The sequence below is a fragment of the Grus americana genome, chromosome 2, assembly GCF_028858705.1.
Source record: "Grus americana isolate bGruAme1 chromosome 2, bGruAme1.mat, whole genome shotgun sequence".
Classification (NCBI taxonomy): Eukaryota; Metazoa; Chordata; class Aves; order Gruiformes; family Gruidae; genus Grus; species Grus americana.
Window position 1 is genome coordinate 35,121,754 of NC_072853.1, and position 60,948 is coordinate 35,182,701.

The 60,948-nt window shown below is 40.3% G+C and overlaps 3 protein-coding genes across 3 annotated transcripts; 1 reads left to right on the plus strand and 2 right to left on the minus strand.

The window, feature by feature from the left end:
- Positions 1 to 19,566: 19,566 nt before the first annotated feature.
- LY96 (lymphocyte antigen 96) lies at positions 19,567 to 26,220 on the minus strand. The gene is made up of 5 exons (XM_054816479.1): positions 25,904 to 26,220; positions 23,971 to 24,060; positions 23,150 to 23,278; positions 22,150 to 22,202; positions 19,567 to 20,044 (listed from the first exon to the last, which is right to left on the minus strand). The coding sequence occupies exons 1-5, from the start codon at positions 25,995 to 25,997 to the stop codon at positions 19,943 to 19,945; spliced, it is 468 nt and encodes a 155-aa protein (XP_054672454.1). The 5' UTR covers positions 25,998 to 26,220; the 3' UTR covers positions 19,567 to 19,942.
- Positions 26,221 to 33,142: 6,922 nt separating this feature from the next.
- On the minus strand, positions 33,143 to 37,472 carry TMEM70 (transmembrane protein 70). Its single transcript, XM_054816039.1, has 3 exons — positions 36,919 to 37,472; positions 36,318 to 36,429; positions 33,143 to 35,208 (listed from the first exon to the last, which is right to left on the minus strand). Exons 1-3 carry the CDS (start codon positions 37,057 to 37,059, stop codon positions 34,757 to 34,759), a joined length of 705 nt encoding a protein of 234 aa, XP_054672014.1. The 5' UTR covers positions 37,060 to 37,472; the 3' UTR covers positions 33,143 to 34,756.
- Positions 37,473 to 37,556: 84 nt separating this feature from the next.
- On the plus strand, positions 37,557 to 54,013 carry ELOC (elongin C). Its single transcript, XM_054816040.1, has 4 exons — positions 37,557 to 37,686; positions 46,440 to 46,495; positions 48,647 to 48,790; positions 51,377 to 54,013. The coding sequence occupies exons 2-4, from the start codon at positions 46,492 to 46,494 to the stop codon at positions 51,565 to 51,567; spliced, it is 339 nt and encodes a 112-aa protein (XP_054672015.1). The 5' UTR covers positions 37,557 to 37,686; positions 46,440 to 46,491; the 3' UTR covers positions 51,568 to 54,013.
- The last annotated feature ends 6,935 nt before the right edge of the window (positions 54,014 to 60,948 follow it).

Sequence of the window (60,948 nt, forward strand, 5' to 3'; positions counted from 1 at the left end):
ACGACCATTATGTAAACTATTTGTGACACTAGCAACAGGACAGAAAAACAAAACCTAAAAGAACTGTCACTTAAAACTGTGACAAACCACCGCCATGGCTCCAAATACCCTCAGGTCACCTCAGCCCGCAAGGAAAGGATGTGCAGGGATGACTTGCAGCAACACAAAGCAGATATCAGAGCAGATCCTCCCCACACTTTTTGTTACTCCTCACTGGGACCACAAAGAGTACCTCCCCACTTCTTTTTTTTTTTTTTTTTTTTGCGAACAGCTGAGAACTGCTGTATCGACGCATCACTTTTCCCTTGCCAGGCTGCTAATTGCAACTTAAAGACCTTCATTAGCCACTTCCCATGGATCCGCATGGTGGATCCATGCAGTAGAAAAGCAAGGGTGTTGACAGATGAAACCTGGCAAGTCTCCCTGAGCTGTTCCAGGATTTCTGACTTCAGCTGCTTGCTCTGTCAGAGATAACCATCCCATGGCAGAGTCAGCAAAAGAGATGTGCCCAGCCTCAGCTTCTGCAGTCAGTGCCAGCGCAGCACTGCAGGGCGCAAAGGGCTGTCAGGCCTCGAACGAACAGACCTTAAAGACCACTCCACAGCAAGTTTTGTTGCTATCCCTTTGCCACGTCTCTGCAGAATTGGGTTTACTTCATTGCCTACTTGTTTGCTATTAAAATTGCCATTTTCTCACTGGACTATGGATTGCTGCTTCATATATATGCTGTTTACTCATTCGCAGAGAAACTGAATATAGCGATCAACCTTTCAGTATACACTTTCTGTTCTTGCTACCAGGCTCTCTGCCAAATAATTACTGAACTTCTAAAGGAACAGGCAATAAAATGTAAGAAGGAAATGCAGGTGAATTCCACATTCACTTGCCCTCAACAGTGATGCTATTATGAGCAATATAGCCGTGTCAGACTAAAAGAAGTGCTGGGCTCAACATGCCTTTGAATTAAACCTCTAGTCTTGTGTAACAAGGCTACTAATCTCTTTTGCAATTTAAGTTTGCTGAGTTTCTCCCCCACACCCTCTCTTTAACCCATTGCTGGTGTAGTCCTGATACAAATACAGCAGCGACAGCGGAAAATGAATGTCTGTACATCCCAATATATCAAAGTGAACCACTCTTCATCTCAGAGAGTGGCAACTGGCCTCATACACAGAAGCCAAGAGGCTTAAACAGCAAGATATAATGGTTTGGTAATTGCCAGTTTTCTGAGCAGCATCAGGTGAAGCGAAACATTTGTCACTTGCTTCGAGAAATCCCCAGCAATCAAAGCCACTGACAGACAGTACTTGAGAGGCTGTGGTGGGGAGTCAGTTCTAGCAAAAGACACCTATTAATGAGCAAGCACTTGCTGTTAGAGAGCTGGGAAGCAGCTTTTCCAAGACTGCTTTCAGACAGACTGCTTTCTTGCCAAACACCAAAGGATTGTAGAGCTTCCTTTTAGAAGGGAAAAGTTTTCCACTGAAATCTACTGAATAGATTTGCAATTACCTAATTTGACTGAGTAACTAGTTAGTGGCATAGCCTTTTTCTCGGAAAATCTCACCTCTTCTATCTTCCCTTTTGTTCATATAAAGCAAGCAAAGTCAGCCAAGGCAGCCAGGACCTGTGTTGTGATTTGTAATTGTAGGACTGAGAATCTATTTTCATTGACTGGACAACAGACAGAAATGGTGACTCTGCAGCTGACTCCCAGGACAGCATGTAAGATATGCATGGCATGCTGTAAGCTTTGTAGTCTCCTTTGGCAGAGGCAAATTCCCTAGATAAGGACAACGGTAGGGAAGGGAAGGAGGAACTGACTGAAAAACCTTACAGCGGCAGAAGTCCTCAGAGAAAGCTCAGAGGTTTGGAGTAGGATCTTCTCTTCTATGGGTAAGAATAATTCTCTTAAGCTAGAACAAGAGAAAGAGCAAACGTTTAAACATCTGAACTTGAATAACTGTGTCTCAAGTAAACCCTCGCAAGCACAAATGCAAACAACCTTACTTCACCCGGGTCTTTCTGGATCAAGGCATGTCTCGAGGCAGATCTTCTGACACCTACAGAAATAGTGACAAACAAACAAAGGAAAGGGAGAAACTTAAACTCTTATCTGAAAGGCTCAGACAATTCAGCAAAGATATCTCTCATCCTGAAAGGCTAGAATAGAACCATCTCTCTTTTTAAAAAATAAATAGTATTATAACTTAAGAAATGCCTAAATTCCCAATGATTTACAGGTATGTTCCACTATGCATGGTGTATCCATCTCATGTCTAAACTGAATAAACTTTAGTAATCAGAGAGACACATCAACTGAAGGAAGGAATTTGTCAGTTTTCACTTTCTCTGCCAGTTTTTTTACCTCTGTCGCAAGTCAAAATTTCTTTGTCCATTTGGATCTCTCAAATTTACAGGACAACATACTCAGAAAATTAAACTTTATTTCAAGAGTTCATTAAGTTAAAAAAAAGATCAAATGTGGACTCAATCCCCTTTGTGCAGACCAGTGTAACACATAAATTCTCTAATTCATCACTTCATTAATTCACAAATTCTGTAGCTCATAAACTTTCTAACTTTCACACTTACTGGCAAAGCAGCTACCGACCGACGATGAGCATGCTTGCCCTTCCTCCTCCCTCATGGTGCCGGCATCCCTGTGCCACACCGGGGAGCGCAGGAGCCTCAGCGGTCCAGCTGCTGACGGAGCTGCCCCAAAGGCTTTTTGGGTAAACTGGAGTATTTCTACCTTCCAGCTTGGGAGGCTGGTCTATACATCTCCATTAGTGGATTCTGAAGAAACCAACGGATGGTTCCTCTGCAGGAGATGGGACCTGCAGGGGACAGCAGGCTACAGGTGACCACAGCTGCAGGGTGGCCCTTATCTCTTCTTCCCACTGTGTCCTGCCCGTGCATTGCTCTCACTGTGCCCCAACGGCTCGGCCCTGGCACGAGCTGTGTGGTGGGCCAAAACCAGAGCTGAGTGGGCAGTCACGCTCGCCCCTTGGCATAGACCAAACACCCAGCAAACCTGCTGCTGTGGCAAGTAGAAGTACCGTTACTCCTCTCGCCTCGCCGGGGGGTGAGGGCAGGGGGAAGATTTGGGCACTCGCTTAAGCCCAAATCAGGTGACAACTTGTGATTCATGCTTTCAACACAGCAAGATACGTGACAAACATGGATATAAAAACATATTAATAGCAAAACTAATAAAATACAGCACAATAATACAATGATCATAGGATGTAACATAAGATGCAATATGCTATTTGCAGATGGCACATATCTCGTAAAAACGTCATACCAATGACGTCCAGCAGTTTGTTCTATTTCTGTTGCAATTCTAACAATCCAGCCAGTATCATGTTTGATAGCAATGGTCACCTGGTTTTGACAAATAATAGCCTTTTCATATTTGGTGATTAAAGTTTCCAGTTCCTCAATTTGAGAGTATACTGTGTCCCATATTGGTCCTAAGGGACTAGTTGGGTCCAGGTTGCAGGCCAGTATTCAACCAGCATCAACATGAAGTTAGCTTTATGGTCTCCGTAAAGTTGTCCACAGGTCTCTAGCGACATTACATTGCATCAGCACTCTTGGGCAGGAACAATGGTTTTATTCCAGTCATTCCATAACAAAGTTCAGAGCAGGCTGTGTGTACTCTCTAGATGGACACTTTCTGTAGTATGCAGGTTGAAGAATGGCTTTTGCTTATTCATCCAGGAGGTCAGTAGTTCCTAGGGAGGGACAAACAAAACTTGGATCACATCCAAGCCAAAGCAATGATTAATTTCACTCCCACAGTATCTACAGTTTCCCATATTTCTTTCCCTCAAAAGTGCTGCAAATACCCAGTGTCTTCCAAGTCATGAGTGCTGAATTCTCACCTGATCGCCTGGTTACCACACCGAGGTGTTCAAAGCACCCTGCTGCTATTGGTTCAGCACAAGGGATTCTTCAAAACCTCTGCATAGTGGACTACCAGTGAGAGCCTGTTGGGATTTCAGTGCTTGCACATCCTGCCATAAGTTTCTTCCACGGTCAGCATCGCTATTTCGCCATTTGAGTTGCTATTTAAGCAACCTCTTTCATTTTTCTACTATATCATTACTCTGAGGTCAATAGAGTAAGTGGAAGTTCCACTTAACACCGTACTTGAGACACCATTCCTGTACTATTGTATTTTTAAAATGTCACCTATTATCTGACTGTATCTCTTGTGGCATTGGCTGCATAGCAAACTATTTGGCTTAATCCTGCCACAGGATTTAATCCAGTTTGAATGTGGTGTGTGTAGGGTAAACATCACCCAAACTGCTCACTGATTCAACATCAATCATAACAAATTTCCAGCCTTCAGAGGTACATGTCATGGGTTCGATATAGTCTACTTACCAGGTACCCCAAAGGACTTTTTCTTCCCAAGGTTTGCTTGCTGTTGACTTTGGACATTATAATCCTTTATATAATAACAAAATCCACAGGTGGTCACTAGCTGAACTGCATCATGGCAAGTAAAGTCCTTAGGAGCACCAATGACCCTTCCTACAGAAGTAGCTTAGTGTCTCCAAAGTGAACTGCAAAGCTACTCTAGCAGGTAACAGCCGGGCAGGGAAATCCAGACTAGAGTCCACCCTAAGGCTGTGGATTTCACTGCATTCTCCTTTTTCCTTAAGCTTTCATCAGTCATCAAATATTCCACTCCAGTCAAAGCACTTTCCTTCTTTCATGTGTGTATAAAACTAAGCAAATCTTTTTATCCCTAAGTGATGGTAGAATATTATTGTGTATTTCTTCAGGTTAGATGTAAATTCACATTCCATAGAGTAGCCAGAAAAAGGCAAAACACATAAGTAAGATACGAAATCAAGAGTTTCATTATTGCTGGCTATTAAATAGACAGGGCAATGTTCTGTAAATGAAGTGCTAACCTGGTAAGTCTAATAAACCGCCTTCTCTCTTCATTATATTTTGCTAGCATGAATGCCTTCATCCTTAAACACTTAACTTTTTGTCACTAACACTGCTGTACAGTATTTTCTGAACACAGTGAAAAGACTGCTTTACATTTTGTAGAGTAAGGATTTCCTATTTGCTGAACAGTTTCCAAATTTGAAGACACATGCAACCCACAAGCCTGTAATTCTTCATTTCTTGGCACACAAGTCAGAATAAATATTGCATTTGGTTTTAACACTGACCCGTGGAGATGTAAAACCTCAATTAAAAGCAAGCTGTTCAGGAATTCCTTCAGAGAAGGAATACACACAAGAGTCCAGGAGGACTACAAGGTACTGCAGTCTCTGCATTTAAATAAGTATCCAGTTCTATCAGGTTACCTGTTAGTTTGTTGTTATGAGGAGACTCAACCACATGTGGGTTTATCCAGCCAGTCAGGGGCAGAGTTTAGCTTCTGTGCCCGGTCCGGTGTGGTCAGAGTGCTCTCCCAGGCACAGCTTTCTGGTCTGCCAAGCATGCCTGGGATCAGTGACTCCCCAGTTCCCCCACTGGGGAAATGAAATTGGGATCTCCACGCTCTGAAGCTCTCTTTGCACAGCCATCATATGTAGCCAGGTTTCCAGGCAAACACCTTTTGGGACAACATGACTGGAGACTTAGCAGAAGAATTTTGCATTTGTGGACACTTCAGCTCAAGCAGGAGCATCGCCCCTCCGCTCTCCTGCCACGACCAAAAGCAGGCTTATGCTTGGCAGCCAAATTCCAGTGGTAACACAGAGTGCCGTTAGCAGCAAATCTGAAGGACCACTTAGTTACAACAGTGGCAGCAGAAAGTTTTCATCCCCAGACCAGAGACATTACCTTTGGAAAATCACTGTTGGAGTTTTGTGGATCTTCTTTTTCCAGATTCTTTGAATACACATTTAGCTATTCTCAGCACTTCGGTGAAAAACATGGGGATGTTTCTTTCTCATTGCAGGGGGCATACAGACACTCTGCAGCTCAAATAGCAATACCCTTGAGGTCTCATACCTGCTCATTAGCAATTACATAGCCTATTAGCAAGCAGGTGACTGTCAAATTTCAAAGCTAAGAAACGAAAAGTCCTATTGTCATAGGACTGCTGTTGGAACACTTTCTGCAGAAGTATAAGTTTAGATTAAATTTTAATACTTAAATAAACCCCTGCCCAAACTGCATTGAGTCAAATGGCCTCACCAGAACTGTTGCAAAGATTTTCTGGCTCTAAGTGAAGTTAATGTGTTAGTATCAACTTTCACCACGTGGAATTTGTTCAATAGTTGTAAAACAATAGAAAAAGGTGTGCTTTCTTCAGTTTTGAACAGACCGTGACCAATAAAAGCAGACGCAGGAGCCAATTCTGAGAACCTCTAGCGTGCACGTTCAAATGAACTGGCTTCATATTATCACCAGATTTTTCAGGGCTCTCAATGTTGTAATACTCTAAGCTGTGGCTGCTTAACACTTCTTAACACAAGGTACAGCTTGCAAGGAGAAATAACTTGTGCCAATTTTCCCCAGGACAGAGGTGTTGGGGATTTTTTTTTGTGTGTCTGCATTTTATAAAATTTAGAAAAGATTTGGGTGACCTTTTATATTTATGGATGAGATCCACATCTGCACAGAAGGAAAATGGAAAGGTCTAATGAGGGTCTTTTGCACAGAAATGGCTTCCACCCTAATAAATATAATATATTCATGCTGTAAGGGTAGTTGCAACCCTGACCCAAATGGGGACAGTGAAGAATACACGTGCTGCACAGTGACTGCATCAGGCTGTGTAGGAGCCTGAACTGCATCAGCAAGTGCTAAAAAGAAGCTCCAGACCCTTTGCTATGCCTGCTGCTAGAACTTTTATATATACATATATAAACTTATACACATACATACACACATTATTTCTTTAATCAGCTATTATCTTTATTTCTGTTTTTCATTATGAATAAACATTTCTAGCACCTGCCGATTAAAAGAACAGTCATTTTTAGCCATAGGCATCAATACGCAAAAGCTATATGCAGAACAAATTTAGTTTAGCAGTCTTAAATAAAATAAAATTTAAAGAAGGCATTTGAAAAGAATAGCTGGGGCTTGCCTTGAAAAGAAAAATTGAAAGAATGTGTAAGAGCATGTGGCTGGTATGGGGGTGGTAACTGAAGATAGCAGCAGAAGCAAGAAAAAATGTTTTAAATTAATACTAGGCCTGTAAAAAAGAATGGCAAAGCTGCATCTAAAAATAATATTCTTGGACATGCCATTGCGGGATATATTCACAGTAGTGTTCCAGGCAACAACAACAACAAAAAAAACCACAAGGCAAAAAAATCAAAGAAAATATGCTTCCTGTTAAATTAAATTATTAATTAAAAATTAAAGAAGACATGATTTCTGCTTTAACCAGAACAGTAGTTTTATGCCAAATGCCAACACAGGAGTCACTTTGCACTATAAAATACCTTTATTGCAACAGCCACTGTACACCTTAATGAAGTTGTTTACTTTTGCAAGACAGGCTTTGGATAGTTTTCTATTATCTGTTGTTTTTTCACAGCATAAGCACACTAGGCCGGTAAAAAATGTTAATCACAGTTTTTAATTTGAATCGCTATTAGTTTCTTTAATATTCAAAGCAGCCCTGCTAGAGAGAGAAACAATAGCTCCAAGGCAACAGAAGCTGTTCTCTTCCCTTCCACTGAATAATAATATTTCCCAGCCTTACTTTCAGGCTGATGCCAAATTATGGGCAGAGGTGCTCACAGCTGCTGCTAGATCCAGATGACTCTCCATTTCCCTACCGACGGATGAGACAGCCTCCTCTTCCTCCTGCAGTGCAAGCAGGAAGTAGGGGAGAAGGAGAGAGGTGTTAATGAGCCCAGACCAGAGCTGGTGCCTGCAGAAGCAGCTCAGCTGCACCTCCGGCGTGCCGGTGGGGCATGCAGCGTAGGAGATCCGTGGCAGGATGACACTCACCATTGCAGCCAGAGGCCTCGGCATCAAGCTCTGGAGGTGCTTGAGCAATCACAGACAGTTTTTGCCACAATTAGCATACAGACCAAGTACCCTTCTGTGGGCAAGGGATCCTTGACTGCACTCGGCTGAATGCTTCCTCAGTGGCTCAGCACCACTGCTACTGCTTTTTCTTACAACTCTGCTTGTGTGATGTCAATCACTCTCCGAGTTAATTAGTTTGGCTTCAATTAGTAGGATAACATCTCATTTTAAGCAAGAAAATAATTCTCTTGATTTCAGTACTGTATGACTAAACCTCCAGCCCAATAACAATTCCCAAAAACCTTGACCCGATAGTGAATTCATTGTAAGTGCTGACCAGGAATCAGAATCCCAGCAAATTATGATGTTACAAAGACTTTCCAGCTCTGCCTATTCCAAGCTTCTCAGGATTTTTCAGGGCTCTCAACCCATCTTTTCCTCAGAGCGTACCTGTGGCATTACAGACAGTTTCACTATACAACCATGCAGAGAAAAACTCTGCCTGCTGCAGCAGGAGAAACACACGTGACCACTACAGGGATTACCATCTGCATTTAGGTTTGTTTTCACAGGGAGTGTAGAAAGGTGCTGCTTCAGCCAGTGGGCAATCCTGCAACAAAACCTTCTTGAGAACTTTAGCTTGTGCACGGAGTCGAGAGACCCTGAGTCACTTGACTAGCAGAACCCCTCCCCGTTAGGGAGATGTTTATGCAGTAGGTCTTGTAATAAGGGGAGGTGAAGTTTGCTAATATGTGGAGAGATGTGCAGGAAATAGGAGACCTTCGAAGGGGGAGTTTCCTGGAAAAATTAAGGCAACTTGTCTTTAGGAGAGGTTCTTGTTCAGGTGTTCATATTCTTGTTCATATTTTCCTGTGAAAAGGCCAAGGGAGCGTTTAGGTGTCTTGCATTTCATTCGATGACAGCAAATGATATCCCAGGAGGTAAAAGCTATTTAATGTATAACTAGCAATTACAAGTATTCCTGATTATATAAGGGAGTGATTTCCACATAGTTTAAACATAGTTTCTCCTTTCAGCTTCAGTACTTAATCGACTTTCAGGAAAGACATTTTCAGCACTTTGATCATGACAGTGACCATGATGTGCAGTGCCACTCAAATGTGTGCTTATTTTTTTGTTCCTTCACTTAGACGGTGATAAGCTTACGGGGTGCTCAGAAACTGAATAAAGAATTCCGTTCATCAAAGCAAAGTTTTCTGCAGATTTGGGGAAAATGCCTGTACCGCACTGCTCAAAAGGTGATATGTGATTGGGTTATTAAAGACTGAATCATAAGGCTGTAGCAGAAAGGGGCACATTAAAAATGAGTGACAACCCTTCCTGATTTGAGTATATACATGCAGCCTTAATATTCTCCTAGCACTGCCTGGAAATTTTGCATAAAATTTCTTGCAGCAGGGACTTTTGGTTGCTTGACAGATTCAAACTGACAGTCTACAGGTGAAAGGCTTTCTGCCACGTTACTAGTCTTTTGAGTCATTCAGGAGCATAGTGACAAGTGCATATTATGTGTAGGCACTTATCAAGGGCCAAGCCGTAAAAATGCTTCTAAAAACATGGCTTCATTGACTTAAGCAAGTTTGTGTCACGCTTAAGGATGTGTAGAATTTGGTTCCAAGTACAGAGCTTCCTTTCACGTTTGATGGCTCATTTTTTATTCAGCAAGATAATAGCCTGTCAATCATCAGTGAGGATAAGCTCTCCTAGCACTGTAATTCAGAGAGCAGTTGTCGATTTTACAAAGTGAGGCATTAACTTAAAGCCAACCTCCTCCTTTTGTTCTGGGCTTGATACCAACTTTGGAAGAGTTATTAAGAATTTAAGGCCTAAACAGAGCATATTCCATTGCTTTCTTGAAAATCTAGTATTTATCTTGCCTGTTTAAATAGTCAAATATTGTGGGGTTTTTCCCAACAGAAATGAAAAAAGTAAAAACAATATAAAGCATGCAGACAACATTGTGCGGTTTGTTTTCATGCACATCAAGATCTCCTGAAGGGAATAATGCTCTCTTGACAACTCAAAAAATGTACCCTGCAGGATACGATAAGTTTCATTATTTAGCATATATGCATTTATAAAGTAGCGGTTCCTGGTTTGTGTGAAAAACCCTGCTGTTCTGCAGTGACTAAAACGCACCCCCAGTAACAAGGCAAAACCCTCACCCAATGGGGCGGCCTTCACTTCAACTCTAAGTGTGCAAATTGCTTCACAGTTTTAAGGGAAGGAGGGAAACAGGAATACTCACAACTTCATGTAGGCGATTTAAGATCAAGAACTTGGAAAATGTGGTAGCCTAGCAAGATGAGAGTCAGCCTGGGGTTTTAACCCTTTGATATTTATTCCTTCTTGGTAGAAAAACTTAGCATGTGTAGAAAGTTGAGGCAACCATGCAACTGCTAGATTCTCTCTATGTTACTCTGCACATGGTAAGACACTTACCATGGTGAGTTTAGAGAAATAAGATTAATGTATAAGACCAGACTACTTCAGACCCATACGATGGTGAAGGCTCACAACCTTGAAGAGAAGAAGGTGCTGGGTGTTGGTTGGCAGTAGCCACCCCCAGTCCACTGAGGAGTGACACTGCTGTTCCTCAGGTCCAAAAGTCTACAGTGGTTCCTGTGAATGACCTCTGGGAAACTGGAAAACCATCCAGTCCCACCAAGAGACAGCAGACCGAAAAGTTTCCACCTGATTACAGTGAACATTAGAGCAATAAGTCTAAAAATACATTGCTTTACTCTTACATTAGCCTCTTAACCTCCAGATCGAGACTAAAAATAGAGAAAGCAGTCACTGAAAGGGTCAGTGATTTGGTCTAGAGATTGCATCAATGTTCTTCTTGTGTTAGGATCTTTTTAATAACACAGTCACACACTTTATTGTGGTGGAAAATAAGGTAGATCTGTTTCCCTGCCATCTTATATTCCACAGAACTGTGGTCAATGTGATGTCCCTTGGAAAAGTGTGAGACCATTGCAAAAAAGGCTGAAATTGATGTCAAATCCATGTAACATCAATTTAAAGATCCTGCCAATCTGTATGGTCAAGGCCCATCGCAGTTAGGCATCTGGTTCTATTCTCAGCTTCGTATTCCAGCAAAATCTCTGAATTTGGTATGTATTTCACTGTGTCACACTATATGCTTTTCAGGCTGTTAATGCTTTGAAATGTGAATTACAGTGGAAATTGCAGTGGAAAATAAGAATTAATTCTGTTTCTCTGCCATCCTCAGCAGAAAGCTATCTCACACTGCACCGAACCAGTCCCCTATTGTTTAGGATTTCTGGATTGCTCTTTGAAGATGTCAAACAGTCTCACTGCAGAATTAAAGGATTCTGGGTCACTCTCTTGGGGCTAGGTGCTTAGTAGGTGCTTTGAATCTTGCCTTGATTCCCGTTTCACAGAACCCTTAAAATATTATTTTACTAATTTCATAAATATTTATACAGTACGCAGCAGGGAAGCAACATTCCTGATTACAAGCTACTTACAGAAGGCACCACTGCAATCCAAGTATTAAAAAAACAGATTGTTATAATTGCTGAATACCTTGAGCTTATGGTAAATTTTAGCTCTTCTCACAGAATTATGGTGTCTTAGTCATCCTTGTTGTATTGACAGAATGTTTGGAGAAAGTCTCCTCTTTCAAATAAACCTAATATTAGTGCCTGACTCACTGATATTGCAATGTTTTGTCTATAAATATTTCAAACATTGTGTGTTTGGTTGTATATTTTATGTAACTGTTACCTCACTGAGACATTCTTCCCTATTTTCTTCCACATTTTCAAAACATTTTCCAGACTGCGGACTTTGCAGAGCGCTGCCCCTCTGGCAAGGCAGAAGAAGGCATTCCCTCCTGTTGCTCTTCTGGCCCACTCACAGAGATCCACACTCGGCATCGTGAACCAAGTAACTTCTATATAAAACATTTGCAGAAGAACCAATACTAGCCTGGAAGGAAATATTATCTCTTTATTTTATCAGACTTCTCATCTACATTTAGATAAAATCATTTGCATTATGACTGTGCTGAGACTGGCATATAGGAAAATATATAATGCTGAGTATGTCCAGTTCTCAGCTTCCGTAAAATTTGGAGACATTGAACACCTCTACTAGGGGTTACCAGAAGCTGTCAAGTCAGGTCCAGGATGTCACTAGAATACGCTTTAACTTTTGGTCAGCGCTGAAGTGGTCAGGCAGTTGATCATTGTAGATTCCTTCCAAGTGAAATATTCTATTCTATTCTATTCTATTCTATTCTATTCTATTCTATTCTATTCTATTCTATTCTATTCTATTCTATCCTATCCTATCCTATCCTATCCTATCCTATCCTATCCTATCCCATCCCATCCCATCCCATCCCATCCTATCCTATCCTATCCTATCCTATCCTATATGGTGGTTACCCTAGCCATATACTCCTAAAGATGCATAAGGAGGAGGCATATTCGCCTGTTTATTTGTTCTATTTGTTATAGCATTTGCTTTTTATAAAACTAAAAGTACAAAAATAAAATTATAATTTACAAAGTTAAAATATATGGTTTGATCTGCTCCCCCCAACATCTTCCTTCCTGTTGTATTGCTTGTAAAGTCCTAACGTTGCCCTTTGCATATCAATTCCAGAAGGCGGCATATAAAATCATTTAGAACTGGGCTGTGCACCTGTACGCAACAGCACAACTCAGGTTGTCGAGTAGGTGCTAGTGAGTATGACTATCACAGCTTGACTCTTGGCTTATCAGCAGAATCATAACGATTTTGTGGCACAATGGTCATTCCTTGAATAACATCAATTTGTCAAAAACAAAAAATAGAAAAATATTTCTTTTCTGAAGCATCTCAAATTTAAGTGAGTTGAAGCCCACTATTTTTAAGTTATTTGGTCAAAATAAGTACACAACTTTCTGAAGTTATCAAAAATATTTATTTCACACAACCGCTTTTTTTTCCCCTTATTACTCATCTGGGAATACTTTATTTTAATGTTTTGGATTGTCTTAGATAAGCTATTACTTTAGATTTTTTTTTTTAGGAACTCTTTTCCTCCATAATTAGAATATTAAAATCACCAAGACTTTTACAGGTTAGAGACAGTCAGAGTCACTGGAAGGTGGGGAATCAGAAAGGCATATTGCTGCTGACAGTCTTTTTATCTGGCAGTCATATGTGAAACTTTCATTAATGATGTTCATTGTTCTATCGATTTTATATCCGTGCTATCAAAGCATCTTTAATGCATTAAAGATACAAAGAAAATTTCACTACATGCAATGGCCACTGACATAGGGCAGATTGTTTCAGTGTGATACATGATTGCAAAAGATAACTGCCAGTCTGTTCAGCTGATAATCAGATGTGAAATAAAGTCAAATCATTCTAAAACAGGGTCAAATTAATTTAGGGTCAAAGCGAACAGCAGCTCACTCTCCTATGTGTTATGTTTTGTTTGATTATTTCCTCCTTTATGCATCTTATAAGTAAAGGGCAGATTTTTCAATTCTATTGCTTTCAGAGGACCAATGCTAAAATTTTGGTTTTCTGTATTTATGTTTATTTATTGTACGCCTGTGTTTTGCTTTTTTTTTTTTTAATTTGCATTACTGAAATTGTTAAACTATACTACTATATTAAAAATACCAAAAAATATGGGTAATACAGAGAAAAGTTTAAATTTAATCTGCATGAACAGAATGTATATAAGAATTAATCCAACTTCATAATCACTATGGAGGTACTTCTTCAGGAGAGACATCAGACCTCTTGGAGAACACAAAACACAGTGGATGTGCCCAGTTAGCAGAAGTTACAATTTAAGGAAAAAAAAAAAATTGTCTACTCTGTAGTACCTGAAGATTTTGTGCAGGGCAGGAGAATGGGCAGATGGGGACCTTAATACTCAGAATGAGTGACCGTTCCCTCCTGCGAGCAAAGAGCCAGGTTGCTATTAAAAGTTTTGCTTTCCTAGTTATGTCAGTAAGAAATTATGTTAGTAAGAAATTTAAATTTAAAAACACAACACCTGTAGCTAAGGCAGCTGTTTAGGCTAAAGCCCAAGAAAAAGAAAAAAAAAAAAAGTGGAGTTTTTTGCCAACAGAAGCTTTGGGAAGCTGTTATAAATTATCTGGCCAAATACATATATGTGTACAAATGTATATATAAAAAACATATACATGTTTATATACATATATATAAGGTCTCTCTTTCCCAGTAGTAAAATGTATCTTGAAGAAAAGAGGTTGTGGACATACCCATCTACAGCAGCCACGCAGCAAGGCCCCTGTGCCCCACATCCACAGGACAAGTACACATGCACAGAGACTGTTTTCTGGGACTTCCAAAGTCCAGTCATTTCTAACGCCAGCAAGGAGAGTTTCCAAATTTCCTTTCTCCTGTCCTCTCTGCCCTGAGCTCTGCAGGCATGAGCTGCCTTCCCTTCTTCCCTTCCCTTCCCTTCCTTCCCTTCCCTTCCCTCCCTCCCCATCTCTTCCCCTTAGAAATGTCACTATCCCCATCTGCTGCCCCCGAACTCCCTGTGCTGGCAGGAACGCACGGGCAGAACGAAGCAGCTGAAGTCATTCAGCATAATGCGCTACACTGACACTTCAAAGGCAATTACTAACGTTTTCCACTGAGAAAAAAATTGTGCAAAAGGGATTAATGCCGCTATGTTTCTCTTTTGATGCCTGTAATGCAGATCAGGACGCATCTCCTGCATCATCAAGTCCAACTCTTTCTTGCTGCAGGCACCACGTAGGTTATTTGTTCAGTAAGAGTATGTGTGCTTTTTACCAGATAAGCTAACTGGTGACTGAGGGATTGCTTATGCTTTCTAGTACATCCCTGGAAAGAAGATATGCTCTCATAATACCTGAATTATGTGGAATTTTCTTTGTGTGTCTATCTATCTATCTGAAATGATGTTACAATTTCAGCCAGCAAATGTATGTTATTGTGGTCAGCAGGACTTCTCCTATTTGAAATTATGCATGCTTTACTGTTTTTATCAAATGAAATGGTAATAAAACAGCTCAAAAAGTGTGTGCTCTTATTGGAAAACACATTTTACAGGAACTGCTTCTTCTGATAATTACATATTTGGCGACAGAGGGTGAGGGGGTGAAGAAAAGCTATTTTCCCATCTGCAGCAAATCCTGACAGCAGCTTAAAAACAACATTAATGAGAGAAAGAAAAAGATATCTTTGTGAAGGCTTTAGATATTAGTTTCAGATAAGTAAGCCGCATGCGAGGCCTTCCTTGATTTATTTTGGTTTGCAGGGGAGTGAGCTTTGCACAGCTCACTGGAACTCCTGGCAAAATACAGGTATCTGAGGACATGTAGGTCTCACTGAATATTCTAAACAAGAAATACTTATTGAATGGTTTACTTGACAGCATTTACACCATTCAAACTCTGGACAGAGCCAGGAAATGAAGAAGTAAAAAAGGGATCAAAGTTTACTGGCCCAGTAAATTGAAGAAAAGGGAAACATTCAGATCGGTCTTTACTGAGACCAAGTAATTCACCTCACCCTAAGTAGACTCCTCTTTGCTGTAGAGCCCTGAGTATGGGCTCAGGACAGTTTGGTAAGGAAAAAGGTTAAATGATAACTGTTGTCAGCTCCAGACAACAGCAGAAGAAAGGAAAGCCTTGTGACAGCTCTGTCCTGGGAACAAGACACGCAGAGCAAAGCTCTGCCTTCAGCTGTGCGCTTCACCCTACAGTATCACGGCGATTTTGGGGTAAGTGGTTTGCCTGACCTTGCACCTTGCAAAAACCTGTCTCCTCTTGTCCGTGGGGGGACGTGGCACAGCAGCCACCAGCACTGCAATAAGTGGAAACCTTCGGTCATGCGCAGGAGAGAGCTTGAGGCCTTTGAAAGGTCTTTGCTTTATAAAGTTGTAGCTCCTGCGTTCTGCCTCACAATCCTATCTGCTGGCATGTGTAATCATAACCCTTCAGCTGAAGATCTACACTATAAAAGTCTGTAATGCAAGATACGGAATACATATGTTTATCTGTAAATGTCCCTATTTAGATGCAGAAATTCTATTTGTACCTTTACATATACTGTAATTTTTCTGTAACATCTATAAGGCATTAAAACATATGCTGTTGAAAAACAGAGCATGTGAATGTCCTTGATTTCCAGGAGCTGTTAGCTTCTCCTACCTGTGGTACTTGCTGCTTAATAAACAAAACATTTCTTCTAACACCCCAAATAATTCAAAGTCTCAGAACACTTTGTCACTAAAAAGTGTTTTGAGGCTTCACCTGGTGGTCGCTGAACACTGTGAAATGGGTGCACAGGGACATCATACAGTAAGACTGTTCCCTAGACCAGTAATACTACCTGAAACAAACAAAATAGAAGAAGAAAAGCAGGAACTGGTTATCAGGGTCTCTGGGTATTTTGACTGATATTTTAGATTAAGAGGAAACTGATTGCAACTCTAGTAACTTGGTTCAAACACAAGCAGGAGCTGCTGTGATACTCAGTCGCAGACTGCTCCTGGAACAGTCTGTGGACTGAGCGCAAGCACAGATGCTTTGCCATTGCCACTTGGATATAATCGTGGCTTTTTGTCTCCATCATAACACAGTTCTGCTTCTTATATTTGTATTGGCTCTTGATGAGATGGGACTCCTGATGAGTCACTCTGGGGGAAGAGTGGCTGGAAGGCTGCCTGGCAGAAAAGGACCTGGGGATGCTGGTCAACAGCTGGCTGAATATGAGCCAGCAGTGTGCCCAGGTGGCCAAGAAGGCCAACAGCATCCTGGCTTGTATCGGAAATAGTCTGGCCAGCAGGACTAGGGAAGTGATTGTGTCCCTGTGCTCGCAGAATCACAGAATCACAGAATGGTAGGGGTTGGAAGGGACCTCTGGAGATCATCTAGTCCAACCCCCCTGCTAGAGCAGGACCACGTCCAGGTAAGCTTTGAATATCTCCAGAGAAGGAGACTCCACAACCTCTCTGGGCAACCTGTGCCAGTGCCCTGTCACCCTCAAAGTGAAGAAGTTTTTCCTCATATTGAGATAGAACTGCCTGTGTTCCAGTTTGTGCCCGTTGCCCCTTGTCCTGTCACTGGGCACCACTGAAAAGAGTCTGGCCCCATCCTCTTGACAACCACACTTTAGATATTTATAAGCATTGATCAGATCCCCTCTCAGCTGTCTCCAGGGTAAACAGACCCAGTTCTCTCAGCCTTTCCTCATACAAGAGATGCTCCAGTCCCCTCATTATCCTCGTAGCCCTCTCCTGGACTCTCTCCAGTAGTTCCCTGTCTTTCTTGAACTGAGGAGCCCAGAACTGGACACAGAACTCCAGATGTGGCCTCACCAGGGCAGAGTAGAGGGGGAGGATAACCTCCCTCGACCTGCTGGCCACACTCTTCTTAATGCACCCCAGGACACCATTGGCCGCCTTAGCAACGAGGGCACATTGCTGGCTCATGGAGAGCTTGTTGTCCACCAGGACTCCTGGGTTCAGAGAAATAAAATCAAATCTTAAAACACTTCCCCCCACCCCTCCCATCTTCCCGGGCTTAACTTCACTCCTGGCTTCAACCTCCTCCTCCCTCTCAGCAGCACAGGAGGATGGGGAATGGGGGTTGTGGTCAGTTCGTCACACGTGGACTCTGGTGCTCCTTCCTCCTCAGGGGGAGGACTCCTCACACTCTTCCCCTGCTCCAGAATGGGGTCCCTCTCACAGGAGACAGTCCTTCATGAACTTCTCCAACGTGAGTCCTTCCCACGGGCTACAGTCCTCCACGAACTGCTCCAGCATGGGTGTCTCCCACAGGGTGCAGACCTTCAGGAGCAAACTGCTCCAGCATGGGGTCCCCCACGGGGTCACAAGTCCTGCCAGCAAACTTGCTCCAGCATGGACTCCTCTCTCCATGGGGCCACAAGTCCTGACAGGAGCCTGCTCCAGCATGGGCTTCCCACAGGGTCACAGCCTCCTTCAGGTGCCTCCACCTGCTCCAGCGTGGGGTCCTCCACAGGCTGCAGGTGGAATCTCTACTACACCCCCCTCATCCTTCCTCCATGGGCTGCAGGGGGACAGCCTGCTTCACCATGGCCTTCACCATGGGCTGCAGGGGGATCTCTGCTCCGGCGCCTGGAGCACCTCCTGCCCCTCCTTCTGCACTGACCTTGGTGTCTGCAGAGTTTCTTACATCTTCTCACTCCTCTCTCCGGCTGCACAAGCTCTCTCTAGCCTGTTTTTTATTTTCCTTCTTAAATATGTTATCACAGAGGCGCTGATGGGCTTGGCCTTGGCCAGCAGCGGGTCCGTCTTGGAGCCGGCTGGCATTGGCTCTATCAGACACAGGGGAAGCTTCTGGCAGCTTCTCACAGAAACCACCCCTGTAGCCCACCCTCCACCACACCCCCCGCTACCATAACCTTGCCATGCAAACCCAATACAAAAAGACATGTAGATGTGGCACTTAGGGACATGGTTTAGTGGTGGACTTGGCAGTGCTAACAGTTGGACTCAATGGTCTTAAGGGTCTTTTCCAGCCTAAATGATTCCATGATTCCATTCTAAGATTTTGCTTTAGATTGCCAAACTAGCTGTATTGAAACCATTTTTAAAATGGATTTTCTACATATTTGGGTGTGGGGTTTTGAGGGTTTTTTCCTGATACTCAGTTTGAAAATCTCTTTGTGTGTATATAAGTTTAAAGTCTTCACTTCTAATTTTCACACTTGGTATTTAGAAGCCTGAAAGAGTGTTGGTTTCTTCTGGTTTTTCATTTTTCCAGGCATTTGGAAGAAATCTGCTAGACACAGCATGACCTGGTGGCCAGCGCAACACACACCTTCAACACTGGCCCGTACATTACACAAAAGTGTCTGAACTCACAAAGGAACCACTGGATGAGAAGAGGACATGGCATCCTAACGTCGTAAGGAGGGTACCTGTCTGAAGGCAGGAAGCATTTGTACACTGCACCGGTCAACCGTCTTTCACCACACAGTGGCACCAAAGGAAGCCTGAAAGGATGCCAGGTCTCTTCCTCAGGACCAAATCTTTTACTCCATCAAAATCTTACCAAAGATCTCAGAAGTGGAGGTGCAGCAGAGAGGGAAGGTGGGTACTGAACATCAGGCTGTCCAAGAGGCAGAAGCCACAGTAAGAGCTTTAGACATGTTTTTGGTAACTGAGAGAAAAGATCAACCTGTTGGGCCATGACCATCCTCCTGCTTCTGAAGGAGGGAGCCTGTGTTGTCTCTGCCCCTCGGACTCTGAGCAAGAGCTGAAAACACGCTACAGGGTTGCGGTTACCGCTCCAGAGAGCTAAATTCAGCCATACGGGATCAGTGTAACTGGGAACGTGTTCCACTTTGGATGTTATTCACATCAGCTAGTACCTCATAACAAATTTTTACTCCTCTGGTTCAGCTCGGTGCAAACAGAGCAGAACATTAGGAAATCTCTAAAGATAATCAGAAAATAACTGGAGAATCAAAAACACTTCTCAACTTGATTGTACAATCAAATTTTATTGTTAAAAGAAAAAAAAAACCCAAACAAGCCAACGGGGTTTCTAGATTCAAATGCTGTTATATTTTGAGTACTGGTGAACTTCTGATTCTTGCACTTCAAAACTTCAAAACTTCTTATATTAGTTTAGTGCTCAAGGCACAGCACCAAAATGCAGTCCTCAGCCTGGCATCCAGTCAGGGTTATTCCATGGATTAATCAGGACGCCTGATTCCCAGAGATTTTTTGCACATTGGCTGAGCATCTGATTACAGCGGTGCTATAAATGGCTGACTATCCATTGCATAGCTTATCCAGACAGTGCATGGTGTATTCTACCTCAGGAAAATTAGTGTGCTTATTATTTCATAGCTTGGATTCCAGTTGATTGAGGAAGTGACCTCCATATTTTGGAATTATTTGAAATGTTTGTCGCATTCAGAAAGTGTCTTGTTTTACTATCATGGTGAAATTCAAGCATATGACCATATTATTGTCAGAATCATCAGAGAATCCTTGTAAAATAATGGTATAATTGCCCTAAAACAAGCAAGGAGAAAAAAAAAAAAAAAAAGAAAATTAGTGCATAATGCGGCCTGCTCTTGTCCAAGTAGCTGCTTGGAATGGTTCTGGAGATTTCTGTTAGGACTGAAAAAGAAAGTTTCCCATCAGGGACTGTTATCATGGGTATATTCAGATATATGTGTACATAAAAAACAGTGCTCTGCTTTCTTCTCATGACCAGTAATTAAGAGACTCAATAGACCAGGCTGTGTTCTGCAATAATGGGCTTTTTTGTCCCCAATGTGAGGCAGTAACGTTAATAGCCCTTTTAACTTACATCCAGCAAGGATTCACTCCTATCAACACCTCCATTTTCTGTTGACTTTCTGCCACCGTCTTGCCCCAAAGCCCGTATGTAGACCATAGGTAGCTGCAATAACAGCCTTTATGTTTTACAGCCAGTCCTAGGGAAATCCTCCTGGCTACAAACTACACACCTTCTGACCAGTCTTGTAATAAAGTTTGTTGTGCTGCACAGTCCATCTTTTTGTTTCCAGCTGTGATCATGTACTGGACATTTAACTGCTATTCAGCCTCAGTGGTGTTTACCAAAATCATCAAATTATAGTGAACATATGATGTGAATACATCAAACATCTGCTTTACGAAAGCTAAAGCAACCTCATACTATTATTGGTGGCAAAAAGTTTGTCCTGAGTTTGGATATGATGTCAAGATTAGGATGAAATATGCTAGAGAGAGGAGAGTGGGAGAAAGGACCCATGTGAAAAGAGTGCTGTAGCCATCCTTCAGTCCCTCATCAAAGTATAGCCAGAACTTCTCCTAATGTGAGGTATCAAGCTGCCTACATAAATCACACTGTCAGGGTCCAGCTCACCTCCTTGCATGGAGCATCTGCCCCCTGACTAGCGGGATACTGCTTGCCTGAACCTTAGCCATAAGCCCAGCTCTAAGTCAGCCACGCTTTCTCACAGTGCACACTGCTGTAAGCAACACCAGTCCTCTCGTCAGTGCAGCATCCCTTCCAGACCCACCGCTTTGCTTATCCACATCCAGCAGTCCGATCCATAAAGCAGCATCACCCCAGGCTTAGCTGTTGTCTAGCTACCCACCTTCACACCCTCACACTGACAGACTTTTGTAGGCACCAGGACAGAATATAGCTTGGTGGCCCCTACTGAACCCAGATCTTACCCCACCTTCTTTGACACCTGTCACCTTCCTCTTCTGGTATGGCAAACTGGGGATGAGCACTTGGTAGCTGAAGGGCTCTTAGGACTAATCTGAAGACTGGAAGGCTTGCAAGAATTCCTAATTTACAGCAAAGGCTATGATTAGGGTTAGGTCCTGGTCCGGCAGAGTCCTACCGGGAAGTGCCAGGTCTGCCATAAGCACCTCCTCTATTGGAGGACTGCTTATGGCCGGGGACATTCCTGTCTACTACCAGTTCTGGGGCTTGAAGAGATGCTGGGCTGGATGGAGTTCCACAGTTAGAGGTCCATGAGCTTTGACTTAAGGGGAGGCTGGAAATTTTGTACCAGTAGGAGCCTCTTAGTGATATTTGTGGGGATTAATAGGGATGGTAAGGGTTTTGAGAAGGCTCAGGCAGCTGATGAGGCAGGTGTTGGATGAGAGTGGGCTAACCTGAGGACTGGTGCTGCTCCTGGTTTAACGCTGGAGCACTGCTTTTGCTTCTGGATATTGTTATCCCTCTTTAAATCTTTGAAAATGGTTTTGGGGAAGAACAGACCAGCACGTGAAAAGAACATAAAATAAAGAATGAAATGGGCAGAAAGAGTATGGATGGATTTACTCGAACAGGTAAAAGGAAACACAATAATTGACAAAACCAAAATGGAATTATTAGGGTGACATTAACTGATATCTGTGGTATTTTCTTTTGTAAAATAAAGGAGGAATAATAGAGGAATAATAACCTGAGGACACCTAGCATTTCAGAGATGTTACCATTCTGCAGTCATCACTTCAAGCATAAGTTCTCTGACATTTCCTTTTGCTGTTTTCGACAGTTTGGGTGAATATCTCTTTTCAGAAAATATACACATGTAAGTATATGATTTTACTATCGTTATTAATTTATATAAACTACTGAAAAGTACCTTTGGAAACTTTGTTCTTGCACCTTTAATGTCAAAGGATGTTGCAACTGTTTCTGTAAAACAGAGATAATTATAATATAAATGGTTAATTATAAAGCCATCAGTCAAACTTCCTAAATAACTTCAAAGCAATATGGCATATCTCTCAGCAGCAGTGCCAATGCCATTTACTCTTCCAGCAATAAAGCCCTCACCTGTTTCTTCTCCGAGAGCTCTGCCTATTTCCCTAAACCACATTAGAAAATAGAAATTAACCACGGTGTTCCTGCAACATCTCCTACGGACCCATCCTATAACTTAACTTGTAATAATAGTTCAGCTGACTGATAACTGAAGAGAGATGGTATTAATTTTTAAAGAAAAGAAAGCATGGATTGTGTATTTTGACTTCCTTACAGGTCTTTTTGGCCTTTAGTCAGACATCCTGCCTGAATTCTCTGGATCCGAGCCTGTGTCATGTTAATGTTGGTTAGCCCCTACGACAGGATTGACTCTTCTTTAATAAAAATCATTATACATGGGTGTAGAGAACCTCTTTAAAAAACCATCCAGACACATCTAAATAAACTGTGTTCTGGATATTAGTAGTTTTCCTAGCTCCTCTCCAGTTTTCTGTACAGTTCTGTCAGTTCTGTACAGTTCAGTCAAATGTCATTTTAGAGATGTTAACAATAAGAGCGTTATAATGAGATGAAGGATATTAGTAATTCTAATTTATAGAGATGGAAACTGTAGTACAAGGATGTTAAAGCATAGAATTTGAAAATTCTGTATTTAAGTGAGGTTCTGGCACTGGAGAACTGCCTATTCTGAAGTCTGCTGCCTGCCAAGCAAAGTGAATTTTATCTGGATTGTGGAGAGAAATATCTGTCTGCATGGGTCGATCAATTAGTCCTTTAAGAAATCTGCTTCGTGGTGAAAAAGGGCTGGCAGGATACGGCCCTGTTGTGGAGGGAACCTGCCAGGCAAGGGAAAGGCACCGTATATTTTCTGCACCAACCTCCTTTCAGCGCTCCACAAATTGAATATTCGTCGTCAGCTCCGCAGCAGAGGACATCTTTCCAGTGTAATGCTTTAACACCATCATACCAGACATTGAAGACGACCTTCAGAAAGGTGATGTCATTTCCTAGTTAAGGCATTGCAAGGAAGAAAAAGGTAGCTGGTAGGGAAGGTAAAACATACGCAGACACGCTATTTGAATAAAATCTATTGTTCTCTGAAATATGATTTTTTTAAAGACTGCCCACAAAAATACATATCTTGAAAACTATGTTATTTCCAGACAAAACAAACTGGTTTTTTAACAAAAAGCATCATTCTTAAAAAATATTTGAGTGAACAATTTCAAAATGTTTTAATTTCTTCTGCAAAGATAATAGAGTTTGCTCAGCTCCACAGCTAACCCAAATAAATACTCAGATGAGGACTCTGAGAGATCCCACACCTGTAGTTTTAAGCAGGTGTTGCAAACAAACTGTCCTGAATGCCGTCATAAAGTTATCTTTATCTTCTAGTGTGCTGCAACCGCTTGTCTGCTTCTTCCAGATGAATGCATGTGTACCTAAACCGTCTCAGATTTGCGTGTACAGTCCCCGTTAGCTTGCGGAGCTCTGCTAACTGCTCAAACAAGTGAAACTCAAACGCGCTTATTTCCACAAATCACCGTTTCTGTCCATCACCATAGTTTATCTATTCTGTTTTTAATCACAGCAACTGATGGCCTAAATAATTGGACATTTAGGATAAAGTGTCAACTTTTTGCTCGTTTTTATTTTTTTGCACTTGTAGAATATAATTGTCTAGTCAAGAGGGACTGACTTGGAATCCAGGTAAGAGAAGCCTTCCAGACGGATTCGTTAATGATGCCGCAAGGTGTCACATTAAACATGAAAACATGATCTGTAGAATCTACAGGATAAAAAAGTATTTCATATTGTTAGTGTAAACAGGCTTCTCCAGGAAAATAATAAAAACATGCATATATACATGCTTAGAATAAACACATACACATTTAAATTTTTATTTAATATAAGGTATATAGTATAAAATTGTCTACTATAAATATCCATAGTAAACATTAATTATATATTTAAAATTATATTTCTGATTATGTATATGTTTAGAAGGCAACAATAATGTCGTATTTCTTTGAGATTAAAAGTAGTAGGAAAATCAGTTGTTGGGTTGATGATATTTTGCACACAAACACTTATAGGTGAAAGTAACTGTATTTCTCTTTTGAAGTTATACAAAATTTTATTAGCATTAAGTCAGCGTGGTCCTCTGCTGAAAACATCCCAATTTATGCAAACCATGGAATCTATATAAACTTGCTGACAACAGCTAAATATGTTTTTAATGTACCAGCGCATTTTCCAGGATAACATAAATGAGCCTTTGAGTAGATTTGCTTTGTGGGTGACCCACCTAGCATTGTACAATGCACAGTGTCAGATGCAGAGTGATAAAGCATTGTACAATGTATATCTAATTAAATTTAGAGCCCATCAGCTGATACTTTAATTTTTAAAAAAAAATTATTCAGTGACAGGCTTTGGAAGGATTTTCAGTCATTATTTTTATTTTTATTTTTATTTCTATTTTTTTATTTTTTAGTGTTTTTACATTTTTAATATTTTTTAATTTTTTATATATTTTTTAAATTTATTTTAACTTTTTTTTTTTAAAGAAGTCTGTTCAATTCAGCATGCTTTTGCCCTCCTTAGTGTGCTGATGCTGAAGAAGTGCTCTGCTTGCCGCGGGCCTGGAGGCAGGGTGGGGAAGGGGTGCTCCCTGTGCTAACCCAGCTCTGCGCCGGCAGGAGCAAATGGGATGGCAGGATGATTTACAGTGAGGGGTCCTGTCTTCTGTTTTGGGGATTAAAGCAAGGGGCGTGCAAAGGGAAACTGGCTGTTGGTAACCAGCAGTCAGCTTCTCGTCTCGGATACAACTGCGCACAGGAAATTACGCACAGGAAAAAGGGCAAACAAAACTCACCATGGTCTCAAATGTTTGGTTTGCAAGCTTAAGTAGCACCACTTTTACCCTTGCTAAATTTTTAACATGAGTTAATGTAAAGCAACGTACCCAAAATAACCATCCCCTCCTGTGCTTCAGTTTATATAGCTATAATGCATGCAGTTTTTCAAAAGACCTGGGCGTTTCCTTGCGAAATACCTCCTCAAAAGCCATCCTTCTGGCCACTGAGCCACACAGGCACACGGGCATCAGGGAGGTGCCACGTCGTTGCACAATCGACCAAAAAACTCAGTGGACCACATAGCTCCGGTGGCCTATGACACAGACACGGCAAAGAGGGACACGCTCCGTTGTCCCAAAACCTAACTGATCCTCCAGCCTGGCAAAATATCACATACCCCCTTTTCTTCCATATACTTAAAGATTTTCATTGCAATATATTGGTTAAATTGCTGCGGATAATTTATACAGTACAGTACTCGCAAAACAAGTTTAAATCCCTTACCTTCTACTATTTCCTGAATCAAAACATGCCCACTTTACTTGGGAGTAAACTTCTCTCTTAGCTGCTGCAACCAGCATTGTGGCAATATTTACGCCTATGCAGTATAATTCTTATAAAAGGGTAATTAATAACGGAAATATACTGCAGCTGAACTTTTTATTTTTCCGTATTCATCAAACAAGTTTGCAAGAAAGTTCACGTTTCCTCAGACTACAGTAATTGTTGTGTGAACACCAGTAAGAAAAGAATAAGCAATTTTTTACTTACCGCAAAAAGTATATGACATTTCTAGCTCTGACGACATACAAAGAAATTCACTGGCGGCAGGGGTGAATAAAATGAAAAGAAAAAGTCCAAACATAGTTACTTTTTTGGCTCAGTATTTGGTGAAACAAAAGTTTGTTTTGGGGAAAGAGGAACAAAACTTCAGCACAGTCATCCTCGATCACGTGTCTTCAGGGAATACTCGGTTATTTTGTCAAATTCTCTGCAATCTTAGTTAATCCTACTGCAGCACTATCAGCATCACAATAAATTTTGCGGAGAAAAAGAATTTCTGCTCTTGTCACATTTTCTCCAGACAATGCAGCTCAAGCCGTGAGTAAAAAATGAAAGAGAAAACTGTGTGAAATGGGGAAGTGAGGAGAAGTAAAATTATGATTACCAGAAGCACGTAAAGGGCAAGTTTAGTTGACTCATCAGACATAAAATTTATTAAGGCGTAATTTCAAACACTCCCAGAGTTTCCCGTACATAATAAAGAAGAGAAAAATCCACAAATGATGATAAACAAGTCCACGCTTTTATTGATATGGTAGTCAATAACTCGCACGAGTTTTCAGAATGAATCCCTTAGAAAGCTCACCATGCTTTAAGAACGTGCCGGCACTCTGGAGGAGCGTAATTAGATGACGTATTTCCAAATGGAAGCAACGATGGGAGCTGAACGCAACCGTCTGACATGTTATTGAGTAGAACCACCCATGTCCTGCATGGTGTCAGCTACCATCTTCAAAGCTGTATCTATCACAGTTATACTTCTCAGTGAAAACAATCTTTAAAATCCATAAAATTACAAGGGATGAGCCCCACGCCTGCCTCCCAGCCTCCCCCGCGACCCTCTCCCGTGCTCTTCCCCGCAGTCTCGGCTGGAGAAGCTGCGCTGCCCAGGAGCTCGGAGCCCAGCCACTGACTTGTGCAGGCACAGTGCACAGGCACCGCTCCAGACGGACACCGAACATGAGGCAATGAATAACAAAATTGGTCCAATTTTGACTGAGATGTTTCCATAAGAATGCAGATTCTCCCTGTCATCACTGGAGATAGGTTAGGAGCCTGATTTTAACCTGGGATGTTGAAAACAGTCTACGTTGCAGATTTTGGTACTCAAGTTTGAAACACTGAAACAAAAACTCTTAAAGCATTTTTGCTATTGGATACCTCCCCTTATTTCTGTCAGTTAGTACAATGCACAAAGAATAACATATTTTGCCTGTATCTACTACATCAGTTCTGTGGACTAAACTGGGTCAGCTTTTACTGCACAAACCCAGCAATATTGCTTGTCCCAGCTACAGAAACAGATCAAAAAATAGTCTAATAGCTCATTCAAGAGAGCACAACCACCATCTATCCAACAGGAAATGCAATTTTTTTTCTGAATATAATAAAATATGGAAACTTCTTCAAGTTATAGAAGAATGACTTACAGAATTTAATCAGATTATTTTCTCATGAGTTACCTACTTGATTTGTATGTAAGTCTGCAGCCTCCTCTGACATCAGAAATTGTATTTGTTATGAAAAAGCATCAGCACACACAATAGACAGGTATTTGGTTTTGTGCTAAGCAGGAAACTCAATAAAAATTACTTACAACAAATATAACTTAATTGTTCTGACTCTCCCCACTCCCCATCACAGTGTCTAAAAGCTTTCATTCTCACAAATTCTGTGCACATCAGGGTAATATTTTACGTATTATAAAGATAAATAGCAAAAGATTAAGAAATTGGTTTTCAGAAGTTCAAACATGTAACACAAAAGATAATTCAGGAATAGCAACATGCATGAAAACTTGACTGATTGTGCCCAGAAGAACGGGAGTGAGAATTCTATTAAAACTACCTAAAAGTACCAACTAATGAGCTAATGCCTGTTGTAATTCACAAAGTAAGATAAAAATTTGAAAATTTAATATGGCTAGAGAATTCTCTTCAGTATTTCCAAATCTTTCTACAGACCAGAAGAAGAGTCCCACTGGCCTGACAGAGTTCAAGACTGAAAGAAACTTCTAAAATTTGGCTTTTAACCGGGAATTCAAAATTATACAACTTTCCTGACAGATTGCCCGAGTACGTACATTACACACAGATTTTTACTGTAGTTTAACAGGACGCTATAAAACACACAAACCCTTTGTGATCATAGCAATAATACAATTCTGTTTCAAAATGGCCAAATTTTGCTTAAAAATAGTAAAGCATGTAGTGAAATTGAAATAAATCAGGAAGGCTGTGAGAGTTGGAAAAACAAAAGGAGTAATGAGACAGCCACTAAGGAGCGATGGAGCAGCCGCTAAAGAAGAGCTACCCTGCACATGTACCATCACCACGTCAAAAAAAAGGTTCTTTTCAACCACAAAGCCACGGCCACTGATGCGGGGTGAGCCTAATCAGCGAGAAGCCAAACCAGGCCTCCGTTGAGTCTTCTGCCAGTTGAACAGATCCAGCAAAAGCCACAGGTCAGTTTGAAGTAGGCGTGAGACGGCACCGACTGTACCCTATTGACATATATGACGACCCGGCTGAAAGCGTGTCCCTCTGCGGCCAGACTCGTACTGTGCTGCACCGTGCGTCGGGTGGCTGGAGTACTCGTGGGCGGACTGGAAAGAGCGCTGCAGATTTACAAGATTGTCTATATAAGCTCTTTTTAACATAAATGAAGACAAGCTCTCTGCTGAACTCCGACTTTCTAGACCCGGTTCAAGAATAGGTGGGGTTTTTTTTCCAGATACTTAAAGCATATAGATGAGGAGTGAGTCCCCCCTGGTGGCTTAGACAGACAGACACATGGGGAAACCTGTATCCTCTCCTGTTCCTTATTGCACTTTTATTGCACAAGTCAAGACTATTCCAATGCCTTAAAAAATCAGCATAACTAGGCTCCATTTTAAAAGGATCCGGCTGGCTAATTGGAAAATAGGAACAACAAGTTCTACTGGTATCAGGGTTAAAATATCACTTACAACTGTGATTATAAAGTCTACAACCTTGACCATTGTGTCTGGTCAAATTGTCCTTAAATCAAAATAACCTCAATCATTTTTAAATCTTTTCACCAAATTCAATTTTAGATGCTTGTGGCTGTTGATGTCCTTATGGATGTCATTCACAGAACTGACATCTTGAGATGCCACTCCCTGAAGGCCCAAACTAGTGCACTCTGGGTGTGAGGAGTCTGCTCTGCCCCCTCTTAGTCAGTAGGAAGGGCACTGGAAAGGAAGGATATAAACTTCTATATATTTTATTTTTAATAAATACTCTTTCTTTACTACAATCTTTTTCTTACATGCTCTGATCCAGAAGGAAGGTGAAAAGGAGAGAAAGAGAAGTGGGAAGAGCTACACAATAGCATTACTTTGCTAGAATTTTGTGACAATTTACTTCATTTATTTTGAAATCCTTTGCAACTACATTTAGTAGGGTCCAATTCTCACATCCAGTTAACAGTACATAAAATAAATCCAAGTCTAGAGAATTTAGGACTTCATACCTATGGCTTTTCCTTTTGTCTACATCTGAGATGCTGAGAGCAGAAGTTTAACTCCAAGCCTCCTCACCGATTTGTGGTTAAAATCCTTAAACTGATTTATGATATTTTTATCTTCTTTCTCAATACATCTAAAAAGTGCTTAACTTACTCGTGATTGCTTTTCAAAATAATCACTTTGTATGTGGATTGTTGGCTGCAGATGAGTACTTTGACCAGATAATCACTTATAAGTCACTGAAATCTCCCTCGGGAAAGATTTATAATATACATTATCATAATATCCCATCACAGAAAAATAAATAACAGTATACCAGTACAGCAGAGGAAAGTACTCCATTTCAAAGTGTTAGTCAGACAGAATTAAAAATTATGTCCTAGTTCTTGGCATGTACAAAAACCTCATGTTAATGGAAAACTCTTTTAAGATGTTAAACACATTTATTCAATAAAGAGGCAATAATAATTTCATTTTCCTTGCAGGACCATTTGTGACAGTTTTTGAAGTAGATCTTTTTGCAGCTGGAAGCAGGCAGTTTATTACTTCTGATCTTGGGTTTAGAGTTGCTGCTGAAGACACTCCAATATAAAGGGGCTATATATAACCGTAAGGCACGCGTTCACAAAAACAGACTTGGCAATCAACATGAAGAATAGAAAACTGTAGCAATTCGTGGGTAAATCTCTCTTTCCAAACCCTCTCATCCCATCTTTGACAGTGTTTATAGTGGGAGTAGAAAGTCAAGCCCAGGGATGCTAGAAAGAGGTAGAGGCTCCAGCTTCTCTACATGCAGCTGATGAAGCGTTTGAGGGTGCCGGGGGCGTCCGACCCAAGAGCAGCGCACCAGCACAGACCCAGTGGTGAGCTGGTAACATTTGAGTAAGCAAGAAAACAGTTGTGAAAAGAAAGAAAGAAAAAGAGCGATGTGAGTTATTCTGAATATATTTTTTAAACGTTGTATACACTTTGGCTTAGTGGTTTGATTTGAACAGATCACATTAAACCATTGGAGGCTATTAAAGTGAAGTAAATACACACCAGGTGGTATCCTGTGGAAACAATTATCTTGGAAATAACTCTGCCTGTTGCCAGTAGGCTTATGGTTTATTCTTTCCAAGCCAAGTTTAGGATTAAAGCTTATAGTGATACTCTAAAGTATACATTAAACTATTAAAGTTGTCAAGAAGAAAAGCAGAGGGCGAAGGGAGCAGAAAGGGCTGCGTCCTACCTGAGGCTGACAGAAAGCACACCACAGCAACGCTGTCCACCCTGGTATTCCAGAAATGGAGACAGCTGGACATGGTTTGCGGCCATTTGCTCTTGTTCTCTGTTCTTCCCTGCTTAAAATAGCTGCTGGCTGAGGTCTGTATAGCTGGGGGATAATCTTATTATAGTGGATCCAACTCCTAGCTAGCACACTTGTCCCATTTCTCAGGGGGGCTGCAGCAGGCTATGTTGTACATGGGGGCATGAAGAAATCTGTGGTATGACCACAGGATTCCAGGGCAACCGAATTGCAGCAGCTTACCAAGTTTCCACCTATTAAAGTTATACTGAGCAATTGTAATAATTCACATGTGTGCTCTTAATTTTTACAGCACAAACAGAATTTCATGAAGTTTCCATCACCTAAATTAGGCTCTCACAGTACCGTGCAAAAATCTACTCAGATTTTCATCATCTTTGCCAATGTGATGACTTTGGTTTGTAATAAAGCAAGCTCTAGTGAAATTACTTACCTTTTGATTCTAGAGAGTGCGATTAAGAGCGTGAAGTACCTCAGAGCTTTAAAGATTTCTCTTTAAAGTATCAAAAGGGGATAATTTTCTCATCAGAATTTTTTACATTTGCAAGAAAAGGCTGAGGGTTGTGGGATAATTTAATTTAAAAAATAACATTAAAGAATGACAAGAAGCACTGTACCTTATAATTAAGAACAGGCAGGGACTAATGAATAATATTGTGGACAAAGCCAAAAACTTGAGAAAAAAAGGAGAGGGACACCGGCAAGAAAATAGCATATAGTCAAAGACTGAAAAGAAAAATTTGCATGTGTCCCGTCTGTTTTCCTAGGAAAGAAAGCAGTCATCTATGACCTTTCATGGAAGCAACAGGATAGGAAGCAATTGTCTAGGAAAGAGGCTTGAGTCGTTTCATACGCTCCTGCTCTTCACAGCAGTTTGAATGAAGGTGGTACCAGGGTTAAGATGCGAGATCCAGGTGCTAGGGACAAGCGGTCGGTTGGCACTGGAAGGCTGCAGGAGCTGGCAGCCTCCATAGGTGTAGTCTTGCAAATAGGGCAGCTTGTAAATCACCTTTTTTAAAAAACTGGGCTTCTACGTCAGAATTTCCTTCAGAATCTCCATGTGTACAACCACATTCTCTCAATCTTATAAATTAATTGTTTCTTCCGTGTCGTTCATACACAAGTTACCTACACCCAAAGAAACATTAGCAACTTCCAGGGGTGAAAACGTTAGCAGGTAGTAATACTTCAGCAATTAGAACAGTTTTTCACCAAGTCTATAAAAACGAAGACAAATAAACTAGAAGAAAATAGTAGTTCACAAAATTAATAGGATTGTGAAGGATGTGGAGGAATAATTCCCAGGCTTTGGGAATTATTTGACAGCAAGCTGTTCATTGAAACACACACGCTACAGTCAATTCTCCTGCAGGATTTCTTAGTAGCAAGAGGGCCTGGTTTGGTTTGTGCACGTTTCCTAGCTTAGGAGGACACCAAGCATTTCAGATTTCCCCACTTGGAAATGCACTCAGTGAAATACCTGTATTAAGACAGACTGTCCAGAACCCAAAGTAAAACAGAAATGCATCTAGATGTCTTTTGGGATCACATTTCCCTTCCTTTATTCAGTTTCTAACATGAAGAACAAACTACAGTCATTTGAATTCTAGTCTCTACTGCTCTCCACGAGTTCCAGGGATCTAAACCAGTCACATACATGCAAGTACACATGGCAAGTACAAATTGCAGAAGAGTCCATTCTGAGAACCCTGGGATGACACACAAGGACGGGCAGAGGTGGAAACGCTAACGGGAATGGGGCCACAGCCATACTTATATGGCAACCAGAACACGTATTATGATTTTAACATTTACAATGCAGTTGCCTCCCAAACTGTGTTTGCCAAGTTAGCAGCAAACAAGGTAGAAGCAGGTAGAATATTGTGCATCTCTACTTAAGTTTGGTCTTCCCTTTCTTTAATAGAAAAGTACTATTAAAAGACAGCTACGGAATTAATATTCTTTCCAAGCTGTACAACGGAAGTATAGAATACTTTTCTGAGACTACATCATGACCAGAATCATCATCTACCTCCTGGTAGAAATCCTTATTTTTAAATCTTTTTTTTTAAATCATCTGTGTGGCGAAAGCCCCCTACTAGCTTAATTTGCATTTCACTGCCAGAAGACAAACAGAAGAAATAATGTTTAACTTCCATACTTTTTTTGAGAAACTTAGCCACTGGGATGGAAATCTCTTACTATCACTGCTTAAATCTGAATCTGACAAATTTCAAATTTAACAGTGAAAATTTTCTGTGGTTAGAAGAAAAGGCTGAGGATTTTGATCTAGCTCAACGGGTACACAAATATAATTTTGGGGCCTCTCCTTTACCTTCTCTTGCCTGTTCTCCCTGTATTTGGGATTTAAATATGAAGTTAACTTTATCCGCAAGCACAAAAAGAATGAGAGCAAATGCACCAGAAATGGAAAGAATGGAAAGATTATTTTTAATTAGTTGTAAAACATCAATTCAATAAGGACAAGTAGTACAACCAGGTGATCAGAATCGCTTGTTACTGGCCTCACATCAATATCATTTTTTTATATGACTGTTACCTATAAAGTGATACTGGCTTAATGGGGCAAAATCCCACTGTGGCAACACAAAAGAATTGCCTAAAAAATACCTGGATGGGATGATTTGCTTTTTAATTACTCAGCAAGTACATCAAGAGCTGTTTCAACAGTCAGAACAACAACAATTAAAAACACTGATATTTTAATATGATCTATAGTGTCACCCTCTGACAGGAAACTGAAATAGTCTTGGAAGACAGGTAGGCTTTTAAATGCATTTTTTTTTTACTAGAACTTAGGAAACACCTGTAAAAGTAGCTATAATTATTTTTTATTTGCAGTATCAGGCTGACTTAATTAGTAGCAAGCATCACATTTATTTATTACAAAGTGAACTGCTAATAGAAAATGATTCATTTTAATTTTGTCTTTTTTTTTCTTTTTAAAGTCAGTAATTTTTAAGCCTCAAAATATTTAGGCCCTTCATTATTTGAAAACAAGTATCTGTCAGTTTACATGATAAACCTCTCCTTGGGCTAAAAACATTTAAATACAATTTCCGCATACTTCGAGCGCAGAACTAATTTAACCAGTCTAGTCACGCAAAAAGATCTAATCCTCTTTTTACCTGAGCTAAACATGGCTTTCTTTGCAGTGCTAAAAAATCAAGAGGTATGTTTTTTAAAGGCACAAGATCTAAACAGTACTTTACAGGAGATTCCCTTTTGCTTCCCCATCTTACACAAATACTGAGAGTCATTCCAACCAGTAGCTGCTAGTATTTTCTTTAAGTCGGTTCAAATACAGCAAGTTTTTGATGGGATATTCACAGAGCAAATCTTACGCTAAGGTGCTTCCCCCCACCCAAGAAAAGTGGCTTCTTGTTCTCCACCTCTGGGGACAGGGTTGCTGGGAGTGGGACTCTAGCTTAAGAAACCAGTTAGTAGCTGGGAGTAAATAGAGATTATTGCGTTATCCTGCTAGCAACAATACCTGTCAGCTTTCTGAAGACTCCTCCTGGCTACCACTGCTCTCACAAAGGGAAGGGAAGGCCATCTCCACTCCCTTTGTACCACCAGCACAATGGAGGAAAAGCCCGATCTTTTTGCATTAAGTACAATTAATCTTTAAGGCTTAAAAGCTTAACTATGTACTTGACAGGTAATGAGTACTGAAGATTTTTTATATGAATGGTTCCTTTTAAAATGGAGATGGTGAGATTGCCACAGAGCCCATGCATTTTACAGTTCTCCTGGACAGTTAACAACAAAACCAAGCCAAGAATAAACAAGCACAAGACAGATCTAAGCATATATTTTTACTATGTTTTGTGTCATTAACTCTGAAGAAAACCCTCACATTGTTTACAAGTTTAAAAAAAATGGAGTTTTTTAATACATTCCAAAGTGCATTTGGGGAACTCTAGCTATCTGATACTTAAGAAAGTGTAATAGAATTTTACATTCTTTCACATATATAGCCACACCATGGACAAGGATAGTGACATTCATTATCTTCAAATTATTTCCTTTCATCAGCTTCCTTCTCCTCCTCCTCTAAGTTAAAATAAAGGGATTTGTCATAGCCCATAAGATGGTTATAATCCTGAGGATTCGGGAAAAGCGTTGGATTTACAAGCATTGATTTCGTTTTGGCGTAAAATGTTGTAAACATCTTGGTGATGTCTGGAATCTTTACATCTTTCTGATGGAAAACAGTTGCTTTTTCTGCCAAGATCGCATTATATGTAATGGCTGTATAGGTGTCCATTTCATCTTTATAATAGAGTCGAATCACATAGCCTTTTGTAAGGACATGCAAAGTAACCGGTGTTACAAAAGTAAAAAACCCGATCAACCCATAGAAGGCAGCTTGTATAAACAGGCTTTCAAATCCAATACCAGTTTTGAGCATGATGTACGGCATCATGAACAGGTTGAATATGCTGGTGGAGTAAGAGAAAAACCTCACACCTACACAACACAAAACAAAATGAAAACAAAGGTTAATGCTTCTGAGCAAAATTATCTCTACAATTACATATGTTCTGCTACTATATATTGATGGCATTACTTGAACAGCTGAAGTTACTGAAAATTCACTTCCCACGCCCTTTTTTTTTTTTAAGCTCATAAAGAAACCATTGAAAGTTCAACCCTGCCTTCTTATCACTGTTCTGGTTTGTTGTATGTTCATGTTGGGTTTACCAAAGCTGGTAGCTGGCTCTACTTCTATGATGAAGTCAGCTACTAGCTATTATGCACACCTATGAAGTTTTCACTTCACAGATAGGAAAATGATTTCAAAAGAAACTTGACTCCAGTCATGGACACATATAATGGATATGACTGGGAATTTCCCTCTTCATCAACAACTAATCTTGATCTGCAGTGTGCATTACAAAGAAGCTTGCTTGGTCCCCCACCACACCTAACTTGAAAAACCTAGGTTATTCAATGTTAACAAGTACTCCACAGCCATTTTGTGTGCAGTTTGAAAGACAGTAGACAGTGTTGTGGATCACTCACAGTCCCTAAGCCACCATGAGAGCCAGTAGTCTAAGATACTGTGATAATTAAGTATGTTAAGGTATATTTCCTCCTTCTTTAAGACACATTTCAAAAATGCATATCAGAAAACATCCAATGGATTACTTTTCATTAGGTCTTTATAACATTAACTAGTCAAAGAAAGATCAACAAAGTGTCATTACAGATAGTGCACTTCATCATAGTATGTCTACTTCAGCAACATTTCAGTAACATTTGAAAGCATACAGAATGTAAATAGCAGTTACAGCTAGTCTTTAACACACTGCAAAAGCTGCAAGAGAAACAGAAGGAGGCTGAGGGGTTACAGAGATGCACAGCACCTACAAACTCCCCGCACACCTGAGTGCAGAAGCAGAAACCAAGCACCATCACAACATTTTTTTTTGCTGTACAGAGTATCCCAGTTTTAGCGGAGCTGGAAAGGAAAACATTCACTTTTACAATGTTGCATTTTAAAGTTATTTAACACTGTTAAATTAAAAAAAAAAACCAACAACAAACCCCAATACAAATCACTTCAAGTCACATACCTAACACTGCCTTTGCCAAATTTCCTTTATAAACTAATCTTCCATGTTCTGGGTGTTCATGAGGGGAGGATGTGCAGAGGCTGCGAACAGCCACTCCTAGAAAAGATGTAACCTGAAAAATGAAAGCAGTACATGGCCAAGCAACATCAGTACCAATCTACACTTTTTATACATACATACTTATATGTTTATACACACACACAATGTTTCTCCTAGCCCCTGAACCTATTCCCAGCATCTTAAACTAGGGATTAAAGTTAGGTTATACTACAAAGCACACCACAAACTTCAAGTAACATATTCATTGATTGATTGTTTGAATAGTCTTCTATTTAACTAGCATTAAATATCTGCTAACCCACTGACGAATACTAAGCTTGCAATACTTTTCACGCACACGGCTTTGCAGGGAGACATTCACAGCCCCCGCGCTTGCCAGGTCTCCGTCCGATCCCAGGTGTGCCCTGAGGAGAACCTCGCCTCCCTCCTTAGACTCGCATTTTTCTCAAGGAAAAAGCCGCGAACCCGAGGACTGCCGTCCTCACCCCCGCCCAGGCAGCGGGGCCCCGTGTCCCCCCGCCCCCGCTACCCCCCACACAACCTGCTGGGCCCCGTCGACGGGCAGGGCCGCCCGGTTGCGGCAGACGACCGAGGACCCGCGGTGAGCGGCACCCCGCAGCCAGGCGGCGGCGGCGGCCGGGGCGGCGGCGCGCCGGCAGCCGGCAGCCCGCAGCAGCAGCATGTCGGGCCGCGTCCCGCTGCGGCCGGCGAAGGGAGAGCGCGGAGCGGTGCCACCGGCGACAGTCCCCACCGCCCCGCAACCTCGCGCTTTAGTTCCGCCGGCGGGAAAGGTCCGCCCGACTCCACCGCGCCTCCGCCCGGCGATGCAGCACCCCGGCCCCGCGAGTCATGTGCGTTTCTTAGTCGGGTCCCCAAGGATGCCACTGGCAGTGCATTCTTGGGGACAGCCGGGCGGGGGCGAGACCGAAAGCGTACGCCCCCACAATTAGGACCCGCGGCCAACGAGTTTCGGACTTTGCGCCGCCCGGGAAGGCAAGCCCTCGGACACCGCGGCTCCGGTCCGCCCCGAGGCAGGAAACGCCGCCCAGGCAACCCCGTTTCAACATCTCCCCCGCGGCGCTTCTAACATGGCGGGCCGGCACCGGCCCCCCGGAAACTACGCGCCCCAGCATGCACCGCGCTGCGCCGCACAGCATGCCGGGAGCCGGGCGCCGCACGCCTTCAAGGGGGCGGGGGGCGCTCGCCCTGGGCCGGAAGTGCCCTCTGACCTTGCCGGAAGTTCTTGGGAGGCAGCTGGCCCGACACCGCGGGGGCCCTGCGAGCGGGGCGGAGGGAGCGGCGCTGACGAGTGAGTGGCCGCGGGGGCTGGCTCCGCTGGGGGCGGGGAGGCTTCGCTGCCGCCGTCTGTGGGGGTGGGGGGGCGGCGAGGCGAAGCGGGTAGAAAATGGGGAAGGGGGAGCCCCCGGGGCCTGCCCCTCGGAGAGGAGCGGGCCTCGGCCTCCGCGCCCGCTCCGCTCCCAGAGGCGGATGGGGGGGGGGCTGGAAGGGAGCCGGGCCGTGGAGCGGAGAGTCTTGGAGGGACCGGGGGAGCGCGGGGAGCTGTCGGGGCCTGTGTGAAGGGTGGCTGTGCCAGGTCGGGGTTCCCCCCGCCGGAACGGTGGCGAAGGGCGCGTTTCTCTCCTCGGTGTGCGGGAGTGAAGCGGTTTCCTTGAAATCCGGGCGCCGCCGGGAAAGTGGCTTTCCGGAACGGTGTTTTAATTAAATAGCACTCTTCAACTTTTTCCGCTACAAATGACGTCCACCCTCTTCCTACGCCAGGCCCTAGAGAGAGGAGAAAAACTAAGGCCTAAAGAATTTAGTGTGCACCCGCAGGGGTGATTATACCAAGGTGAGAAGTGCTGGTTAAAGTGCTTTAGCTGTAATGGTCGACGAATATAAGCAAAGCAAAGTTAGCGGAAAAGGGTGATACACTTACATGTAGTAAGGAAAATAAGCTTTTGAGTACTATGTGTCCCTCGGAGAGGGAGATTCTGCATTAAGATAAGGGAACCTATGCATTGGTAAATGATTGATGGCTTCAGAAAGGAATGCCATGAATGTATGAAAAGGGATGATGCTAGCAGTTAACTTTGAGGGCCAGTTTAATCAACATGTAATACTATGTGCAGGAACTTTGTTAAAGATGTTTAATACTGTAGCTTGTGAGTTAAGCCTTGCACTGTAGGGAGGATTAGATAGTCACAGGCCATTTGTTTACTTGGGTTTGTGGAAGATCACTTCCAAAAGTTCAATTTGGAAGCAGGCCAGAAAAACATAGATAAATAGGCGAGTGGGAGACCTTTAGGCTAAAAACCACTTAGTGCCCTTATTTCTGAATAATCACAGAATTGTAGAATGGTTTGGGTTGGAAAGGACCTCAAAGATCATCTAGTTCCAACCCCCCTGCCATGGGCAGGGACACCCTCCACTAGACCACATTGCCCAAAGCCCCGTCCAACCTGGCCTTGAACACTTCCAGGGATGGGGCATCCACAGCTTCTCTGGGCAACCTGTTCCAGTGCCTCACCACCCTCATAGAGAAGAATTTCTTCCTAACATCTAATCTGAATCTACCTTCTTTCAGTTTAAAATCATTTCCCCTTGTCCTATCACTACATGCCCTTGTGTACAGTTCCTCTTCAACTTTCCTGTAGGCCCCTTCAGGTACTGGAAGGCTGCAATAAGATCTCCCCGGAGCCTTCTCCAGGTTGAACAACCCCAACTCTCTCAGCCTGTCCTCATAGGAGAGGTGCTCCAGCCCTCTGATCATCTTTGTGGCCCTCCTCTGGACTTTCTCCAACAGCTCCATGTCTTTCTTGTACTGAGGCCCCCAGACCTGGACGCAGTACTCCAGGTGGGGTCTCGTGAGAGCAGAGTAGAGGGGGAGAATCACCTCATCCCTTTTGTGATCCAATTTGTTCCTTTTGCTATACTAAAGACAAAAAATATTATAGGGAGAGAAGTGATGTTTCTTAACCAAAGAGTTACTTAGAAGGGGAATACAATACATCAGCTACCATCTTTGCACATATAGCACACACCTTATACCTTGAGATCAGCCTTTTAATGTGTTTAAATTATGTCAATAAAATTTTTGCTAATGTTTCTTATTAACATTGGGATCTTGAAGATGATCTTTAGAAACTTGCAGTACTTCAGCATTTAATTTTTTTCTTGTTATATCAAAGTAATTTGAAATTTCTTCTTTTATACTAGAACGGGTGATGAATAGATTTAGTTAGTTTCATGTAGTCTTAATGTGAAGATTTAATATTGGTACAGTGAGGAGATCCAGTTGATTCTCTGAGAGGTGCCGCCTTCTATCTCCCAACCTTATATTTCTTTTTCTGATACATTTTATTCATTCTTCTGTCCCTTTTGTTTTGTGTGGGGACAAATGAGTATCTTTCAAAAATATACTTAGCAATTCTCAGTGTATATTACAAGAAACTCTAAAGTTTTGTCATGAAAGTACAGATTTTGTCAGACTAAAGTAAAGAAATGTTGGTATTTTGACAAGTTGTCTTGTACCTAGAAAGGTTCAGAATTTAATTATTTTCATCATGGGTTAGTTTGCATAACAATAGTTTTTGATGAACGCTTATAACAAGAGGGCAGAAATCCGTGCCCTGTAAAATTTTGAAATATGCTAGCAGCCCTTTTTTCCCTTAATGGCAAGAGGTGTACAGTACGGGGCTTGTATTGCATGTTAAGAAGAAAACAGTAACACCATCCCTTTTTTCTTTTTTTTTTTTTTTTAAACATTCTCAGGAATTACTGAAAAGGAAAGTTTCCTTAGATAGAAGACGAACATCTTATGTGAGGTCTTTGAACTCCATGTGTGGCATCCTACCTCATCTCCTGTTTATCTTAACTAGCATTCTGCTGTAGTACACTTTCCTGTCACGTTTCAGTGTGCCCCCAAATGGTTGAATTTTAGTGCCCGTGAGTATGGAATAGTAAATCAGCTGATTGGAAATCTCGCTGTAGCAGTTTTCCCTTATGTTTTTTCCAAATATGCTTCAATTCTCATTTACATTAATTGTTCCCTTATGTGTACCAAACAATGAACACTAAAGAGTGGTGTTTTTAAACAAGTTAGCGTATGGGATCAAGAATAGGACTAGAATTTGGGATTAAACAGTAGGAGGCTACTGTTTTAACACACAACAGCCTTTGTTTACTGAGGAACTCTTACTACTGTATAAATGACACCCAGAAAATGCCACATTTGGCTTCTAAACTAACCTAGGAATTGTGAAGGCATTTGTCTTATTTGCCCTGCATTTTCCAAAAATTGATAGCATAGAATAAGGAAATGTCACCAGCTGAAGTATACAAAAGCTGTGTGTGTGTTGCACAGCTAATGAGGTGGAAGCCATTTGAGTTTCCTTAGACCAGAATGTTCCAGTCTCATCAACATACAAGATATACAAGGAAATGACATTCTGGAAGTTCTGGGAAGCTTGGGAGATGAGCACACAGCTTTGGGAGTGAGGTGGGAGGGTCATAACATGCTTTGGGTTTTTCCTTGTATCTGATGCTCGAGAGAAGCATGAAAGAGGTCAGACTAAACTCATTGTACCATAGTATTTCTTCTTAGGGTTGTAAGGAGGAGAATAAGATGTTTAAGTATGCTAACAAGAGCACTTGCCTTGTGTGAGTTAATTACCGTGTTTTATGATACTTTGCTATATTCTACCTTGTAGGTGTAAATATTCTAGCAACTTGTGAAAATTTTCAGTTCTCTAATATCTAACAAGAATTTTATGTTTGCAGCAGCAAGAGCTTCCTTTTTAGACTGTTTGGAAAGTTTCTGTGCCAAATAAGCTGGTTTTAGTTGTATTGTATTCTCCCTCATTGATTAAAAAGTGGCATATTCTTTTTATGTAATTTTTCTCTTGATGAATGCAGGTTTTGCTCATCTTTTAAGAAGGCAAGGCGGAAGAATGTATGCTTTTTTGAGATTAAAGGCAGGCAGCTGAGCTACCTAATTGGTAATGCCACATAAGCTTCTTGAAGGGGAAATGGAATCGTGAATGTACTTCAACAAAAATTAGTGGTTCTTTGCAGGAGTCTGAAATAGTCAGGTTAAAAATATATAATAAAAAAGGCAAATATTTGACCGTTCAGAAAACTTGGATTATTCTCTTCCCCACCGCTGCATTGGTGTGGTCTTGCTAAGTCAGACAGGGGCAGCTATGAAATGTGGAAAAGTAATTAAAATATAGGTAGTTACCAGGCATCTTCAAAAATCTCACTAAGTCTCTTCCTTCATGTTGTCTTGGCAAATGTTGTCATTTATATTTTGTTTTCATTAAACGGAAGGAAAATATAGTGACGTTTTTCAATAAATAGTGTATTGGAAAATACACTGTAAGAAAAGAATTTTTGCTAAGAGAACATGCAAGGTCACTTGCCTTTCTTGTTTCTAACCTATTATTTAATACCTAAGTGCATGAAATTGTCAATTGAAAAAATATTTTTGTGCAGAAAATTTCCCTCCCCATTCCTTTTACTATATGCACAAGCGATAACTTGCATGTGGCAGGGATTTCTACATCCTTCATCTATCTAATTTCTTTTCTATGTGCATTTTTTTCTGTTTTGAGGGGATATTAAATAACAAATAAAGATTTCTGTCAAAAACACATAAATGAAATTTTGCATGTTTTCTGTGCCAATTTTTCAGTGTATTTCTTCTGCTGTTCCCACTTATTTTTGAACCAATGAGATCATTGACTGAAAAAATAGGCTGTGGCTTGCACAGGATCATGTTAATAGTGTCTCAGATAACTTGAGAGTAGTTGTTGGGAAGAAGATGCTTTTCACGAAATAATAATTTTGAGCTGCTGTATGTTCTAGTCTTCATAAAGTGTCATGATGCACTGAACACTTCTTGATCCAGAAGAGGAACCAATAGATGCTAACAGGTTATTATTGGTTTTTTAGGGTTTTTTCAGGTTTCCTAGGTTTCTTGTTCTTCTGTCCTTCTCTTTTGTTGCATAGACTCTATGGTTTTTTCTGTCTCTCTGTTGCCCGTATTTTGTCAGGAGTAAATCTATACTCCCAATAGTATTAAGTATTATCTTTTAAGATTTCTTCCCCACCCCACCCCCCCCGAAAGGACACATTGTTATATCAGAATACAAACTGAGTGAAAACAAGCTGTATCCCTTGCTTACATGTCGAATGCATCATGTAATGGAATGTATGATGTCTTTAAAGCAGGTAGGCTTTCTGTGTCTTTTACTTTTAGCAATAGAAACTTAGTTTTGTTCTATATTTGGAAGCAATTTGGAAGGATTCTGGACTAGCAGTATAAATTTTATTCTCTTTTTAGTTTATGTTCATTTGTTGGACTTAAACTGAGGAATAATGTTGGCATATTTCTCCCTCTTTGATGTTTATCCTTTTAATGAATTGTTATATTTATCTTCATTCCGGTTTTATTTTGCTAAGCTGGGTAAGCAAGACTATTTTTTTTCTTTTATACAACAGGCTTTTTGGTCATATCAGTAGCTCCTTTCTGTAGTTCTTGTAATTAGAACTTCTTTTTCTTGAAAACAGGAATTCAGAATTGTGTGTGGTATTCCAGACAAGTTGTTGGTCATATGCAACAATGTTCATATTTCCTTGTCTCTACTGCAAAGAAATCCTTGATGTGCATTTGCTTCTTCCCCACTCCCCCTTTGTTTTTCTGGCCCCTGTAGAGCTGCATCAGTTTGTAGCTGACCACAGAATGACTGTACTCCCAAATAACAAGCCCTGACTACATGAAAGAAGCTTATATCGATCCCTATGTGCAGGAATCTTGCATTTCATGTGATTTCATTTCATGTGGCTTGTAGTATGCCATTTTTCAAGACTGGTCACTTGTGTGTGTGATACTGTGTTCTCCTTTTGTTGCAGTGCTTTCCACGTCTGTCTCATCTAAATCTACCTATTCTTTTCTGGCAGCGTTGTTTAAAAAAAAAAGTTTGATATAATTTTTGGAGGAACTAGTAGTTCTTTCTTAGTCCAATTTATCCATGTTTGTAACTCATACTGTACTCTTGTAGAAAGTTTCTTTCTCATTTTAAGATTACCCTCTTATCATATTTATTTAACCTTAGATGATTTACTGAGTCCAGATCATGTCTTGTTTGAGTTTTCTTTTTTCAAGGAAATGACTGATTCATTTTTTAGGTACTACATTAGTCCAGTATGTCCTAAATCTGCTAATGCTTACTGCATTTTTATACTGTTTTCCTTTTTAATACAATTGAACTCAGACTGAGCCTGATGACTTTTTTCTTCTTTAAGTGTTAATTACTGGTTTGGTTTTTGTTTTTTCCTCTAGTGATATGATAGCACATTTCACTTGATTTTATTAAAATGAGCATGGCAATTTTTTGGGACAGCTCTAATGTTTTGGTGTAGACATTTTTTCAGTTCCCCAGCTTCAATGTATTAGCCTCCTCAAGTTATGCTTTTACCTTGGAAGGTGTTAATGTATTTGCATTCCCACTGACTAGCCTGGTTTTATTCCTGTATTTAGTGGCATTATTTGTATTGGAAACCAAGGCACATTTTATCATCACCAGTACCTCCACAAAATGGTATCAATTCTTCTGTGTGCTTTTTCAATTATTGTTATTTATAAATCACATGTGGTTTCACTACTCTTTTGGAGCATAGAGATAGGTTTTGTGGCTAGAGAAAGAGGTAGCACAAGTGATCCTCTTCTGCGAAGTAGAAGTACTAATGTAAGGTATCCCTTCAATTCCTGAGCAACAGATATTCTCCAATAAGTTGCTTCATTTCCGCTTACAAAAACCTGTTGAAATAGGGTGAAAGATCCCATCAGTTTGGTGCCACAGCTGTTCCAGCACCCAAATGTAATTTTCTTGGATGAGTTCCTGGAATTACTGAAAATGGCGAAGGCATTTAACACTTGCTATTAAGGTATCTCTATGACAGCATACACAAATTAACTCTTACAGGGCATTCTTGAATGTGCCTTATATTAAAAAACTTTTCACCTGCAAGAGTACAGGTGAAGATGTTCCTTATATCAGTGGGAAAGGAAAATATTTTATAAGATATTTCTGTAAAGTCAGGATAATTGTCAAAGACAACAACAACAGTGTAAGTGGAGGGTGCTTTTTGCTCAGTTCTCCACAGACAACTAAAAACTACTGGTTATGCATGTGTAGTTTGATTAGGTGTACATAACAAAGTGCTTTCTTGTGAAAGCTTGAGGAAACATTCAGACTATTTCATATTTGTAGCTATGACAAAGGGAGATGGAAGACATCAGCTCTGAAGTGCTGTTGGGAAGTGAAGCTATCAGCAATAGGAAAGAGCTGCATCTTCTGAAAAGATGCAGAGATCTCTGTAAAACTTCCTCCAAATCTTGCAGCTCTCTCCTCCACTTCCTTACATTTTTTGCTAAGCTTTTACCAGAAACATAGGAGGGAGGGGATGGGGGAGAGTAGTCTCCTGTTTTTTCACACTTCCCACTCTGGGGTCCTTCTGCTACTCCTGTAGTAAGTAGTTGCAGTTCATGCCTCTGCTGTTGCTCGTTGGTTTTCAAAGCAACAACATGGATTGTCAGGGTTCTTAACAGTCTCTTTGCTGCCCCCAACCCTGGATATCGACTGAGAAACCACCCAGAATCACTGGTGCTGTTTTCCTGAACCTGCGGGCACACGACAGTAGTTCATTGATTTGTACTGGGTTAATGTTTGGAGAGTAGCTGTTGACGTGAAAGGAATTTTAGGACAGCAGGTGGGCGGGTGGAATTTCTCTTCCAAAGTTTTCCTTTCCACAGCAGAGATGCAGTTCAGTATAAAGAAATACATTGTTTCGGAACATACTGGATTTGTTTTGTAAATAAGTGCTTCCCTTTCTCCTTACTCTTTGGATTCATTTACATGGCAAAATACACATGCCACAAGTTGTGTGTCAGTTTGTAAGCTATGGAAGCTCCTGGGTAATGTAGCTATTCACATGGTAAGTTAAATGTCTGAAGTAGATTATCTAGGTGACATTGGTGGCTGTATCAGGAGCCGTCAATCTTCTGGGAAGGACAGGTTGGAGGCCAGGTATTTAGTGCACACTGATTAGATTGATCGCTGAGCTTTCTCTTCTCCAGCATAAACAACCTCAGCTCTCTCAACCTCTTCTGATATGGCAGGTGCTCCAATCCAGTGGTCATCTTTGTGGCCCTTTTCAGGACTCAATTCAGTCTGGCATGTGCTGGGGAGCCCAGAGCTGGACCCAGCACTCCAGATGTGTCCCACTAGTGCTGAGTGGAGGGGCATGATCACCTGCCCCAATCTGCTGGTGACACTCCTCCTAGTACAGCCCAAGGTGCTGTTGGCCACCTTTGCTGCAAGGACACATTGCTGTCTCATGTTCAACTTGATGTCCACCAGCACCCTGAGGTCTCTTTCTGCAAAGCTGCCTTCCATCTGGTGGGTCCCCAGCTTGTACTGGTGCCTGGGGTAATTCTTCCCAAGGCACAAGGGTTTGCATTTCCCTTTGATGAACTTCCTAGGTTTTCTGTTGACCCCTTTCTCCAGCTTGTTGAGGTCCCTCTGAATGGCAGCACAACCACTCCTATATTCACAACATAGTGAACTGTTCTATGAGGTTTTTTTCTTTTTCTTTAGAGAAGTGGTTCAGTCTCTTTAGTGCCTTTTGCAGTGTGGCAAAGCTTGCTTTCCTTACCTCCCCAATACCATTGCATGAATGGTATCTGTAGTGATAAAAGCCGTAAGGCTCTTGAAATAATTCTGGCTTTATAGTCAAGAGCCTTTAAAAAGCTTAGGGGAACAACTTCTTTACAAAGTAAGCTAAAATTTAGAGGTTCTTGAATATGGTAGGGATCTCTGGAGAGCAAAGATAAGTTTCAAAATGTAGTGTTTTCAAAACGTAATGCTCATCAACATTGCATGCTGTGTATCATCATATTCTTTTCTGAAGAGTGTTTAGGATAATATAGAAGCTAATAACAAAAGCTGACTTAAGAAATTGTACTACTGACTGAAAATTTTGCCACTTCTGTTTTTTCAGACGCTCCTATTGCAAAAGCTGCTGTTGAAAAGAACCAGTTTTTTATAAGAGAATGGGTAAGTTCATCATCTTAGAGAGTTTATTTTGTTTCCTATAATGGAAGCATTTTCTTTCTTACATTGGTAGAGGAGGTAGGTTATAAGACTTTAAATGTTGATCTTGTCACTGGCTTTTTTTGTAACCTCAAAAGTTAAAGGAACTTCCTACAGATGTTTTGTAGGAGGATTTTCTCAAGTGAGTGTTCCTTTGTCGGAAGACTTGTTGAGAGCGCAACTACCTAACAAATTTCACTTGCTTAATATGCATAGTGCTGAAAATGTACGTGCTAAAATCAGATGCCTTTAGGCTTTTATAGCAGTAAACTTTTAGATAGTGGACAAGAAAATTTGACTGTGTACCATTTTAAATTTTTTGTTTGTTTGTTAATTAAGGTCAGCCTGTTGAATTCTGGCTAAGAGATCATAATAAGGACTCATATTTCTGATAAATTACATTGTGTGTGTATGATCTGACTAAATGTCTGAAACTGTTGTATCTGGCTCTACAAATGACTGGTTAATGAAACATGATTGGACAGATCCTGGTTTTATCTATACTTTTTCTGAATGTGTTTTAGCATGTTTGGCACTGGCAGTACTTTATTAAAATTGGCAATAACTACATGGTATTTCAATTTTAACTTCAAATTCACAAAGCAACTTGATTGAGGGAATGTTATATTTGCTATAACACTAGATACAATGCAAGGTACTTATTCTAATATAATTAAAATAATTTCTATTCTTTGTTCTGTCATAAGGAGAAACAACACTAACAACCAAATGTCAAGTTTGTAGCCTATATCTGTTTTATCTTCCACACTTCTGCATACGATCATGAAATACTGGCAGTATATTACTTTTCTAGAAGTGTATAGATCTCTTCTCTTACACTTTTCCAAGCTGGAAGAACTTTCAGGACTTTCATTTTTAATTTTCTGTCAAGATTAATACTGTTCTGAAAATCAAATTTTATGTGCAGTGTCAACTTCAAGTATTTTTTAATGGAAATCTAGCAATACTCACTATATTAGTCCATTAGAAAATACAGTATTTGAAAGAAGGCATTAACTTTCCAGTTTGAATTTGATAGGAATTGTGTATTTAGTGGGGTGGAGGGTTTACTCTCATTTTTTCAAAAATATTTTAATATTACTGCAATCTTTATTACTTAAGAGTTTACAGGAGCACATAAAGACCAACTACAGAGACAGTCTCCTTACTGCTGTGGTGTCCTAGCATACTCAGCACTATACAGGCACAAAGTAGTCAGTAGTTCCTGCCCCAGAGAGCGTGCTGCCTAAAAAGACAAGACAGGTGCAAGACAGGGAAAGTGTTGCAGAGTGAACAGTGCAGTGGTGGCAACAGTAATGTTCTTTTTTTCAGCTTTTAAAGATAGCGCTATTAGGAGAGAATAAATGAACGAACAAAAAAGGAAGGGGGATAAGGGCTTCTAGAGAAACAAAATAGAGAGCAGGTATATAGTGAGACAGAAGGGAGAAGGGAAACACAAAAAGCACAGTCAAAACTGCTGTGGGGAGAATTTCCAAGTTTCCTTGGGTTTAGTGCTTTTGCACTTTCCCTGTTTTCCACCAAAGGTCACAACACAGGTGTGCACTAATGCTGTACGGCTCTGGGTCTGGCTGGGCGGTGGGGGGGGTGATAAATCTCATTTCATGTCTTGTCTTCAGTACAGGAATACTGACTGCTTTTATTCTTACACATGCTTCAAAAAGTGCTTTTTTCCTTGCAGTCTATTTTTTTAAAATATTATATATATATTTAGGTAACCTTTAGTAACTACTGGTATGATAAACATGGTAATAGCCTTATGGAGGGAAGCAGTACATGTTCAATTCACTTGAGAATGTCTTAAGGAAAATTTCATCCCTATGTAGATTTTAGAAATCATGTCAGAATTTGGCTATGGAGAAATGAGAGAGATGTTAATAAAACAAAGTCCTACTTCTGCAAAAATTCTTCCTTTAAAACAGATGGCTGAGCGCTTCAGAGAAGTCATCTTCAAACATGCAAAATGCTTCTGTCATTTCTGGTTGTATTGGGTTCTTTGGTCTGCAAACATAGTTATAGAAAAAACTGCAGCTTGCCTTCTTGGTGATGTAAATCAGTGATTGTGTTCTGAAATTGTTAATCTGTTTTCCATTATAGATGGAGAAGAGAAAACATACGGTGGGTGCGAGGGCCCAGATGCTATGTATGTGAAGTTAATATCCTCCGATGGCCATGAGTTCATTGTAAAAAGAGAGCATGCATTAACATCAGGAACAATAAAAGCTATGTTGAGTGGACCAGGTAGGTACAAAAGATCTAGACCTTCGCATCCTTAGTTTACGCTTTTGGACAGTTTGAATTTATATCATGCAGTGAGTGAAAGTTGGAATAAATTACAACTTTTCCAGATGCTGCCCATTTCCTATTTCCGGTGGAACAGTCCAACTCTGTGGGGTTTGTGCTACCAGACATAAAATCAGACTCTGCTTTTGGACAGTTGGCGATCTTATGGTGTTACTACTACAAAAACAAATGAGTTGGTAGTTCTTCATTGCTACCTCCATGGTGGAACTTTTAGTATTATGTACTGGGTCTGGTTGGGATGGAGTTCATTTTCTTCATAGCAGGTCATATGGTTCTGTGTTTTAGATTTGTGACCAAAACAATGCTGATAACGCACCAATGTTTCATCTGTTGCTGAACAGTGTTTGCACAGTGTCCAGGCCTTCTCTGTTTCTCACTCTTCCCCCCACCCAATGTATAGACAGGGGGGTGTGCAAGAGTTTGGGAGGGAACACAACGCGGCAGGTGACCCAAACTAAAGAGATGCTGCATGCTGTATAATGTCATGCTCAGAAGTAAAAAGGGAAAGGAGGGAGTTAAGGAGGTTAGCCATCTTTTGTTTGGGAACTGGCTGGGCATCAGTATACCCATGGGAAGTGGTGAGTGATTACCTTTGCATCAGTTGGTTTGTTTCCTTTCTCTTCTTCTACTTGTCTTTTGCTTATTAAACAATTTTTTATCTCAACCCACGAGTTTTCTTGCTTTTACTCTTCCTTTCCTCTTCTTTTGTCCACTGCAGGGGGAAGTGAGCAAAATGGCTGTGTGGTGCTTAGCTGCCTACTGGGGTTTAGCCTACAACGTGTTCACAAGATCCTATGGCAAGGAGTTCCTGAGCTTAATGATAAAAGTTAGCTTAGGTTTGAGGAGGGTAGATAAACTTACAGAAGGGAAGGACCTCAGGTGTTATTGAATATATGAGATTACCTCTGGTTTAAGAAGTGTCTGGACTAATCCATGAAGACCGAAAGGGTGGAGGAGAGAACAGGGAGGAGCTAACACGTGTGCTTTACCTTTTCTGTACTCTCATCCCATACATTTACCTTTGGCCACTTGAGTGGTGGGCAGTAGGCTACATGGAGCTCTGGTCTGAATATGGTCATTCTTATACTCTCTTTTAGATTCTGGTGAGATCTATTTGCTTCATATACTTTTAAATTACTTAGTAATAGTTGCAGCAAACTGCACAATTAAAAATCTCAGCTTAACGTTCTGCTAAATGTCATTGTAATGGTTGCATTTGAAAATATGTAGCAGGTCTGTTGTGTGTGATCCACTCCACGTCAGCCTCCCAGACATTTAAGAGAAAGAGTAGTTACCAGACCCACTCTGAATTTGTTCCACAAACAATGTGAAGGTATAAAAGGCAAAGTAGCCTGCTTAGAGGGCTAGAAAATGGACTTTGTAAAGGAGTCAGCATTCAGGAATATTTTGTATAAAAACTAGCAAGGTAAATGGGTTCATAAGGAAAAGTACTCGTGCTGTCAAGTTCAGTAGGTCGTAATTTCACTGATGTGTAAGCATTCTCTGTTTCAGTGCTATGACCTTGCCAATATGCTAACATTTCTGTTCCTGTACTAGAATTCAAGCTGGATTGACTTCAGTGCATGCAGACATTTCTACACAAATGAGTGTAGACATCAGTAAATAGCTCTGCTTTGTAAAGGGGTTTCCTATAGAAATAGTGGGATCCAAACATTGCTAGGTCTCCCATAAATATGGGGTACACGTTAGTGGGTTTTTTTTTTGTATTGTCTTCAGCTTAGTGAGTTGAAAGTCCGGAGAGGTGAGGAAAAGAGGGACAAAGGTAACAGGAGAGAGGCTGTGGGACTAACCACAGGATGACTTCATATCATCCAAGTTTCATGCTTATAGACACTATAGAAAGCTAATTTCAAATCTACTTGTGTTTTGATATTTGAGCTTTGCATAAATTCTTCAATATCTAGTAAGGATAAACTTGTACCATATGTAACCTTTCCTCCAGTACAGGCTAGGGTTTCCCTGTCCTTCTTGTCCGCCTGGTTTCACAACTTACCATGTTAATGCATCTTTGAGGTTTCAATCCTCTGTCAAATCTGTCTCAGAAATTCAAAGCCAGTGGGATCACAGCAGGGACTACTGATAAGTGTGCATATGCAGATATGGAACATCTGTAAACTTTTTTTTTTCTTGAATAAGAGAGCTAGAAATTTGGATTGATTTTTTTTTTAACATTGTTACTGTGACCTTTACAGCTGAGCACACTACAGTTTTAGAGCACCTATCAAGCAAGTATCAGAATGAAACCTAAATTTCTGGTATAGTTGTTCAGAATATTGTAAATAGGCTGTAGCCAAAATAAACATTTTGTAACGCAGGGGATCTTAATATTCTTGAGGGTTGTGAATGTTGCACATCCTGCTTTACACTGAAAAATCTAATACCCAGGAATATGGGACTTGCAACACATTCTAAATAGACTTGTGTATTAGTGTGGTAAAGCTTTTTAATTTTGCAGTGAATTGAGATTTTGACTTTTGGTTTGGTGTTTTGTTTTTTCTACAGGACAGTTTGCAGAAAATGAAACAAATGAGGTGAATTTTAGAGAGATCCCATCCCATGTCCTATCCAAAGTATGCATGTATTTCACCTACAAGGTCCGCTATACCAACAGCTCTACGGAGATTCCTGAATTCCCAATTGCACCTGAAATTGCACTGGAACTTCTGATGGCTGCAAACTTCTTAGATTGTTAAATAAAATAAATTATAATTAAAAAAAATGTAAAACTTTTTTCAGTATTTAATACATGTAGTTCAGTTAGTAACTTTTTTCAGATAGCATGTTGCGTGTGTGCTGTTGAGAACTGTAAAGTTCACTGCAGAGGCGATTGCCTTCAGTCCTTTTGCATATAGCAATCATTCAGTTGAAGTTTGTTTTGCTGCTTACACAAATAAGGACCTTTTCACAAACTGAGACAAATAAACAAATATGCCAATTAGTAGATGGCTATGCCTTATCCTTTAGGTGTGGTAGAACTTTCTTTTAATACAATGACCATAGAAAATACTGGAGTTTAGTCTAATGCTCTCTAAAAGGTAATTATAGTTAAATACGAGTAGCTGTTTAGGGTTTCTAACTCTTACTGTTAAAATTTCTAAACATCTGAACTTAATCTCCTTTGTAAGATAGCTGTCCGTTAGCATAGTTATACTAACTAGATTAGAAGTGCCCTCCCTAGGGTTTGTATCCTGACAGCGATATTCCAGTTAGGTCGAAAGTTGAGTATGTAGGACAATGCTTAAGGCTTTTAATTTAAATCATAGTATAGACATGCGTAAAGGTGTACTTGATACATTTTTCTTTTATAACCTAAATTTTCCCCGACAAATATTCAAGTCACTTGTCTCTACAGTAAGACTGCGATCCTACTGACAGTGGCTTTTAAGGGGAAAAATAACTGTTAGAATCTGTGTATATTATCTTCTGTATAACATATAAGGTTATTCTTAATGTATCGTCACTTGACCTGATAGGGATTTTATATAGTTTCAGTTACGGTTTATTTCCATTGTTGTGATTGGTTATGTAAAGTCTGTATTTAATCTTTAGAGTAGTAGTCGTTTAAATTTTGTAACATAGCAACTGAGAAGATAGCGGTTATCCTATCTTTTACCTCTTCCTCGACCTCTCCCGTGTATCCACAGAAAAAGACCCTGAAATGTGGAGGTCTTTTATATTTGAAGGAAAGGGCATTAAGCAGATGTTTAAGGAGCTGTTTTATAAACTTCATAGGTATTTCCAATGTTTTTACAAATATTTTAGGGGAAAAGGATTGGCAAGCCACTGACATAATACTAGAGTGGAACGCATCATCTCTTGGTAGTTCCTGCTTGTAGTTGCCTCTACCACCAGTTCTTTGTTCAAAACAAGTTTCCGTAAAGGAAAAAAAAAAAATAAACTTGAGACAAGAAGTTGCTTTTTGTTCAGCTGCAGCCTGAAGAACCCTTCTGCCAAAATCATCTGTAAATGAGAATAAATCGAACGCATCATAAAAAATGATGCAAGAACAATTTAGTTAGTGTTTCCATCAGCTGCCACTGCTTCAGCTTTGTTTTGATCAAGAAGTGGTTGTGGTCTTTCATGGAAAAATCGCACTGACAGATGTTGGGACCTTTTTATTGACGTATTAACTCATGGTGAATTTAGAGGGCTGAAACTCTCCTCTAAACCTGATTGCCAACGTAAATACAACTTTGAAGAGATTTTTCTGGACAAAAACTAGTAACTTACATAGACTATGCAGTCTGCCCATGGAGAAGTTCAGTTCTGACAAATGAAATTTTACTCTGGGCTTGAACAGCGCTTGATAGACAAGCTGACATTTGTCAATGTGTTGATAGGTTAGCTGACGTTTCTTCACATCGCGTACTTTGGCACAATTTATTGTGTTTAATGTGGGGATGTTTATGACTAGATTGGTTTTGAACGATAAAGCTGAAGTGCATTGCAAGGCGATTGTCTGAAATCCTATGTTTAAGCACTCTGGTCAGTGCTGTAGTAACTCATTTTCAAGAGCACTAAAAAGCTAAACCAGAGATACCCTGTTATGCTGCTTTTGTTAGAGCCACTAGGAATACCCTAAAAGGTCAAGGAATACTGACATGGATATTGTAGTCCCAACTACATTTTGGTCTGAGCGAGTCTTAAGTTCTTTGGCCATTTTTTAATAGTCTTCAGGTTAATGACTTGAAGTTAAAAATTATTTCGTTTAAAATTGAAGCAAAAAGGATGTCATTTTTTTAAAAAGCTGGTTTTTTCCTTTTTTTTCTTTTTTTCCTTTTTTAAGCATTCCAAAACAATCTCCTGTTAAAATATATAGCATTTTATGATTCCGTACTTCAGCAGTAAGGTAAAATAGCTGGTTTAGTTCCGAATAATAATTTAATTGTTTTTCCTTCAGCTTAATGTATCGTACAGTAGCTTTGAACACTCAGGAAATGCAGTAGTGTCCTAGAGTGCACTATTTGCAAAACCACCGGCTGTTAAAACTAACCTGCAGATTTCTAAGGGGGAGGGGGGCAGAGGGAATTAGTGCAATTTCCGTGATAGTGACATGGGTATGCTATTATCAGACAATTGGAAACTTACCACGCTTAACCCCCGAGTTCTAAATAAATTTCAAAATTGAAAATTTTTAAACCTGTGTTTCTGTTGATTTATGACTTCTCAGAGCAAGTATTCATACGTAGAATCATAGTTTTCATGGCAATGTGGTGAGCAAATTGCTAATATAATTCATATTTGGGTAAGAGGTTGTGAAACCGCATGTATAAAATCAAAGGGGTTTTTTTCATAGTTTTGAAGAGTTTCATAGATGTAAAATATTTAGATATCTTTGTGTTCTTCTGAATGACAAGTATGCGCAATTCTCAGAAACAACCAAGTACTGAAAAAGGATGGTATTCCTGAACAGCCTTGAAGAGGATATTTTGAAGACTTCAGGTGTTCTGTAATACTCAGTCTCACTTAATAAGCTAGTCCTGTATCTGGTGGTTGAAGTTTTAAACTGAAACACTGATGTAGCTATCAAAACTTCCAGATTCTTTACTAACTGTAAGCAGTGAGAAAAGTCCTGCGGGGTTATGGTTTCTCATCATTTTGAGTATGTCTAAGCTGCTGAAGAAGCCTTTCATGATCTCCACCATGAAATGGTCTGTGCATCCTGCACGATGAGAACTCCGCTCCACAAGACATGAAATTCCTTTCTGGTTTTGAGGTTGAAGAAATGAGGATTCACCATCAAGACTCGCAATGCCATTCTATTCAACAGCTGCATTGAACGCAATGTCTAAAAAGCATTTCTTAATTAATAGCAGCAAGTGTGGAAAATTAGTTGCCTCTGCGTTTTATCGCTGTATATCGTATTTCACAGGCATACGATGCAGCAGTGGCTATTTGTTTTTTTCACCCTTTCTTGTTTTGTACTCTTCCCATTGAAAGGGATTTCCCAACACCTGCCTAAATGTGTTGGTTTATGTGATAGATAAAGTGGATGAGGAAATTGATGGGGCAGGAAAGTTAACTTCTCCGTCCATATTTTGTGTCACTAGTTCTATTTATTTTGTTCAGTCTCAAATGCTGCAGTATAATTTAAAAGAGGAACAGCTACTGCAGAGTCAATAGAAGCACAATGTTAGTGTGTAGGCACTAATGAGAAATAGCAGTTTTCCTAGCTGAAAACTAAGGGTGGAAGCTGTGGTGTAAACTTCATTTAAACAACTGAATAGGAGAAAAATAGCAGGAACTCATTATTTTCAGATTCAGTGGATTTGGAAATTAAACTATTATGCTGTTTTTTAAAGACGGACCAAAGCTTTGCGATTAGCATTAGGTAGTTTTTCCCATGGAAAAAGTTTGAAGGATTTTTTGACAAATAATAAACGATTGGAGTTGGATTTCTTTTTAATTGTAACTTATTAGGTGGCAATTTTAGGTGGAGATACTGACAGTGTGAACTCAATGTGTTGCACAACAATTGGAAGAGCTAGAAAAGAGCACATGGTAGATTTTTGATTATTACCAGTCACCTATGAAGATGCTTTGAGTGTCACCACTAGGGCAGCACAGATTAAAGAACAGTGAGTTCTTATCAGTTCAAGTTTTAACAAGTGCTATGTGTCATGAAATAAAGCTTTGAGGATGTTACATCTGAACCGTAGGTTATGGTGCAATATCTCTTCTACAGGAGAAAGGTCACTGAGAAAAAAAAAAAAAAAAGAGAAAAAAGATACTTCTGTCATTGCCATGTTAGTGTTTTATGTTTATAGAATACAGGATTTTCCTCCCACGCTATACGGGAGGAGAATCAGATGCGAGATCCTGATTGTTCTTTGACAAACGGAGTACTTCAACAGTTTATCCTATTGAACTGACGTACTCAGACAGTTCTAAAGACGTTCATCATGTAATGTTTTGTAGCCTCACTTGTTGAGGGTAGAATTGGAAAATTAAGTTAAAATTGCCCCTGAAATATGCACTGTGTTTTGAATTGCAGAAGGTAACAATTTGAGAGTTTTTAGATAAATTAAAATCTTACCATAGAGTGCTAAAGTTACTGGTTTTCAGGATAGTTTTGCAAGATGAGGTTTTTTGGGGAATACAGGCATGGATTAATGCTACTCCTTATTTATTTGTTGCCAATTTCTTTCCTCAACCAGAAGTTACTTTGAAGCTAAAACCAAATACTGTTAATTCCTTTAATGTTAATTCAAATTTAAAACTGCCTTTTCAGGTGAGAGTTCATATCTAAAGCTTTTCTTCCCATTAAAAAAATACTACTAGTATCCTATTTGCACTTAATAGAAAACATTTATCTCCAAAATCACCATTACACAAAACCATAAGTAATACATAATTCATGTCTTAGGTTGCTATAAATTCTTGGTACTCTGTTTAGTAAAACAATGGGATACTTGTTATGCAGGTTAATTCACTCTTACATAAATAGTTCTCAGTTTTGGTTGGTATCACCAAGCCTGAAAAATATCTAGAATCTAAATGCATTTGGCACAAAGGATTTAATTTCTCTTTTTATACAGGGAAAAACTTCCCACATCATTACCATACTAAATTGACATGTAATGTTTTACAGAAGTGACACTCCATTTGAGTTTGAATTATTTGTAGCAAACTACTTGAAACATGTAAATGATATGAGTATTGCACTAACATTTAAGCTGCTTTCTGATTTTGTCAGAAAAATAATAATGAAAAAATATTTGACTTGTAATAAACAACTATGACTTAACAAGAGAACTGTCTGAAAATAGGTAGCTGAAATAGTCAAGTAACTGCTCATCCATTGTGTTTTCATGAGATAGCTCCGTTTCTTGGTAGTCACATCCCGCATGAAATCTCGTCTTTCCGGAGGGACGTTAAATAAACAAATGCAAACCATCAGGCAAGACCAGTGTTGTCTTGGTGTACAGGCCTGAAAATGAAATTCCGCAATGTCTGTGAGTAGTGTGCAGGGTCTGGTGATGGCAGTATGCAGCCTGATGGGTGCATTTGGAGGATTTGCTTCTCATCCCTCGGGAGCTGTGATAGCTCACTGCACAGAGGTGTAAGTTACCCGAGAAGCTGCCTCTTCAGCAATTTTATATTGCTTCTAGACTAGCAAGACCAAACAGCTACTGAATTTCAAAAATTCCTTATCAGTATCTTCTTCGTTGGTTATGAAGTCAGAGTTGCTTCTGTGTATTCGTAATAACAAATAAGGTATGCATATACCTCTTGGGCTTACCCGAGAAACCTTCTGTTCACAGGTTTAAAAAAAAAAAAAAAGTACTAAGTTATGGTTATATTTCAATATTAAAGGTATTTATTACCACCGAGCAGAGCCTGAACCCTTGTACTTGGTAGACACAGTAATCAATCTGCTCCAATGGGCTCTGGAAAAGGATGCTTTTGATGTGGAAGAACTTTCAGTAATTACATAACCTTGCACTTTTTAATGTATTCATCTATTTAATTGACTATAGGTCCTACACAATCCCCATTATTTTTTATAGCTTTTATCTTTATAGGTGTTTATCTTTATAGCATTTATATGAGTTAGAGGATTACTGGTGCCAAAAAACAGGGCTTGACAATTATTACAAATTGGTAATTACGGCATATTACTAAAATGCAATTCCACTCCTTTCCCTGGCTACGTGTCCTTCTTCCCCTGCAGTAATTAAAACAATTCTGCATCCACAGAATAAGGGAGATTCTCTTTCTGATCCGATGGAAAACTGTGTAGTTTAGTCTTGCTGTGGATAAGCTGAAAGCCACAGATCACGCAGTGACTGTAAAACTGTCAAATCCTGTACAAGAGAGGAACTGGAAGCACATGACAGCTGAGAACAGAATGACCCTCTTCTGCAGATGATGCACTTGCAGTAGATCAGGAATAAGGTGAAACCTTTCCCTTAGCCTGCATTCATCTCTTCCAAAGTCCTGGGATGAAAGTGATAATGTGCCTGCTATTATCCAGGACTAAGTAAGATAAAAATGGAACAAGCCATTGGTGAAAAAGTTACATTATCACAAAGGAATAAAATAAAAATAAAATCTCAACAGGTCAAAGACATCTTGCAAATTTAGGGTATTCTTCATTTTTAGCTATGTACGCATGTCCTTTTGTATTCTCGATATAATCCTGTCTTGGTTTGATGCTGCATCTTATACCTGCATGATGCAGACTGTGTTTCCTGCCGGTACATCAAGCTTGTGTTTATCAGAAGGTCTCTGCTCCACAGACATTTTAAACTCAGTGCCCTTCCTGAAACTGGCAGGCAGGAGTGGAAGAAGTTGGCACAATTCCTCGGAGAGGTATGTTGTCTTCCACGCTCCCAAGACGCGGTTTTCTGGCGCTGCAGGTTATGGTTGCTATGCCTCTGGAGGAACAAGAGGAGGTTAACATGATGTATGGTTGACTTCTGTGTGAGGAGGAGATAAGATGGAAAGCTAAAAAAGTATGGTGGACACAGACAAAAGAAATCAAGTGGCAGAAATTGTAAAGAAGCAGGCAGTGAGAGTGTGGTATGTGGCAAAATGATATAGAGAAAAAAAAGGGAGAGCAGAGGGAAAAAAAAAGTTTGGTAATGTTTGAAAACATTATGGATAATGGAGGGACTGGAATATAAAATTATAGGGCCCCTAATCAAGAAATATATTTGTCCTTTGTGAAACTGGCTAGATTAATTTGAAAATTATCTAATAAAAGCAGTTTGAACATTAATTGCATTTTCCCTGTAAACTTAAGGTAATGCAAACTCTGAAGAAAAGTGGATTTATAGATCAGATTAATGAATATTTACAGAAACAACTTTAGTTGGAGGTACAATTTTCATATTTGCTCTATACGTTTTCGATACGTGAGTCATAATCATGTATTTGATCAGATCAGTGCAAGGTAGCTTCTGAAATAACGAAGATAACAGATGAAATTCCTCTTACCCCTGAAGTTTTGAATATTTGGTTCCTAGGACTCCAATTCTTGAAATCTCTGGCAAAACTTAGGTTGACTGGTGCAGGATCAGGCTGCATTAGCCAAATAGTAAAGCTTTCTTTTTTAAAAATGAAACAACCATTTTGTTGGCTATCTCTACACCTGCAACAGATTAGGAAGGGTTAAGTGCAAAAGTGTTTTCTTCTACATTTTGCATAGGTAAAGGTCAACACTGAAATGAACAGCAAATTACAATATAACCAAGTCCTTGTGAAATCTACCCACTCTGGGATTTTGGGTCTTTCATTCCTGAGGTTACTGAGTAACTTAGAACAAAGAATACTATGAGCCATCACAAAATCAAGAATGAAACTGTATTTAAAGAAGAAAATACTGATATTCATATAAATTCTTTCTGGGAGTCTGCTAATAGTGTTTGTTTTCTTATTGTGCTTAAGGGATTGAATCCCTATAGCATTATGCACTGTACGAAAACACTTACTAAAAAGCACTCTCTGCAAGCCAGGTTACTGAGACCTGGGGAAAGGGAAAAAAAACCAATAAAACAAGGATAATTCTCCAGCTGCCCCTATTCCCATAATGACAAGAAGCTAAAAATGTTGTACATATATATTAGGCAATTGCATGACACTTCAAAACACAAAGATGTGACAACAGCGATAAAAGATATCTTTGGTAGACCTGTAAGAATAAACTCTACTCAAAATGAATTTAGGGATGGGGGTGGATTCTGGTCACAAGTTTCAGCTGCAGAGCAATGCTTTACTTTCTTACATATCCACTTAAGTGGCAATTCTAAGGTAGTAATTCATTTGTGCTTTATGTGAAGGGCAAACTGCCCCTTGCTTTTCATGTCTGCTATCCTCAGGAATGGGATTTGCAGCATAGATGAAGTTATCTCAGTAAATATTTTGGTACAAAATGTGGTAGCTGCCTTGTTTTTAACATTGCAAAAGCTCTGTGTGACAGGAAAAAGAGACTTCTCGAACGTGAGAACAGTTAAAAGCTACGATTTTTTGCTAAGGTGGCTTTTTGTCCAGAGATAATTTTTCTTCATTACAAAAGCAGAAGTCATATTTGTACTGATTACAGTGAGCTTAAGACTTCAAAGCTGATCTTTCCATGCAAAACCAGCCTGCAGCCTGTGAAGTGTGCTGGCATTCGCAAGCTTCTGCCTTTTCATAGCTTCTGACCTTGAACAGGGTTATCTGGAACAGGGTTAAGAAACTGAATATAATGGATTGAAATCAGTTTTATCTCACTGTGATTACATCAACATGGATACTCAATATGTCCATGTTTATAGCCGAACACATGTCCATTGCTTAAACTTGATGTTCTTGCTATCTTTGTGGCATATGGCATTAAGAAATGTATTTTAGGATAAACATATGTTTGGATCATGCAAAACAACAACATCTAGTAAACCAGAAATAGCGACGTTCCACTTAATGCTCTAACAGCCTAAGTTAGCTCTGAAGAACTGCAGAAAAAAGAAACCTCTACCAGGTCTAAATGTCTACTTAATGCAATAAATCCTCTGTAACCTAAACAGTGCTGTGAAATCATATAGTACATAAATACTTCCAGGGAAAACACACACAGCAAGACTCTTCTGACTTAAGTGTTATTAAATTAAGTCAGTAGAGCAATGCCAGCTTGCACAGTGTCAGGAGCCCAGAGTTTGTGACTGAAAATTGAGATTGAATTTAGAGGACAAAAAGTATAGGATTTGGTTTACATCACGATACTTTTTCCATCCTTACTTTTGGTAGACTGGTCTCCTTTCCCACTCAAAAATCGACACATACTCAATTCTGTCATCAGCAAATCCTCACAAAGCCTAGATTCCTGTTCCCTTCTGCAGCTACCTCACAGGGCAAGGATACCCCTGCTGCTTTCTGTTCTTCCCTTTAAGCAAACCCCAGAAGTTTGTATGCCCACTTTAAGAACAGCAACGCTGCTGATGCTGGATATAAGTTGGAAGATGATGCCATGTTGTGCTGGGTTTTTGTTTTCCTCCAGTTAGCCGTTTTAAAAAAAAGACCACATGCATAAAACCATACCGGAAGGTAAAGCTTGTAGGTGGTAGTATCTTGCATCACACTAAATAATTTGG

Excerpts from the sequence above, each read along its gene's own strand:
- LY96 (XM_054816479.1), bottom strand. The coding sequence starts at position 25,997 with ATGTTTGGACTTTTTCTTTTCATTTTATTCACCCCTGCCGCCAGTGAA. Across the intron at positions 24,061-25,903 it reads AATGTCATATACTTTTTGCG|ATTCTACAGATCATGTTTTC; the intron begins GTAAGTAAAAAA and ends TTTATCCTGTAG. Across the intron at positions 22,203-23,149 it reads TTGTGGAGCGCTGAAAGGAG|AAACAGTTGCAACATCCTTT; the intron begins GTTGGTGCAGAA and ends TCTGTTTTACAG.
- TMEM70 (XM_054816039.1), bottom strand. The coding sequence starts at position 37,059 with ATGCTGCTGCTGCGGGCTGCCGGCTGCCGGCGCGCCGCCGCCCCGGCC. Across the intron at positions 36,430-36,918 it reads CCGTCGACGGGGCCCAGCAG|GTTACATCTTTTCTAGGAGT; the intron begins GTTGTGTGGGGG and ends TTCATTTTTCAG. Across the intron at positions 35,209-36,317 it reads TTTGGCAAAGGCAGTGTTAG|GTGTGAGGTTTTTCTCTTAC; the intron begins GTATGTGACTTG and ends TGTGTTGTGTAG.
- ELOC (XM_054816040.1), top strand. Across the intron at positions 48,791-51,376 it reads AGCTATGTTGAGTGGACCAG|GACAGTTTGCAGAAAATGAA; the intron begins GTAGGTACAAAA and ends TTTTTTCTACAG.